The sequence below is a fragment of the Tyto alba genome, unplaced genomic scaffold (assembly GCF_018691265.1).
Source record: "Tyto alba isolate M040663 unplaced genomic scaffold, T.alba_DEE_v4.0 Super-Scaffold_14, whole genome shotgun sequence".
In the NCBI taxonomy this organism is placed as follows: domain Eukaryota; kingdom Metazoa; phylum Chordata; class Aves; order Strigiformes; family Tytonidae; genus Tyto; species Tyto alba.
In genome coordinates, this window is record NW_024881276.1 from 42,980,748 (window position 1) to 43,052,836 (window position 72,089).

Below are 72,089 nucleotides of genomic sequence, written 5' to 3' on the forward strand. Positions count from 1 at the left end.
ACCACACAGCAATTATCCCTTCAAAACTAGATAAACGTTCCTTTAAATGCTACATTTCTTTCTCTTTCCTTGTGAATTTATTTATCTTTTCTCTGTGTCAAGGCAGGTCTTATTCCTGACACTTTCTCAGTAATGTCTCATTCTGAAAGTCTCATTAGCAATTCAGATAATATAGGAGAACATAGCTGCTATACGTCATCATTTTTTAGTTGGTGGTGTTTTCTATGGATCCTGAAGATGCACCTTAAAGTTACAGAATACAAACAAAACTTCCTTAAGATTTGAGAAAAGAGAAAGGTAGAGTTTCCAGAAATTAGTACAGTATACTTTTCACACAATTTAGCTTTTTCATCAATTTCCAAACTCCCTTTTAGCTTGCCACTATTGTATGCATCTCTTAAACTGAGAGGATCACATGAAGAGCCTTTTCTACTTAAATTGTTCAAATTCAGGATTGAATTATAAACCCCTTAAAAAATCAAGAGTTATTTAATATACTAGCAGGAACATTATAGGTTAAATTTATGAATAAGTATCCTTACAATTTGTTTCATTGCACATGTAGGCATGCACAGATTTTAAGTGCTATTATAAGACATGAGGAATTTAAATGAAATATTAATTAGACATCAATTACTAAATTTAGCAGCAGAGAGATCCAGACAACAGTTTGCTTAAGATTTGTTTTTAAGCAGCGAGAGAAAAGGAGACTGATAGTGCCATCTGTTGGTCACTTTAAAATGGACATAATTTAATAGAGGTTTGTGGTCTAAAGCATTATCTGCTATGCTTAATGTAACACCAGCAAGGTTAATCACCTGAATAGTCTTACTAGTGAACCAAGCTGTACTCAGTTCACAGTAGTGTGTGCAGATCACAGTGGGGCCACAACACCCCGACACAGAGCTGGGGAATTGAAGTTCTGCTCAAACATGGGCAGTTGGCCTTAAGAGACTTTTAACAGTGAATTTTTTTTGATTGATACACCATAGTACATACTGGAAGACAGTTCTTCAGACTGGGGTTTTGCTACTGTTTCAGTGCAGAGCAGAAGGGCACTTGAAGCAAATCCTCTGATCTTCCCTCCTAACTACACATAGGTTCAGGTGGTTCAGTGGTGCACAAGAACTAGATTGCTGGTGGTGATGTGCTCCAGGTGCACACATAACACACTCCAGTGCCTAACAAGGCAAAAAAAAGTCTGAACTAATGAGGAGTCCATACAACAGACTGCTCTCAAACTACCAAGAGCTCATATGTCATCCCAAAGTACTTCTTATGCTATGTAAAAAGTCAAATGGCATCTAGGACACTACAGTCAGCCTCTGACAGGCCACTGTAGCACATATGGAAATGTTTGTTTTTGGGCTGTTTGCTTCACACACCATTTTCCTGTCTCTCTTCACCCATCCCATTACCTCCTGTGCCCCATCTCTGTTCATTTCCACACACACATTATGAATCATGTTGGCTCTTGCAGGAAATAAAGTTTTCCTTTGAGCAGTTTTACTGACAAGTTTCTCCCAATCACATTTTTGGCCTTTTCTCCCTGCCAAGCAGGTGTTTTCTTTGTAATTAAGTAGTGGGGATTTTGGGTAATGGAATGGGCTGTAATGAGGCTGGCAGGGCACATTCACCTTCCACATAGTTGTTTTTAATCTTTGCATAGGAGAAAGGTGTGAAGAGCTTGGCCAGTAAAGGAGCATTCACATCCAGCCATCCATACAGGCCGTTGGCAGATTGTCATAGACATCATGTCTCACAGACAGGCAACCACAATCGGATTGCGCTTCAGAATGACAAACAAGAAAGACCATTTAATTTGCCATAAGAGCATAGGTCACTGTCTATGCACAGACTCATAAACCCAGTGGGCCAGGAGGTATGTAGCATCTCTGACAACTCTCCAAGCACCCAAGTGATGCAAGTGACCCTGTCCCTATTTGAAATGAAGATGCAGGAGGCCATTTTCAGTCCTAAAGCACAGCCATTAGGGAATTTTCGCATCTTCCTAAAATACCTATGACCTTGTTTTATTGGTATATCACGGCCTTCAGGACAATCTCACATGGTAGCCCTTGATGCCTACCTCATCACAGGTGCCCTGAGCTAGCCATAAAGCAGAACTGTGAGCAATTTCATAAAATCCTACACAAGTCAGGAAACCATAAGAAGTAAAGCACTTTCCCCCATACACTATCTATACACAGTGGACTTGTGGATGTCTTCAGAGATTTTGATCAGACTTCTCCCACAACACACTTGCCCACCACAAACCGGTTAGCTACTGACCACTGGCAGTGCTGGCTCACAATACTCCATAGGACTAGTCTTTCAAAACCAGAAACAGATTCCTGAAATAGTATCTGATAATGCTCCAGCTCTGGTGCCAGCTCACAGGAGACAGAATAGGCTGTGCCCTTCTGCCTTAAATTTCTGCAAATGCTGCTGTTTTCCCCACATTCCCAGGACTGAATATGTTGTCCCGGCCCACAGCTTCCTGCCAACTGAGGACACAGCAGTCTCTTGACAAGGACTTCCAGACTGTTGAAACAAAAAAGGCCCAAACAATAGGTCTCAAACCAAAGTTGACTTCTGAGTGAATTCCCCGACCAGCAACCAGCATCTTATCAGCAGCATGAAGCAACCAGCATCTTATCAGCGTGAAATGCAACCCTGGGAACAATCCCTGAAAACTATAAGTAAACAACAGGAAGTAACAACAAATCCCAAATGTAAAGAGAACCAGAAACTCCTCAGATGTGCCCAAATCCTGGCCAGATCCGGACACGCCTGAGTGAGGCATGTCAATCTACCAGATATCTCCTGTGCATTTTGTACAGATTTGTTAGTTAAACTGTATAAAGCCGGGCCCTCTCACAGCACAGACGGAGACCTCACCTACGAGCGGACGCCCTGCGTGGGACTTCCCAATTGCCGGGAAAGGCTCTGCGACCCTTCGCTGTGACGGGGCTCCCCAGCTGATGCACGGATCTGGATGACGGTAAAGTATGAGGGCAATTGGTGATGTATCTTTCTTAATCACTATAGCCAGCTTTATGTAGCAATGACTAGGTGCATTACCTTGCTTATTCTTTCTGCTGCTTTAAACTAAAGTAAAATAAGCCTCTTTCTTTAGCTTGGTGTCTGTGTCCTTTGTGTTAACCCCATCAATTGGCAAAACAACTGTCAGTGTCTACTGGACAACAGGGTATCTAGGATGGAGAGAATAATTTCTTGGGGAGGGGGGTCCTTCCCCAAATAGCTGCCAAAGCCTCAGAAGAAAGAAACTTTTCTCCAGACAGCACTTCTGTTCAACCACTGACAAGACTCAGCATCAAAAGGTGGTTGAGTAGTAGGCACCATGGTGCCACTTGTAAAGATGCAGGGATAGAAGTACAGCAAGAACACGAGGAGGAAGAGAAATAAAGCTTGTTTTGCATGGGCATAGAACCCACATGCACATACCTACTTACAGGCAAACATCAATTCTCTATGAATCCTCACATAGGAATTAAAAGATTAAACAGCCAATGAATATGCTGGCAGCAAGTAAAAGCAGTAATAGGCTTAGACAGGATGATGGGCAACAGCATGATATGAAGACAGACTGAGGTTCTTTTAAAGCTTTAACGTCAAGGACAACACTTTTGAAATACATTTACATATTTAGATTTACCTTTGGTCTCTGATCTCTTTTTCGATTCACAGCTGATTTTTGCAGCTAGGCCATTGACTAAGGTGAAAAGGGTAGTAGGGGAATAAAACAGATATTACCAGATTATTAATTTCACGTCCGCTCACAAAAAAAGCATATTTCTGCTTAAGAAAAATAAAGTTTCAGTGACTACTAGGAGGCTTGTCTATATATAATGAAGTCCTTGAAGGGAGAGGGGGAGGAAACAACTCTATAAAACTTTCTCTTCATTGCATATATTTTGAGTTGAGAATTAAAACCACTATCATATCTCAGGATTATTTAGTCCATATATATGTAATTTCTTGCAAATGAAACTGTCAATGTACTCTATTGTGACACAGTATTTATTCCAGACAGTGCAAGAGATTACAGCAGCATGTTATGCTCCATAACAGCTTTTGGTCAGATCATCAAAGGACATAAACACCTGTAAAAATATTTGCATAGTTTCACCAAATTCAGTTTGCTCTCAATAAGAATCTGGCCTTTCACATTTGCCATAGCAAAGACATGCTCTATCACTAAACATTTTTTTCTTTTTTTTTAACTTATTTAAATAAGGAGTAGCATAACTGGGGACAGAGGCGGGGGGGAGGAAGAGCTTTAGGCAATTGACTTTTCCAAAGCATTTGCAGAGATAATTGGAAAATGTATTGAAAATGCTGCCAATCACCTTAATAGATGCAAAAATCTGATATACTTCCAGAGAGCTGGAGATACTCCTGAGGGACACAAGGAGAGAGCTTCATTGTATTTGAGAAGTTTTCATTGGAAAGAAATTTCAGGCTACACCATGATTTCATTAAACTCCATTAGACTCCATGTCTGCTCCCGATCATTCTACTGTATCTGCTAATTATTAAAGAACAAACCTTTTTTCTGCTATTATACAGGAAAACATTAAAACATAAACACAAACCCCGTCTGAATGAAAGCACTTTAATAATTTTGTAGTGTGAAAACTTCCCTGAGGTGGAGACAAATGACCACAGCAGTCAGAAAAATAAGTTGTAAGAGAGATGCCTGTATTATTTCACTATTTCTTACAAGTTTTCTCTCAGATTTAGGGTGTAAGACTGTTTGAAATCTTTGTTCAATGTTCATTTTTCCAGTGTCCACAGGACACTTTGTCACCAACTACAGAAATACTTAATCTTTTCTTGCATCTCTGGATGTACTGAAACCAGAAATACAAGAGTCAAATGATGTTACAGATATTGCAGTATTTTGTATTGACTAAGAATCATAGAAATTGAGGCACCTTTTTTTCTTTTAAATTTCACACATACAAAAAATTCATTGTTTTAAAAAAATGTCTGTTACATAAAATGATGAAGCAATCGATCTTTTACAGATTCACTGCTTTTGCCACAGTTTGCCTTCACTTACCATTTGGAATTCACCAGCTGTTATATTTGGATTAGTCTTCTCTGGCTAAGTACCAAAGAGAAGGAATAAACATGACAAAGAAACAGACTTTCCACCATTACTGGTACGCTTTCCAAACTAAATATTACAGAAAAACAGGGAAGGAAGTGGATAATTTGCTGGTCGCATCCAGCTCAAACAGTAAGAGTTGAATCCATCAAAATGGCAATGCAAAAACTTGCACAGAATAACTGTTAATTTTCCTAAGAGCAAGTGGCTCACTAGGTAAGTAGCACAGTCCCGACTTAAAAGATAGTTTTCTCCAAGCCCTACTGACAGTTAGCCCAAGACACATTCATCAGTAAAAGCAAGCCATGGCACATATTGCTCTTTATTCAGCTTCTGTAATCCTGTCTCAAGCCCTTGGTGCACATCAAGAGGAGGAATGCAGATGCCAAACTGACACGTTGTACAGTAAAACATTGTACTGAGCTGTCATTCTTAATACAAAAAAATGAAACCAAAGATTTACTACTGCCACCCTTAGTGAACTAGAAGAGCAGCCACAACAGTGGGTGGTACACTATTTTGACTTAGCTGTTATCTAATAAACTCACATAAAACCCACTTTGCATATCTAAATCTTCATTAGAATGGCGATGAGTAAAATTGCAGACCAAAAGACCAAAACAGGGCTCCAATGTTTGATAGCTGAAAATGCCTGGCCAGAAAAGTTATCAAGGATCACACAAAACTGTGGCAAATAAATGGCTATGTATTTGCTTTCTGACAACAGCACACTAAACAACTGCAGACTAACACTTTTTTGAGCTGACAGAAGCTGCTTGGCTACAAATGAACAAAATGGCAAATGCACACATACATAAAAAGAGATCCATAGAATGCTATCCTCTCTCTCCAATGGAAGATTGAATATCATCAGCTTAGTTTAAATTTTAATTAGATTTTACTGTAACAAATACCATAGATTGCACTACAGCATACATACATGACTACTGTTGCCAAGACTGCTAATAAAATATTATGTCTCTTCACAATTTAGATAATCACAAATCTGCCCTTTTCTTTCAGCCAAAACCCATTCTTAGTATTCAGAATGATAGATTGGTTTAGGTTGATGAAATAGTCAAGATAATTGCAGAAACAGCTTGTTTATCTCACAGATAAAAAAAAAAAAAAAAAAGATGCAATGACTGTCCCTCAACCACAAAATCCTATTTATTACTTCTTAGGATATTTGCACAAATTCTGGAATGCAGCTTTATGATGCTATTCTTTTGACCATGCCTTTATATCTTCTTTCACACAGTGTTTTGAAACATGCATGTTAAACACTTTTGTGCTCCACATAGAATATTTACAGAATAAATTAACTGCAAGTTATAGATTAATTAATAATGGTAGACTATAACACCAAGAACCCAAAAAACATCCCTCACAAAATACTATCTTTTCAAAGAAGTTAATGACACTCTTTTATACAAGACACCAGCCTATCAGATGATATTTATATCCTGAAAAAGATTGCTTAGAATACCTACTTTTTTTTTTTTTTTTAATACATTCAGCTTCCTCAATGTGACAATACACTCTGTACAGAATTTCTGAATAAAATAATGAATTAATTTGGATGTATTACCCATTCATAAAACTGGACCTCGAACCTTTCTTAATGGCAAGGAGAAACTTTGTTTTAGATTCATGTATCTGCATTGAAATGGTTTTATTTTCAAATTTTCTGAAGTTCTCATTCTTCAAATGCCACACAGATCCTCTATATAAGGGCAATACTTTCCAGATAATATTGGCTACTTCTATGTCTCTACTTCAGAGTACACATTTTTGTTGTTCTAAATGCTCAAATGATACACCCTTCTTTCAGATAACTGTTTAAAGAAAATTACATCAGTTACAAGCCATCATATAACAATTGCTTGATTCATAATATCACCATCAAGGATATTTTTTATGCTAATGAGAAGGGTTTCTTTGGTAATATAATCAGTTGTAAATGGAGGATGACATCACAATACAAAACACTGATTAACTGGTTAAATTTAGAATGATTTAAGTTTAAAAACTAACATTTGTAAAAATATAAAATGTTTCTTTTGTTTTATTGAATTAATATAGCAAAAGAGGAGTTGGCTTTAGGGTTTTTTTTATTCATCATATTCAAACTTCTCTGGACCTGAGTTGTTGCCTTAGGTGAGGTAAAACTCTACTTACTCTTCTTACATCTTCCTGACCAAAAGACAAAAGCAAAGGAACTAGAAAGTTGAAGAGCTGTGACCTTCCAACATTTTCTTGAGCTGCAGCCACCAGTAAAACCATCCTATGACATCTCTGAGCCAAAGAAAAGATGACAGTCATACTTGAACTGAAACAGTATTGAAAGAAATGGTCTTCCACCTCCTAAGGGATCTTGAATCAGAATATACATTCACCTGAACATGTACATTTCTGCAATATGACTAATAATTCATCAACAATCATGAGTTGGGAGTTTCTAAAAATCACAAGACTTTTATCAGTATTTTAAAATTTATTTTAAGAAAATTAAAGTTCTGTTAAAATTTAAAATGTTAGCACATTGTCCTGGCACAGACCAGACTGTTCAGGCTGTGTTTCCTGAGAGAGAGATGTGAATTGACCTTGTTAAAAGGCAAAATTAGTGGAATTTGAATGCAAGCGTGTTCATATTAGCTGGATGGTTGTTTCAGTATGACACACTGACGATCTGATTTTAACCAACAAAGTTTAAATAGTTTTGCTAGGTTTGCAGGCTGTATTTAAGATCACTACCTTTTCTCATTGATGCACTCTATTAATGATACAAGTGGATTCACTAACACTTAAATAGAAATTCCTTTGACAACACATTAGCTGATTTAGTTACCCTCAATATACTCCTACAGAGTAGAGTATAGCTTGGTCTTATTTTGCTTTAGTGAGAGTATTCCTTCAGATATACACTTTTTGCACTGATATGAACAGGAATATTTTAACATTTGCCAGCTATTCTTTGCTTAGATGATTAATAACTTTTATAACACACTTGCAGCTGATAGATGTCTATGCAGATTTGCTTTTCTTTAGTGGGAATGAAAACACTAAGAATTACCCAGTAAAAAGCTTTGAAGCATTGACTGGATAAAAATTGATGGCCGTGAGCAATTAAGAATAAGCAGACAAAAATACAATATGTCATACAAATAGTTTTTGAGACGATACTTAGCAAAAGAGTGCCAAGAATACTCCATTTTCTCCTGCACGAGTTCCCATTATTCCTGTCCCAGTGTTAACACATTTTTAGGGATACTGATAACATTTGTATGAAAACCTAGATCCAAAAAGCCAAGTTAAAAAACTTGTGAGAGTCAATGTTTTTCAATTAGCTGTGGAACTTCAACACAAATTAAAATTAGGATTTTTTTTCATTTACAGAAAATTTTTTAAAAAGAAAGTATTCACAAAACAAACCCTTGCAATTTTCCAGATGTACTCATTTATAAAGGATTCACCAAGTAACCAGAGGACAAGATTCTCTTCCAACTTCCACCAATCTAAATTAGAACAACTGAAATTAAACTGAATGACAGCACTGTAACAATGGCATAAATGACAAAAGGGTGTTAATTTTATTGCCTACAGCTGCCAGAAAACTGTAGCGAATATAAGAAAAACAGAATGTGTGAAAAGCCTTGCATAATACTTCATCTTCCCACCAGCCAAGGGTACAATTTCAGCAGTGCTCTGAGGAGTGAGCTGTGCATCATCTATTACTCCAGTGCTTTAGAAAATCTGTACATCTTGAAACATGCAACATCTCATATGCTAGTGATTAAAACGGGTAACTGTTTTGTCCAGATCTCTGTGGGCATTAAAATGTGCATTTGTCTAGGAAGGCTAACTCCTGGCAAATAACTCTTTCAAGCTGGGTGAAGGTAGCACAAGGGTTAAGAAAAAGTTTAACAGCCATGTTATATTGGAGCAATCATTGCAATGCCAGTGCTCTGGGCAATGACAATCTGTTAGCTCTTTTCTAAACCCAGTACAAGCATTTGTAATGCAAATGTTAGTGCACTGAATATATAGCACTGTTCCTACACCCATTCATACCAGGGAGGGGAAGGATCATGTGGCCCCATCCTCCCTCTGAAGCAGATTGCTCCTTTAGCTCTTGTTTACTTCCCTGTGTTTTCTCTAATCTAGTTTTAAATGTCATTAAGCACAGAGATTGTTGTTCAGGACTAGTTATAGTATTTGTTAGCCTTGTTTCTCCTTCCCAGCATATAGCAGATTGATGAATACTGTGAATAGGCTCTATTCCCTTTTCATGTGATTTTTAACGTGATTTTATTGAGCTGCATCAGTGACACCCTGAGTTTAGTGCTCTACAAACAATATACCTTTTTAGAAAATGGGAATAGGAATAATGGCCAAGTGTTTTGAGAAATTTATGGCTCAATTTCCTTGAAATCTGTACACTTAGTAAAGTACTTAGAAAACTGGGAATCTGAGTCACCAACTGAGAAAGGTTCAAGGTTAAAGGAGAATGGTATGAAGGAACAGGATTCCTGTTTGATGTTGCCAGAAAACATACAGATAAATAATATGCATACAGCCTTTTGTGTGCATCACCAGCCTATAGCACTAGTTTACAACCATTTTTTGTCTGGATGACACCTTAAGATTTTTACCATGGAAATGCTGAATACCTGCAAAATCAATTTAAATTCACTGCAGATCTGACTTTTCGTGGACCTGCTAGAAACAGACTTTACATATGCAGAGGGCTCTGCAGAAGAAATTGGAAACTTACATAAGAATATCTAGGTTTTTTCTGACAAAAATCACTCCAATGACAGCTCACCATGCAAGTGACTGGAAAGATTTTTTTCCAGATCCCCACTGCCCTTGAGTAAAATAAACAAATGTGCCAGGATTAAAAGAAGTGAAGCTGGTTACTTACCTTGAAATTAGCAGACAGAAATATATGACAAACAAAGCATGTTAGCCACATTGAACAGTTTAAGCAAGATCTGATGGCCAAACCCACAAACATAAAATTGGATTTTCAACTTCTTTTTCCTTCCCTTCAAATGCATATGTGAAAACTGGGAACCCACCAAATGTTCAAGGAGACAGACAAGTTCTGCCAAGGTAGACATCTCTGTCAGAGAAGTAGATATGAAATGGAATTTCAGGGGTTTTTGCACAAGTGCTGAGAATACAGTAGAATTCACAGCTCCTCGCCTCTAGATCTACAGAGACAAGGAGATAGTGATAACTGATGTGACTTAAAAATTACATTGGAGCACCTGCCATGACGCGCATGCTAGCTGAATGACACAGCAGAAGATGGTAAACGGTCTGCACAGAGTGAACTATCATATAGTTGTCTACAAAAGAGGTGCAGGAAGGGATAGAGAATACAATATAGGCAAGAAACATGGAGAATTGCTCTTGCCCGATGCCAATGCTCAGTAGCAGAATAAATTCTCATGCCAATTTGTATATTTATTTATAATGCAGTAGGACTTTGCAATCCCATTAGATTCACTGGGCTGAGCACTGCACAAATAAAAAGCGAAACAGCGATGAAAAGTAGAGTTTTACCTGATACACTAATTTAATAAGTTATATTTCTATCCCTATGTATTTACTTATTCAGGAAATCACTGCTCTAAACACAAAGACTGAGAGTATGAAGACATATGAATACATTTTCAACAGGATCTAGCAGCAGAGCTATTAACAAAATCTGAAGTATTTAACAGTGATGGCTCAAGTTAAACTGATATAATGGACATAATTAAAGCAGCAAAACATGCCTTTTTTCTCTTCAGAACAGGTGTCCTGGGTTTGAGGAATAAGGAAATATGTACCATTACACCATAGGACTGAACAGCTATTTGTATTGATACAGTAAACAAACAACTTGAACACAGACAAATTTTGTGTGACTTACCATCACCTGTCCCACCCCATAGGCTCTTGCCCCTAAATGAAGGTGATTATTTTGAAAATCCAACACTTCATGTAAAAGGCTTCAATGATTAAATGAAGCATCATTTCTCAAATTCTCTCATTCACAATCAGTGACCCACAGAAACCTCTTGGGTTTGTTCAAACTAAACACCAAGCATGCAAGTAACTAAGAATCAGTAGCCTTCACCTACCTTGCTATATATCCTGAAAATAAAATGAGAATAGTGAACTGCCATTCTAGAACATGGGTCAGGGCAAGGCATTTAACTTCATACTTTATAGAGTGAAATAGTTGTACTAGTCAAAAACTACTTCAAAGGAAAAGACATTTTAGGATTGATAGCATACAGCAACTTCCCTTATTGTATTCCTAGATGTAAACAATTATAATATATAAACAATTCCATTTTGAATGGAAACAAACAAAATTATTAATACTTAAAAACAACAAGGTTCATATTTCTTCCTCAAAGTAATTATTTAAAGACATTATCATTATTTCTTAGAAAAAAAAAAAAAAAAGATACAATTCTATTTAGCATATCAATGAAATCAGAAGGGAAGTGCTATTGAAGGACTAACTCTCCTTAATGCCCTTATTCTCCCTTCATTATGCCATCGATGTCCCATGACAACAACATTAATTTGACATGGATGAGTTATGACCCACTATTTCTTCTTGCACAACTCTTAAGAAGCCCAAGGCAGAGTTTTCTACTTTGGGTATTGGGCCCAGAAAGACCATGCATAAAACCAGTGCAGTAGAAGGAGCAATTAAGCTACAGGTTGTTTTGCTGTAAGCAGTTAACCAGCTGTGCCTAATAAATTATTTGATTATACAACATCCTATAGTTTTGACATCGATTGTAACCATGCATAAAACTAACATTCAGTGACTTTGTATATTTGCTTGTGTGATTATAACATTAATTCCTCCTGGCACTCATTAGTGCATGGTGGCAATGCAGCACTATTTTTTTTTCCCATACAAGCGATCAACATGCTCACAGCACCTCAGAAACACAAACTAATAAAATACAACAGTCCTGAAAAGGATGTAGGAAATTATTGCTATTTCTATTTGCTGTTGAGAAACAGACCTGTGCAAGGCCACTCACACACAGAGAAGAAATTAAGGGAGTGAAACTGAGGCGTGCATGTGTCGTGTGTGTGTGTATATACATGGACATACAGTCATCTAAGTACACATACATACGCAAAACACAATTCAGTACAGGTATCCAAGAAATTCCTGAACTAGTAACATTATATATATATATATATATACATATATATATTTATAGATGGAATAACATGCTAACGTACACACTCTGTTTCTGGCACTTGTACTACTTTACTCAGCAGCTCTCCAACATCTCTGTATGCATTGCTTCATGCTTGGGAGCTGTAGCTATGGACATGACATTTCTCAGTCCCACACTGACTCTGTACTATGCCTTCTCACAAAAGAAAGGCGAATTTGCTCTGATAAGAGAGCCAGATTATAAGGTCTTGCACAGACTTGAATTAAAAAAAAAAAAAAAAATTACTGTGAAACAGGCTTCACAACTACTACAAATCTGAACAGCTGCCCCCCTTGACCACATCCATTTCCTTAAAAAATGCTGGCACATGAGTCCTCTTCATGGAGGAGAGCCATCTTCTCAAGTGACCAAAGAACCATGGACAGCTGTAAGTGTTCTCTCGCCAGAAGTTTCAGTCCTCCAGTGAGGACCCAGAAACTGTCAAGATGACTCAGAGGACCATCACACATCACATGTAACAAAGCAGTGAATTAAGCATGTCTCAAAAAAAATTCAGACAGCAATTCATAAACTATTAAATGGAAAATTATGAATAACAAATAGATAAATGTAAATGCGGTTCTCCATGGATAATACATGCACAAAAATGCTAATTTTTCAGGCTAAATTATTCACAACGAATGAGTCAATCAACCTTATTCCCTCACAGACCACTATTTCCAGAAGCTATTTATAAGTGAGACAAAATCGGTGTGCTCATATCATCTACTTCTGTACAAGAGGAATGTGCATGATAATCCTCTATTCCCTTTATTAAGGCATTCCGTGAACATGAATGGCAACAGTACACACAAGAACCAGCTGTAATTGATATTGCAGTGAGAGCTAAATTTCACATTGATGGATTTGGCTAACTTTTCAGTAGTTCTGATCAGACAATAACAAAATACTTCATTTATTAAGTGATGTAGTCAGCAGAACTTTGAACAAAAAAAAAAAAAAATTTCAGAATTCTGACACCATCGTGTAAAATAACTGTTGGACAGGGACTATCCCTAAAACCAAAATATCTGTAAATCCCAGGAGCAGTTGCAATTGGAAACCACTATTGCAAAAAAGACACATCACATAGAGCTACTCTTCCCTGACTTCCTAGCCAGCTGTATTTCCCCCAACCACATGATACCCTCCTACTTGGAGGGACTTAGCTCTCCTTGGCAGCAGAGAAAAATGTAATTGAGTATCTTTCCCCCTCTGCTCCACGGAGCAAGATTTCAGCATACTACAGTTTGCTGCACACTATACAAAACAGCAAAACCAGAGGCAGTCACCAAGTCTTCCTCCTTCTCAGCAGAATAGCCATACCTCCGATTCATTTCCAAAATTGGAACAAGTCCTGATAAAAGGACTTTTCTGCTGAAAGAAGGATCAAGCACTTGTATACAGGTTCAGAAGAATTTTGCTGAACTGGGACATCAAAACCACCTGTGGTTCATGCTCTCCCTCTAACATTGGGCCAAGATCCATAATTGCCACATTTTTGGCAACTATAGCCATATCAGAATCAAGGAGTAAGTTAACGTAGTGACACTATTTTACAAGCAAACAGTTGCTACATTAAGTCACTTCAACAACTTTTTTACAAGTCACAAAAAAAAAAAAAAAAAGGAGACACCATAGAGACAATTTTTCTGGATACAATTTAGAGGTTAAGCCAGACAAGTCCCCTGAATATGGATCCAATTAGATCCAAAGGCTCAGCTCAGGAGACCCGATGTTGTGTGAGCAGAGGAGAGGCTGCTCAGCGTCGCTTCCGTCAGAGCCAGCTGCATCTCCCAGAAGGCTACAGACACTTGCATGTGGATCCCGGCTACCTCGTTTACCAATGAAACATCCCAATTAACTTACAAAGGGATTATCCATATGAATTCTCACTGAAAGTAATATGACCAAATGCCTTTCCTGGCTTTGTGGAACTGAATCCTCATTTACATGTGGCTAAGCTATCTCCTCTCCCCGCCCCGCACTCTTCACTGGAAATGGCACATGCTTTACCCTAGCTGTATGAAGTGAGGACGACATTAAAGGGTTAAGAAATAAATTGTTAAGCATCATGTAAAAACAGAGTTTGAATTAATCTAAAATACACAGAACACCTTTTTAAACAGTGAAAACAACGTTGGTCTCATTTTTTCAATATTGATTCACACACAGACAACAAAGAGAACATAGATTCAACTAAAATCCAATGAGATTCAAAATTGCTTCCAGAGTTGGTGCTGAAAACAAAGCATGCACAAGGGTCCACTATGCTGCACGCTTGCAAGGCATAAACAGGGTCTGCAATAAACTGCTTGATGCTGTTTTGATGGTCATAAAGCTATGAAAAAAGGGATATGCCATTTTTTATAACACTTTAGGGTCCAATGCAATATAAAATATACCTGGCTTTCTGACAGTATATGCTTTGGGCGCAGATTTGAGTGACTTTGAGTTTTATATACACTCTTGTGATACAGGAACTAAACATATTTTTTGTTGGATTGGACCATTAGGTAGCTATAGCTATTCTCAAAGGACAGTGTAAGCGACCAGCTTTCTGAACCCCAGTGAAAATATAAATCTTTAACAAAAAGATCAAGATGAGAAATCCTTGATTTGATATTTCCAGTATTAAGAGATATTTTTGTCTTCCTTTTATACTTAAAAGAATTAACTCTTCTAAAGCTGTTAAAATTACTGTCTTCATGTGGATGCAAGAATACCATCACAACTCCAATAAATTAATGTTTGCTTCTTCTCACAGCTATAAGAAGACTCAAATATTTTAAATTATTTCAGAATCATCATAAATAAAAAAAAATTTCTTACAGTCTTAAGGAATGAAGAATATAATGTACTTCATTTAGAATAAAATTAAAATTGAAGTAAGTACTTTGACTTTATTAAACTTAAAAAAAAAAAAAAATCCCCTCCATAAAAATAATTACAAAAATGCTAAAAAAAAAATTTAAAAAAAAATTGCACACATTATGGAAGTACCCTTTCATTTTCATAAGGCCCTGTTCCTTGGTTTCCTTTTTCTCTATTCTGTTTCTAAAGAGTCTCATTCATTAGTACAAAACCTCCACTATTATCTCACGAGAATAACATGAAGCTCTGCTTCTCTCTTCCAGACTTCTTTCTGAAGAACCTGAATTGAAATGCCAGTTTCTTTGTCTACCATTACCTTACAGATATTCAGCTCCACAGGATAGTGATTTCAACCTTCTCCCTTTCCTAATCAATACAATCACCAACCTTCACCTCCATTATTGAGGGTGGTCAGATGAGCACCATCTCCAGATCCACATTTATAGCAGTCATAACCCAAAGCAGTCATGTTCCTAGATCTAGCAACAAATGTAAAATAAATAATGAGCAGTAATAACCGTAAACTGAATTTCCTAGCTTTTTAATTCATTATTTTAGAACAACTACTTGTAGTGTCTTTTACTTGAAAAAAAAATGTACATCTTCTCAAATCTGAACCTATTTAACACAGGTCTTGATGTGTAGTGAATTCCAGTTCAGTTAAATACAACAACTTTACCATTAATGCAGCATTTTGCTTTGGCACCATACACTGAATTTTATCTAAGATACAAATAGGAAGTACAAACAACAACATTACCAAAAAGGTCTTCTCTTTAGGATCAATGGATTTGGGTTCAGGGCAAATTATTTCAAAACAAGTTACTGAGGCAATATTCAATCAAAATGACTACTATCAGCCATAAACATACAGGACCCTCTAACTACCCAAGGTAATAAGTCTTGTATATTATTGCTGGGAATTCCTTCAAAGCCCAAATCATTTTTAGTTTGCAAAGCGCTCTAATTTATTTTCCATGGTTGGGAGGAATCTGCTGCTAAACTAAAAATACAGTTTTATCCCCCATTATCTCTGCACATAAAGAGTCACAGTGCTTCGGGCTAGAATTAACATGAGATAGGCTATAATGACTGTAAGAACATTTAGCAGTCCCTGTTGACTTTGTGGTTTGTAATAATAAATATCCTCCCCATAATCACTCGTTCTTTTTTTTTGAACTTGATGCCTTGAGGAGTTCTTGAAGCTTGTGATAAAATGCTAACAGTATTTACCTATTTTGTTGCCAGCCTGGATTTCCTTATCTCCTTGGGCAAAGTCATTTAAAGATATGATATTTGCAAGCAAATGCTTTTAAAAGTATAACCCTTGATTTCATGAATGCCCTACAGAAATGTGATGTCCCACTGTACTTGATTACCGAAGTAAAACTAAACCTGCTTGTACAAAGTAATGGCACTATTTTAAAATAAAGTGTTTGCTCTTTCACCAAGGAAGAACCTTGCAATCAGATGTGAAGGTTATAAAAGATGTAGTCTGCAACTCAAAAGTATCTTATTATCACCAATCAAGATAATCATTAAAACCAGATTTCCATAAGGAGGGAAATGCTGTTTCCATGCAACAGCAAAAAATTACTTGCCTAGTCTCTTACACATATTAAGCATGGTTGGGTTTTTCTTTTTTTTTGTTTTTCCTTTTTTTTTTTGTTGTTTGTTTTGTTGTTGTTTGTTTGGGGTTTTTTTGTTTGTTTGTTTTTTGTTTGGTTGTTTTTTTTCCTCCAGAATTGTTCATAAGTAAATTCAGGAGTACAAAATTAAGATGAAGACATTCTTTAAACGTTCAGCATTGCTGCTCGATAAAAGCTCTTCAACAAACTCTACAGTAACTTTTCACATTCAAGATACTACAGAATTTCTTTAACTCATTCTTGCCATTTTTTAATTCCTCAGGAGCCTGTCAAGTGAATTCGATGGATTATCAGATAAAACATACATATCACAAAGCCCCTCTCACATAAAAAGACAATTTCAATCTCCATAGATGTCACACAGTCTGGACAAGAACAAATTAAATCAAACCATGCTTCCACACCTAAATGTGTATTTCTCTCTATCCTGTATACCCTGTGTGCTGTAAGGCATAGATGAGTAGCAGTCTAGTGGCAATTGATCCTTTTTAGGCAGAGAAAGAAAGAAATAATTAAGTTAATTGTAAAACCAACAATACACTCTGCTTCACATACACGCACAATTCAACTTAAATTGTGAACAGAGGGGAAGCAAGACATTCAGCTATTTCAGATTCACCTCATTCCTCAGTATTTTAAATATAATGAAAAATATCCTTTTTTGGGAAAATTAAAATGTTTAGAATTATGAAAAATTTCCAAATGGATAATTCACTGATTGTTCTGTAGCTGCCTTGTTTCCCACTGCAACCTCATTTATTTTGGCATTATTCTTACTTGACAGTAATTCACTACTGCTGTTATTTGTAGATGATTACAATTTTTTCCCTTATGAAATCTATCTCATAATTTTAATTTCAGTGTGTCTAAGTGTTATTTCATACCTGTGTATTTGCTAGATGTGAAACCCCCTTTCCTCCTATGAATGAGGTACTTTTAAATTCTTGAGTGTTCCACAAAAGTTGCTGGTAAGTTGTCTATTCTGCAAGGTGAGGGCGAGATGCACTGTATAAACCATTTTTATATTTATATATACTTGTACACATAAATGAGTGATTGAATTGTGAACAGGGCAGAGAAAATGAATTTCAGAACCACAGTACCAGAGGGAACCTCCAACATCTTAGAGCTGCACCATTTCCACTGCCCTTCTCCATCTTTATCCTCTCCTCTAAGGCCTTCTTCACTTATTGTTTCTAACCCCTTATTCTTCTTCAAAAATTTCCACACACACCTTTTGTGACGGCCACCAATCCTCTCCTGCCTGTTTCTGCCTCGCCCTCTTCCCAGCATCTCACATTTTTGCCCAGCAAGTGTGTTGCCATCACCTCCCCACCCTGGAGAGTATACTCCAATTTCCAAGCGCCCTCACTAATGAATGCAATTAGACGTAACATCGTGACACACACGCAGACTTCAGCAGAGCCATACATTTTAACGCTGCCATAACATTCAGCCTATGCCACAGGAGATTCATACTCGGGAAGGAAATTCAAGTGTCGAATTGAACTACAGCCTGACCTTCTCTAGGATCTGCAATTCTCCCCCTGCCTTTTCCTTTCTGTCCTCCTCTTAACTCAGTCTGCCTTCATACAAAAAGGTCGCAGAGCCTTTAGAGCACGATCTCACAAACTCTTACGTGTATAAGTGCCATGTCATCTGATTTCAGTGAAGCTCCTCCAGGATAAAGTAAAGCGTTACTGAGTCCTGTCCTGTTACTGTCCTCAGTTATTTCAGGATTTGGAAGACAGTCAGTTGCTGAGGCCCCAGACACTTCTCCTCATAACCTTATTTTACCCATTAAGTGCTCTGTATTTCGTATAACAATACATTTATACCAGTCTTTGATCATTTATCTCATTCAGGGTCCTGTAATTTTCAATGTACCCACTACATTCTTTACTACACGTGGCCTCATTTAATTTCCTTATACCTGCAGATAAGAAATTAGGCAGGCCCAGAATAGATCAAACAGAGTACTGAATTTGGGTCATAATCCATAAAGCATCCCAAGATGGTGTGCCTTAGCTTGTCAGCGAAAGCTTGCTTGCAATACTTCCCTCACCCTAGAAAGGGAGATATGGAAGACTAATAACTTTAATTAGACCAGCTGATATAGCTAGAAAGCTTGAAAAGATTTAAAGCATAACCTTGAGAGGTTCTTCAAGACTCATATGCCTGAAAGCTCATCTATCCTTTTTCTCCTGAGAGTATACCAGAAAAGTATTTTTCCAAATCAGCCTCTTTATCTACAATTCTAAAGAACAGTACCCAAAAGCTCTGATTTGTAAGGCTCTCCTCATAGCAGTCATTTCATCTGAGTACCTGAACATGACTGAACCTAGTCACCTGGTTTAAATTCACAATCTACTTAAATACTCCAATGGACCAATGTTAGAGTAGCTTATATGTATGTATAAAAACAAACACACATACCACCTTTTTCTAAGTATAACTGTGGAACAGATACCAGCTACTGCCATTAATCTGCTTTTATTCTCCAAATCCATTTTTCATACCTTTATTTGAAGGTGCTCAATTTCCAATTAATGCAGGGTATTGTAACATCCTTCTGAGCCAGTTCTTGTGTCTAACTCTACTCAGTATCTCACAACCAGAAAATACACAGTCCCTGCTTTTGTTTGCTACTGATATTTGCATACAGTCACTAAGGAAAGGTTATTTATGCCATCTGGTTGATTTTTAAAGTTTGTCTATAGCATAAAGGACTAAGATATCCTTTTTATATTTTGATTTGCAAATAGATCCTGAAACAGAACATTGATAATTTAAATGAAATACTAAAGTTTAAGCATTATTCTTTTAGAGGATAAATTCAAGGCCTTCTCTTATTCTATCACTACTACCAAAAAAATTCAAATCAAGCATTCCAGCATTCAGGTTTATAGCACAAAAAAAGTAATTCTTGGCAAGCAATAGCTCAGACATACTTTATTTATTGCAATCATAAAGCCTATTATGGACATCTTTGTTTACCTCATCACAAGTAAACATTCATGAAGAAATGTTGTGGAAAAATGCTTTTCTGGTCTCACAGCTAATTAGCACAATTTAAGAGTACCCCATAGTTTAAGAGTCCCACCTCTCTCCCAAGGAAAGTGGGGAACTGAAACTAAATTACAAGCGCTCTCCTCCCCTTCATCTGTGCGCTTTCAAAGCCAGGATTTCAGTTTTGCTTACTAACTCTTCTCTGGCTGATCTGACCTAACAGACAGTACAGATATACAGAAATAAACTTGTAAAGGATATTTTACTTATCTCATAGTGAATTGCTAAACCTCCATAGTAGCTATGTCATCACACATGATCTGGATTTCAGTCTAGCACAATCAGTGAAAAACAATGAAAACTTGATATTTGTAGTAAAATTAGTGTTTACAGAAAATCAAGAAATACTGACACCAAATACATAGTTTGTACCTTCCTACATCCACATACATCTTTACGCTGCTATTATAATATTCTAATAGACTGGTTTTCCATGCAAGGCTATAAAAGTGTAGTTTATTAGGGTACTGCCACTATAAACTTACAATTCTTCCTCAGGTTAAATTTATACCTAGCTATCAAAATGCACTACTACATCCCAATCACTTATTTTTCCTTGTAAATTAATGTAAACCCCCCAACACTTTGAAGTAAGTGAAGGTATATCAAGCTAGTATTCAAACCAATGTCTCTGTATTTTTTACTCTATCTCCTTTTTTATTTGCTAAGGTCACGATGTGTATGTAGGTAATTACCAATTACAAAACCACAGCTACATTATAAACTATCTTATTAAAAATTAAGGATTGTAATTAGACAATGAAACACAAGAAAATTATGATTCCTTTCTTCCATAGTCTTACATCTTGCACACCACAGTAGCTATAATCGTCAGGAAAAGGCTTATCGTAAAAAAATTAACATATTATCAGCTCCCTAGGCATGGAAATGTCTCAGGATGCTGGCCCAAAGCTGGCATGTTCCTTAACAAAACAATCAAACCAAACAACAAACAAAACCCAAACCCCACGGTGTATTTGCAAGGGCTGCTGGAGCTCTGTGCTCAGCGTACAACTCAGCACCAACACGCGTGTGCTGTGGCCCAGCGCTCCACGCGTCACGGGCAGAAACTAACCCCACGCGAAAGGCTTAAACTGCAATCCGAGCCCAAATCCCTCCAGCTGCCCACGCGGGTGGTCGCACGGGGAGAGGCGGCGAACCCGAAGAGCGCTTCGCTGCTGCAGTTAATTAATTTTTAGTAATTAAATATACGCGAAGAAAACCTAAACCACGCACGGAGCGGGACGCCGCGGCGGCCCGCCCCTCCGGGGGCGCTTCCCCACGCCGGGTCCCAGCCCCGTCCCCCCGGCGCCCGGGGGGGTCCCGCAGCGCCCCTCTCCCACGGCTCGTGGTGACCAAGCCCACGCGCGGAGAGAAACCCGGGCGGCGAGGGGGCAGAAGCGACCCCTCGCCCCCCCCCGTGCTGCGGCAGCCCCGGCAGGGACCCCGTGCCCAGCCGCCGCCGGGGAGGCGGCCCCGCCCCGCCCCGCCCCGCCCCGCCCCTCGCCGGCGGGGAGGCGGAGCCGGGCGGGTCTGCGCGGCCCGGCCGCTTCCTGGTCACCGGAGGAGGAGGCGGGAGCCGGGCGAGGTGGCGGCGGGGGGTCCGGCGGTAGCGGGTCTGGCGTCCACTATGGCCTCGCTCTTTAAGAAGAAGACTGTGGACGGTGAGCGGGGCGGGCGGCGCTCGGGAGAGGGCCCCGCCGCCCCTCTCGCAGCCCGGGGGCGGCTGCCCCCCCCCCCCCCCCCCCCCCCCCCCGCCTTCGCGCGGTCCCGGGCGCGGGGCTGGCCCCGGCCCGGGGCTCGGGGTGGGGGAGCGGGAGCCCCGGGGGTGGTGGCGGTGCCTGCGGGGCGGCCTCGGGCCCTGTGTCCCGGCGGAGCGGGAGCTCCCAGGGAGAAGAGAGGCCACGGCCCGGCCGGGGTGACTCACGGGCGGCGCTCGGGCCGGGCGGGGCGGCGGGGAGAGTCCCCGGGCCGGGCCGGCCCCCCGGGACAGCGAGGCGGGGGGTTCCGGGGCATCGGGCCTTGTGGGGCGGCCGAGCCGGGGCGAGGTGGGGGGAGCCGGGCCCTGGTGATCCTGCCTGTGGGTGGAGGAGGAGGAATGTCTGTCGCTGGCGGCGAGGGAACAAAACAGGCCCCGCGGAGAGTTGCTGGAGCCGAGAGCGCGGGGGGAGGCGAGCGGTGCCGGGCGGCGGGAGCGGGTTTGGGCGGCGGGGAGAAGGCGGCGGCTCCCGCGCCGCCACCGCTCGCTCCCTCGGCTTTGTGCGCCGGCCCTAAAACAAGTTGGATCTTGACGTTTTTGTAGCCGGCCCGTCAACAAAACGCTTAAACTTACGTGGAAATAACGATCTCCAAAGTAAAGCCAAAAAAAAAAAAAAAAAAAAGAGATCTCTTGCCTCAGCTCTCCAAAGCCGTGCGCCCCGCGCGTGGCTGTGGGGCAGAGGCTGGCCGGGGGGTTGGCACGTTGGGTGCCCTGTGCCAAATCAGGTGGGTCCTCTTTTGAAAACGGCTCGCCAGAAATGACGCGGTGCATCCACCAATTGTGTGTCACCGTGGGAGAATACGTGTCTTTCGTTTGGCTCTTCCCAGTTTTGGTGCAACACCTGAGAAGGGGGGAAGGCCCAGAGGTTTGGGCACGGAGGGCTTGAAGTCTGACTATAATTGGGAATATGCGCTCTCCAGAAGCTCCACAGCGCCTAACAAAGCTTCCGTGACCAAGGCGGGTTGCAGGGGCCAGGTCAGGCCCTGCTGTGGATGTCTCTTGTCCAACCTGTTTCAAGGAATGGAGGTGCTGCCTCCTCACCTGGGTGTGCGAGGCGAGGCGGTGGCGTGGCACACGGCAGCGGCCACCGGCAAAAGGCTGTATCGGGAATGCCCTGTCGTCTTCTGCCTGCTGGAGTAAAGCTAGAAATTTGTGTCGGTTATCACAGAGAAACAAGAACCAAGTTCTCACCTCGGCCTTCACTTGCAAAAACAAATGAAAGGGCCTGTAAACTGCAGATAGCTGTTGGTTTTGGTTTATTGCTATCCTTAGCTTGAGCCGCTGTGTGAGATCAGAAACAACAGAAATAAGCATTGTGCTCGCCCTTATTGTCACCTGACTTAAGTACAGTTCTTGTTCCTTATCGTCTTGAAGCTCTTACTTCTCCAGCTTTCTATGCTAAAGGATTTATTTTTTTAATAGTTATTGTAGTTAGAAGAGACAAGTCTTGTACGCAGCTATTAAGCTTTTTCTTTCATTTACGCAAGTGCAGATGCGCAAGTAATATAAGATTGTCTGCTTTCAAAATGACTTGCCTGTAGCACTGTTTTCAGAACAGTTTTCACGGCTGCGTTGCTGTTGTGAAGAACTCAGTGTTGTATTCCATGTAATTTTTCAGCTTTTCGTTATTGTCCATTGAAAAGTCTGCATCTCCTGAAGATGCTTTATGTGTAGTTCTTGGAGCAGTAGTAGCACAATAAAAACAGGTCTCTCTTCACAGAGTCTGTTTGGAGTATTTGGCCAAAAACAACTGGTAGGAGGGGGTAGCATATATGCCCTCTTTAAAATGCCACTGACAGTTTGGGGGTTTTCTGATTCAAACCTATTAATGTTGAAATAATTTCAGCAATGGATGTTTTACAGCATTTCTGATTGTGGGAATGAAGAACATAGATGCTTCTTTCTGTTTGCAGAAAAATTGTTGCAAGCCTTACAAAATGAAAAGGTTGGCTGCAGTTCCTAGAATTTATCCCTCGTGCCTTTATTTCTGTTAGTAACTGTCTGTTTGTGTTGATTTTCATGTGCTTCGAACTTTGTAAGTACAACGGCAGTGCCCCGCAATGATGTTACGTCTGTGGATTGGACCAAATTGCCCTAAACAAATGTGACAGTCTGCTTCTTTTAAACTCCCACCCAAAGTTTATCTAATGCCATGTAGACATGTACATGAGGAGTAGATTAATGTTTTCCTAAAAGTACTGGCTTCTTTCCTCTATAAAGGTCAGAGGATGCAGAGCTCTCTACCTTTGCCCAGGTGAATCACACCTAAGCACATGCTGTAAATTCTAACAAAAGTTAATTGCAACTAGCATGATTGATGCCTATATTGTGAATAATACTTGCTTTAATAATTGGATGTTACCAGTAAATAATTTTAAAACAGTACTGTGGACAAAACTCCTATGAAGGATGGTATGTTTCACCTGACAGACAGTGTTCAAGCTTCTACTGGCTACGTCAGTTGTCAGAAAACTTCATTTCCTATAAAGGCCTCCAATTCTATATCTTAATATTCTTAAGCAACTCCTAATTGAAAAAGTTCAAACACTGTTGCTTTATAGTCTGACTTGAAGCTGGGCTGCACAGGTGTGGTGCATTTGTGGAGCAGGGTAACCTCCATCGAACCAGAAAAGGACAGAGAAGAGTAGGATCCAGGGCTTGCATCTAGGAGTATCGCCATTGTTTTAATGGACTTGAGAACTCCTTAACTGCTCTGAGGTCTCATAAATAAGATTTCTTCAGCTGATCTACCAATTGTGGTTAAGCCTGACTTGTTGAAAAGCAGTGGAATTACAGCAAATATGTTATTGCTGAGTTAGGGCTGAACTTGCAGAAAAGTGTGTGTACCTACGTCTTCCTGTGTGGTTAAGGCTCTTGCTATAGCTATAGTGCAAAGAAACATCCTAGGTAAAATAGCCTTTTTGTTATGGGATATGGCCTATGCTGCTGAAACATAATAATTTTGTATATGTAGAACTTTATTTTGCTAATATTTCATATATTTGAAATGCTGACGATTCTCTGATAGCTGGCAGCTCATTCCGAACGAAGGAAGGCTGTCAAACATATACTGCATGTCTGCAGAGTGCTTAGCAGATGTTTATGTAGTATTGGAAACTTTTCTCAGCTATAAATATTTTCTTTCCAGATATAATAAAGGAGCAAAATCGAGAGTTAAGAGGTACACAGAGGGCTATAACCAGAGATAGAGCAGCACTTGAAAAACAGGAAAAACAGCTGGTAAGTAGAGCAGGGAACTTTATTTTACTCTTTAAAAAAACCCCACACCCCCCCAATATAACCAAAAACATGCAGGTGCTAAAGATACAACTCAACATATAATATTTGAACACTAAAACAGTTGTCTTCCCCTTTTTGACTTCAGTTATTAAAACTGTGTTGGAAAAAAATTACTAATCTAAAAGTGATTCTCAGACTTTAATATAGGAAAAGCCTGAAACAAGGTGTTCAGATTAAATAACCACATCTATTTTTCCTTTCCATTCTTAGCATTCTCTATCCTTCAGAAGTTTGGGGTTTTTTGGGGTTTTTTTTGTTTTTTTAACAGGCTTGTAAATCAGTGGTCTTGTGGTGGAAAAACTGAAAGAATTGTCAGTGCTATCATATGTTACCATGACTTTCCAGCGGGAGAGAGTACTTGAGAAACCATAGAGTATCATGAATACCCTACAGGGTTGTTATTTTCATTCATATAGAACTTCCCTAAAACTAGTAAAACTACCTGCCTAAATTAAGATCTATTTAAAACTTTGTGTGTGTGAGCTATCAAATATTCAGTGAATGGATGCTGCACCTGTGTGGCAGTATAATTGGATAAATGGATGTGACAGATGGTGGGGTTTGATGCATGAAGACATGCACAGACTGTGGGAAAAGCTATGCAAATCCAGCCAGTGTTTCAGTAGCTATTGAGGTGTTATTTCATGGCAGCAGGTTGCATGAATACCAAGAGCTGGGAATAATAAACTAAAAAAGGTCAGAGAAATTGTTTCAGGAAGCTTGGAACATGTAGGATATAATAGATTACTCACAGATAAGGCATTTTTCAGTATGAAATATTTTGACTCTGGAAATAACCTTAATTTTCATGAATATTCATGCTGAAGTTTTGATTACTAAAGTAAATTGTTTTGGAAGTGTTGGGTTTCTGATGAGAAAAAGAAAGAAGAAGTGAAATAGGTCTTTGAAAAAGTTAAAATTTGCTGTTAGGAGAGGAGAATCAATGGACAATAAATATTAATTTTCAGAGTCAGGTCAGGTAAAAAAGAACCAGGGCCTGCCAGTCAATCTCAGAAGATTGTTACGTACTTTCTTCAGAGACTTTTTTTTCCCTTAATTGTGAGGTACTGCTCTGAGAAAACCCAGTTATAGTAATCTCATGTATAAAAATACCTTAAAGTATTCAGACATTTCTGTTTCAGTTCAGTAACCTCATATGACTATGTGAATTTTATTCTTCTTCCAGAAGAACATGACTGACTTCAATAAGCTTGCCCCAAACTTCTCAAAAGCAAATAATGTATTACAGGTCTTTACCCCAATTCTTCTCAATTAAGAATAAAATCATCTATATCTAGGGTTTAATTTCTGCAGCTGGATTATCTGTGGTGATTTACCAAATAGTTGGTGTAGGTTTGTATTTTGCTTTGAAAATAAGGTTATAAATGCTACATAGGTGTTTCAGTGAGAAAAATCCCTATTTTGAAATGTTTGCTCATAAAACTAGGGTGCAAACTAGTGTTTGCTAGTATGCAAACTAATCCCTCCTGTCCTTCACAATACTTGATGTATGAAACAAGGAGATAATGTTCTGGGCATGCTATAGGAATTTGGTTTTGTGGTCTCTGTGAGTTACTTAAAAAGAGGACAGCTTTACTTATATTTCAGGCCACTAATGTTTAAACAGTCTTATGCTCCTTATTTGCTGATATGTACCTTCTTGGATTAAAGATAGTATGTACGACACAGCCTTTCAGAAAGTATGGTTTTACAGAGCAGATCTCGAGCCAGTGCCATCTCTATAGTAAACTTAACCATGATCTTTCCTACTACTAAAGCTAATGCAGTGAGCCAGTTTGTGCTTGCCTTTAAACATGATTGTTTTGCATATCCTGGTGACCAGCATTTACCTTTTCAGAGCAACATACCTTCTTATAAAAGCAGTTTCCTGGACCATCAGTGCGCATAAAGCAAAGCAGCTGTATTCCTGTAGCAGGTATATTCTCTTGAAGAATCACAGTTGAATGCTGGTCTTCAAAGGCTACTTTTACTTAATGGTAAAAAATCAAATTGTACAACTGGGCATATACAAAGAAGTGAGGTACTGTGGCAAGCCCTCCCTGAAAAGGCTGAAGAGGAAAAATTAGTTGAAAAGTTTACATTACCAAGTCACAAATCAGAAGGCATACTTTGAAAAATTCCACTTGACAGGATTATTTGTACCAAACTTTTTCCTGATACCTCTGGGCTAGTTACCTTGCTGTTTTTTCCTTAAATTGATAGATTGGAGTTTGGGTTTTTTCTTGTAAGCCGAAAGCACCTGTCTTAAGGTTTAAGCACATGTTATTGTAGATAAATTATATCGCTTTTACTATGTGCTAAGTTAAGTCCAGCTAAGTTATGTGGGCAAACACTCTATAATTATTGGTCATCTAACTTGATATACTTCTTTCCCCCAAAGTTTATGAGATTCTCTCAAGGCTGAAAAAGTGTTAAAAAGAACCTATGAACTCCCCATTTCTTCCATGGGTTATGTGGCTTGATTGCCCATGAATACAAGAAATCGGGGAGTCATGGCACTAATAATTGGCTGGACATAATAATTTCATGTTACTCCCTAGCTAGATACGGAATTGAACGTGCACATGTAAGTGAATGTGACATTAGGCAGAAGTTTAAGTCTTTTGGGGAATTGTGTGTTACCATACTATAATTCAGTTTTGCTCTGTTCTTTTCTGGTCAAATCATAACAGCATTGCATTTCTTCTACTAAATAGCCTTGGTAGAAAAGCAAGGAAGACTATTTATATAACTTTAAGTGTCTTACAAAAAAGTAATCAAGAGGATAGTTAACTTTTGTAATTTAATTGTTAGTGCAGAATGAAAATTCTGTAGAATTAATCTTACGCCTTTTTTAACAGGAACTAGAAATAAAGAAAATGGCTAAGACTGGTAACAAAGAAGCCTGTAAAGTGCTAGCAAAACAGCTTGTACAACTGCGGAAGCAGAAAAATCGAACATATGCTGTTAGCTCTAAAGTTACTTCTATGTCGACTCAAACAAAGGTCATGAACTCTCAGATGAAGATGGCAGGAGCTATGTCAACTACAGCAAAAGTAAGGCATTACAGGACATTCTCTTACATTAAAATGCAGCATATGGTTGCAAAAGTTAAACTGTGTTATTTTGTATAAGATAATTGAAGGGATAAAACTTACTGCTTAATATCTCAAATGGTGTTGAGGATATGGTAGGGAAATGTAATTTGATTCATATTATGAAATTTTTGTCTAGTCAATCCTGCCAGTTAGCACCTAACTAAGCATATTTTCTTGGGCTAAACATCTGTCAAATATTTGCACGATAAAAATAAACTCTAGTGCCAGTGGAAGAACTCTTTCAGTACATCAGAAAACCCCAAACCATGCTGCTACAGTGTCTTGCCTGTATATCTCATCACAAGCTATTTTTATTGGGGAAAAGTAGGGCATGCATCATCTAGAAATCAAAGCAGTGTGTCACAGTAGCTTTATGGCTTGTGCTAAAAGTAGGTTATTGCTTCAGATCTTAAGTTCCTAAGGAAATCTAATCTGGGGCTCCCTGTCATTCTCACTCTCCATGATCTAAGGAAACAGTATTACATTAAGTTTTCTCACAAATCTCATCTCATAAAAGTGTCTGAAAGATCTCAGTTATCCAAGTTAGTTGTGAACTTCCACTATTTCCCTGAATTGATAAATAGGGAGTTTGCTTTTGGCGAGGAGGATTGTTCACCTTGAGATGTAGGAAACAGAATTAGCACGCACCATCGTAGACAAGGTGTGCTTTTATCCCAGTCCAAGTTAAATCCAGTCACGTGCCAGTTAAACACAGAAATGCAATGCAACTCAGTGCAAAAAGTAGTTACTGCTAAGGCTTTTCTGTGGGATGGCTTTTAGAAACAGCATGTTGACAGATACCAGCCATTCAGTGATACAGAGTTGTGGCTCTGTAGCAAACTTTCCATCCTCTGTGACTAACCAGCAAAGCAGAGGCTGGTCTGACTGTACAACCAGACAAGTTAAACAGCTTAATTGGTATTCTTACAACAGTGTTCCATGTGAACAAGTTGGTCCTGCTTTTTAATTATTACATGGTTGACTTGTTTTTATCTATGAGATGCCTTGGATTAAATTTCTCAAAACCAAAGTGTCATTAGCCTAATTATGGAGGTTAAGTCGGTCGAAAAAACCCCCCAAAAATAAAAAATAAATTAACCATCATCCAGGAAAGTGATGGTTTTTGAAACACAGCAGGTACTTCTATGGACTAGTTTGTGCAACACTATTGGAGGAAGGTGTTAAATTCTTTTGATCACTTTTAAAGTGATTATGCTGCCTTATCAACATGGGAAGCTTTAAAAAAAAAAGTACTGTAATTCATTTTGAAGCTTAAACTATTATTAATCTCATCCAATCATCAGTGAAAACTATATGGCATCAGTTGCATCATATGAATGCGAAGCTTTCGGTCTTTTCTATGTACTTTTCAGCATGTATGGTACTAATTTTGGACATAGTAAAGTCAAATTAATATTTACTTGTTTCTTTTAGTCATGCATCTGATCCTTATTGTTTGAAGATATATAAACTCTGTATCAGTTTAGTGTAAATATTCTTGAAGTCTGCCTGTAACTTTTGTAAAAGAATTCTAAAGAACCAACACCCTCTAAGTTCAGAACAACTTTTTAACTTCAAATAATGTGACTATGAGGTAACATTAGAAGCATAATACATTGTCACTTTAAACTCAGACATGAAGGCAGAAAAGCTTTTAGGAAGCCAGTAGTAGCTGCAGTAGCTTGATAGCATCCCTTTCAATTAACAAATACTTTTACCATCTCAAAGACGGTTAGACTTTGTTTGAATTGCTCATGTTTGTATTTAAGTTTTGACATCCCATGAGAGATGCAATAGCTTGCTGCTTAGGAAAGAAGAAAGTATTAAATACCAATACCTGAAAAGGCAGTGCTGCATACTTGTAGTAAAACAGGTGAAGTTTATTACACTGTCACAAAAAGTTCTCTACCCATTACAAAGGATCAGCCTAAGCTAATATGTACTCCTGAACACTTCAATATTTGCCTTTCAGAGAAAAGTAGTTTTTCCATTAAGTTATAACATAGAGAAACAATTGCAATTTAATGGCTGTCCTCTAGTGGTGGTTCAAATACATGTTCCTTACTGAATAAAAAACCTGCAGCCACTTACCTCTTTAAAGTGTATAGCCTATAAGTTAGGAAATGTTATCCAATTCTTCTAATTTAGATCAGGCAGATTTTTCCTAATATAAGGCCAGAAGAAGGGTCATGGTGCAAGAAAGGCGCATACATTTAAAAGCATATCTATTAGGGTAGTAGATAGCAATATTTCTTACTAGGTGCAGACTGTATTATTGATCTGTTGTATATCTACAGTTCCCATAGAATACAAAGAGTCAAAGTGAAATTTGGACTGAAAGTTTTTTAATTAGAAAAGTCTTATTCCTTCTTAATGTTTATATTGGTATTTACTAATGTCTCATTGTATGATGAAGGGTTTTTTCAATATTAATAGACAATGCAAGCAGTTAATAAGAAAATGGATCCACAAAAGACACTACAAACTATGCAGAATTTCCAGAAGGAAAACATGAAGATGGAAATGACTGAAGAAATGAGTAAGTTCTGCACTGCAGGGAACAGCTGTTTGCAGCCCACAGTGCTCTTGGAAGGGTAGAACTAGTCTAGAAATACCAATGCTTGAAGTTTTATTTCTGCAATTAATGAGATAGACAGCAAAAATGAAGACCAAACAAAATAATGCATGTCTGAGCAGGGAGGCTGAGTCTTAGGCTTTTTAGTAGCTCTAGATACTAAATCTAGAATTCTCATCTTCATGCAAAACGCCCGTCATACTTCTAGAAAGAACATATTGAGAGGGAAGGGCGTTTGAGACCAGTTCAAAACCTTGCTGACGTAACTGGTAGAGGGACTTGAAAAATTGCCCTTTCTGTAGCTTATAGGCTTTTTCATCTGGGAATTTAGATACTGTTGATAATCACAGCTTTATGTACGTGGTGGTATGGGATGGTTTTGTCTCCTTTTTTATTTCAAGCCACAGAATTCTTGGGGGGGTGGCAAGTTTCTTGTTCCCAATTGCATCTGTTCACTGTCAGCTAAATAATACCAAACTTCCTGGAGTCGCTCACACAGTCTCCTTCCTATCCCAGTCCCTTCCCACTGTGTTGGCCATAGTAAGTAGCACAGACTCCAAACAATATTATTGAGCAAGATATGAACACCTTAACTGTACAAAACTGTATTGCTGCGTAGTTAACAATTTCAAAACTTACTTGGAGGAGGAAGAGGATTGGAATCTTTAAGGAACTGTAGAAGGTGTTTTTAAGAAATGTTAAAATCTAGTAGGGGGGAGATGGAGCAACTGAGTTATTTTGGTGAAACTAAACATTGTTATAAAAGCAGTCATGCCTGGTGTTGCTCTAGCTGTGCTCACAGGCTTTGCAAGGCAGAGGTAAGAAAGCCTTTCCAATATATAGGTGTATAGGTGCTTTCTGTTGGTAGCTTATACAGTGGTATTACTACTACATTCTGAGAGGGTAGAAAGACGGTACTAGATTATTTTAGTAACCTTTTTGCTTAATGCATTGTGGATTTTTTTTTTTTCTTTATTCTAAGTTAATGATACTCTGGATGATATTTTTGATGCTTCTGATGAAGAGGAAGAAAGCCAAGATATTGTTAACCAAGTGCTTGATGAGATAGGAATTGAAATCTCTGGAAAGGTATGGCTAGTTTTACTCAGTTTATGTGCTTCTTCACCTTCATTCCCTTTTTAAAAATCGTTTATTTTAGCAGCCTTTATTTTACAGTCTTATTCTAGAAGTCAGCTTGTCATAATGTGCATTATTTTGACTGAAGAAAACTTGTCCTCTTCTAGATGGCCAAAGCTCCATCAGCTGCCAGAGGCTTACCATCTGCATCAACATCAAAATCTGCTACTATATCAGATGAAGAGATTGAACGACAGCTCAAAGCTTTGGGAGTTGATTAACTTGATGGCAATAAACAGTCTGCCTTCTAATTATTCAGCTGCAGACAGATGTAAAAAGTGCAAATACTCTTTCGATGCAACTGATGTCTAGGAAAATTCTGAAGCTTCGGAAATTACGACCTGAAGTTGGTACTGGGGGAAGAAGGGGAGAAGATTTTGAGTCAATTACAGGGAGAAGTACACTTGGTGTGTCCATTGCATGGAGTCTTTTTGAGCGCTGGACCAACCAGGGATGTAGTTCTAATGATAAATTCATTTATACCTGATGTGAATTTGTCCTCTGAATTCAAAGTTTTCTTCTATCTCCATTCCTAATCTATCTTTAGAATTGGCTATTCTGTAGCTGGTGGTGATGCCCTCTAGGACAGCACCTATATAATATATATAATTTTTATAAAACTATTGCTATAGAAACATTCTTAGTCTGTTATATTACCACAAATGAAACTTCACTTTTGCTCTTAGTTGGAAACTATTTTCTTTTGATGAGAAATAGCCTTGAAAGTTGAGCTAATTTAGACAAAGAAGAAACATTTTATTTATTTCTTTCAGGTTCCTGTAGTAACTTTGAGTTGATTAAACAATAGCTGGTTATTCTTTTTACCAAAAGAGGATACAGTCCTTTTGCAGTTAATTTTACTTGGAAGAGGATTTAAATTTGTTAGTGAACTTTGTTGCATGAAAGGCACTGATTGAACTCTGTACTGTAACATAGCTGGTTTCAACAGAATTGCTGTGCCTTTATGTATATAAATCTTGTACCTTTGTGATTTTTTTCAGAATGAGTCTTTGAAAGGTAATTAAGATGGTTTCACAAAACACTATGGTGAGACCTCTGTGTACACTTGATGGGACTCAGTGCTGAAGCTCAGAAATGCACTTGTTCAGAAATGTAGCTTGCGCACTTACAAAAAGGACACTTGCCTGAAACAATGTTTGTATATATTTTACAGTATTTCTTAATGAAAGATAACTGTGCATCATGGTATTGTTTACTAAGATGCAACTGATCACATTGATAATTTAAATCTAAATTCTAGTTTTGAGAACAGTTTTGGATGATACCTGATAACTACTTGTCTAAACACTATAATAAAAGTGTTCTGGTTCTGTGAAGGTTTTTCTATGGTCTCTGAACTGGATCAGCATGAGTCTAGCTTTAAGTGGAATGCATTGGGCTGATGAAATAATAACTGTTGATATTTTAAATAAATGACAAAGTGTGAGAATGCAGTTCGCAGTTACAACTTCCCAGATTGTGTGAGGGTCCTCAGCCCTTACTCTGCTGGAGATTGTTTGCCTGTCAGTTGTGCTGATTTAGTGGGGCTGTTCAATGAACAGAAACAACAAAATCATCTTGGCTTTAAAAAGAGAAAAGCAAAATATCTCCCAAGAGTGAAACCAGGATAACTGTGAGGGAACAAACTTCATAAAGAGACCTTGCTGCTAGAGAACGTGTAGCAGGAAACCATAACCCCTATGAATCTACTGTTGTCACACCATCTGCTTTTTAGGATTGAAGTCAGCAGAGGAGGAAGAAACATAGGTGAGCCTTCATCTGTTTTTTGGGGTTTTTTTTTACATAAAAATGCAGGTGTTCTTTCTCTTTGAAGGAAGTAATAGACAAACTATGAATCTATGAGCCAGTGAGTAGGAATGTGTAAGTTTATATATTGCATATATCCGATACAAGGTGAAATTTTTTTTTACAAGTTATTTTGTAAAAATCTAATAAAAAAGCTTTTTATTCCACAATGACTTTGTCCTCTGTAGGGTTAGTCTTACACTTCTGTCTCCTAGTGAGCTTTCTTTGGAATCCTGTTAGCTCTGAAAAATTTTCCTTTGACCTAAGGTATAAAACAGTATCATATTTTGTTGTAGTTGCTTGTGGGCTTTTGACATAAACTCAACATTCAGTAAACAAGTTTGCGTTCCCATCTGCCTGTAACTGGGTGCCAAAGTACTGCTCTTAAGCATTGAAGGAGAAATCATAATGTGAAATTGGTTAGGTATAAAATGTTACTGATTGATTGTATTTTGATTGAACACCAAGGCTTATGTCCTTTCTGAATTAAGTGTGCACTTCGTCCTTTTAATGACTATCAAAATTGGGCATAATTCTATTATGAGTTCTTTTCTCTATCTGGGGGTCTTTGATGAAGAGGAATAAAAGCATTGCTTTTTGGTATCAGTAAAACTGCTGAACTAGGGCTACTGGCACTATCTAGCTGGCGTTTCTGTTAACAGTTACTTTTTAAGTCCTGCAGCTCTAATCTGTATGAAAATCTTTCAGTAGCATAGTGAGAAGTATTGTAGGTTTGCAGACTTGCTTATATTTATTTCAATTATAGTAATTATGTTGTAGCTGTCAATAACAAAATTTCATCCCCCTGCTTAGAAATTAATTCCTTTTAAATCACTTAGTAGACTTAAAAAAAAACAAAACAAAACATTCAAGCCTTAAACTCCTTTATCCTTGCTGACACCTTAATAGCTACTGAATCTGAAAGTCCTGCATCCAAGAACAATGCAATTTTCCACTCACCTAAGAATGGCTCTACTGGGGCAAACCAAGGTTCATCTCACCCAGAATCCTACTCCACAAAGGCCCATAAGAAATGCCCAAGAAAATATGAAAACAAGATAAAAATAGATGATGCTTCCCCCCCAAATACTCTTCCAACACCTTAACTATTTTCAATTTAGAGCACTTCTAGAGCCTTATCTAAGTTCTTCTATATACTACAGCTTTGAGTAGCTTTCTCATCTGTGAACTTGTCCATATAAACAAACTTCTGGCACTCACATTTTTTAGTAGGGGAGTTCCACAGTTTTTTTTCCTCCATCACATTAAGAACCACCACTGCTGTTTTTTCTTAAGCTTCTTTCCAGCTTCATAATTACACCTAGTTCCTACATTGGGCAAGACGGTGAGCAGCCTGCCTCCATCCAGCCTTTCAGTACAGCTCATACTTCAGTAATCCCTGTAGCATTCAATGCACACATTTAATATAGAAGAGAGACAGTAGTTTAGTTTGAAGTTATTCATCTTACCTTTGATCATCATCCTTGCCTCTATAAGGGCCTTTTCTAGCTCTGTTGTATCCTTCAGATGAGTGGGACAGAATGCTACACAGTACTTTGGAGACAGGTGAGCCAGATTTATACGCTGTCATAATGTCTTGTCCTCAATTCTAGTTTTAACACCCTGCCAAAAGTTACTGGGAAAAGTAAGAGTGGGAAAAACTCCACAAACATCTCAAAGAAACATTGCGCAAGCCATGTTAGTCAAATGGTGAGCTGAACTCTTGCAGGTCCATAAAGCTACTGAGAAGTCTTACCTAGGGCTTTTTCCCCAATCAAGTGTGATTGATGGCCGTTACCCAGTAAGTTGTTCCTACAGAAAAAAAAAGAATTGCCACGTCCTCTAGGCCTAAAGGCTGCAGCTGCAGCACATTAAAACTGATTTCATCCAGCTTTTTTTTCTTTAAACAATTCTGCTCTAATGTGTTTGTATTTCTGTGGCAACAGCTAGATGTGTTTAAAAGGTGGCTGCTTCTTCCACTTAGCCTTTTATCATTCTTTTGCAAGAAAATGGCATCATGTGTCACCTTTCATTTTATTTTGCTATGCTTCTGCAATTAGCCTTCACTTGTAAGACTGGAAGTCACAATGTTACGGTAAGTCTGATACTGAATTAACTATTACAGCATGCTAAATTGAATATGTATATCAGCATGATACACAACTAAAAAAAAGTGTTACCAAAACAGAACTACAGACCATTACCTGGAATACCAAATGTATAATAACACTTTATTGGATGGGGGGTTTGTGAAGTACAGGCTTATAGCATTTCTAGGAAGCCTCTTATAATTAAGAAAATAATTTAGAATATAAATAACATGTAGATATATCAGATAGTAGTTTCAATACACATAACATTAGATCGCCTAACGTGAAAGGTACACAAATGCATACCACCACCTTCACTGAGTGCTAATCTTCTCAACTGTATTTATCTTTCATCCTTTTGGGAAGTTTATGATCTGTCAATACACGAGGTGGATAAAGGCTACAGCTTGTGATGAGAACAGCCTGAAGAGAGTACATAGCGCAATTTCTCCCCTTTAAGTTATTAAACTGAAGTGTTCTTCTAAATTAAGGGCTAAATTATAGCAATGCATTCATCCATAAAAATACACTTTTTAAAATCTAGGAGCCTGATTTCCATAGCTGGATATGCCTATGGTCACTGTAATATGTTTCAGAGATAATTTAATGTACAGTAGGGAGGGAGCACTTGTACACACTGCTTCTAAGTGGTCTTGAACATTAAACTCCTTTTGCCTTCTGTGGGCCTATTAGCTAGACATTTTCTAAATCATCAGGTCTGCTTTATGGAAAAAATAAAATATCTGGCTATTACTACTTGCGTGTACTCAATTTCAGTGCTTGGAAAACAGTCAGAAATACATATATGGTAATGGGCTGCTCTAATAACAATGAGCAAGGCTGATGAGATGGCTAGATAATCTATCCCTGGTGAGTACTAGAGTCATTAAATTCAGTTTCTCAGTGCCTGCCTTTCTGATAGGTGGAGCTCTGGCACTGTTTTGTTTTGGTTTGGTTTTCCCCAATTACTTTTTAGGCTAGAGGATGACAAACAAGGGATTATTTTCAATTAGTGGGGTGTAAGAAAGTGTGAATGTGTAGTGCACTAAATGCTTTGTGTGGATACTTATTTCAGAGCACCAGGGCCACCTTTTTTTAGCCTAACACACTATCTCTGGTGTAAATATGTAAACACATGGATTTAATCAGAAAAAAATACAATGCAGAGAAAGCTCAAAGTAATAAAACTGATAATTTTCTAGGTTTTTCCCTCTCAAGTCACAAAGTCTTAAGGTAAAGCGTATCCCAATTTTTATAGCTAAGCCTATCCAAATAAAACTTTAAAGCATATAATAAAATTAACAAGAATTACTTTTGATAACAAGCACAAAAACCAGTCACTTCGACTTGGCACCCGTTTAAAGCAGTCAAGTGGTACACGGAGATAGGAGCACGCAGTAGGAACGGTGTTGACACCTCTTACTGTACCATAAATAACGACAGCAATTATGGCGCATTTCTCGTGGCATTTACCTGAAAGGATTCACTCGGAGGTGTACAGCTGTTGTGATCAGGTGTCCTGGGGAAAGGCAGTTCTTCAGCTAGCGTTTTGCTACCTGGCTCTCAGACCTAGTGGTTGTCCCACCAGATGTGACGGGTATGTCCCATCCTTGGCCCTAACCAGATACTCGGCTTGTTTAAGGTCACTTATTCACACTCTTCTTTGAAGGTCTAATTTCTCACCGGTGCTGTTTGGTGAGCTCAGTGTTCACTGCTGGAGATGGCATGCGATGTGCCTCATGGCTTCCAATCTCATAAAGGTTAGTTAGCACAGGTAGCTAGTTAGCGTGGGGTGGGGGGTTAACACGTGCAGGGACATGCAGAGGCACAGTTCTTTCAAAACTGTAGCTGCTGATACCAAGCTTCATAACTTTCTTCACAAAGGCTTTGTTTCCTGGTGCCTAGGGTACCTATACACGGGGTTCTCCATTAATCATTAAATGTACTGCAGAGGCAAGAAAGGCACAGCACAGGGAAACTGCAAGTACTTGGGCAACTTGGAAAGCATTTCTAGTCGAAAAATGCATAATAGGTTGCTTGCAGTTAAGCAGAGACCTCCAACTCTTTAAATATATGGAGTAGCATTTAATTTGTTTCCAAACTCTTACAATAAAATCAGGTCTTCCAGAACACACTACCTCTGAAGCTGGCTAGCTTGTAAGAGAAACAAGTGGTTTACTGATTTTTTTTTAACAACATAGTATTTACAATATTTACAAAAAGCAAAACAGAAATCCAGATCTATGCATGGAAAAGCTTTACCGGCATTCGTGATGCTCCTTGATAATAGAATTAAAGGTGTTCTGATGTAAACTTGTCTTCACTCTTTTTTCCCTTTGTCTTCTGTTGCAAAACCAAACTCTCACAACTTCTTTCTCAAGATTGAGCCCCTCAGCCATCCTCATAATTTCCTGAGAAGAAGGTTTACTTTGTTCTCCGAAGTGTCTCTCTAGGGCTTCTTTGGCAGCAATACTGGATAAAAGAATAAAATGTCACCTTTAATAACTTCTCTGACACATTCAGGTTTTCACCACTAGTTCAAGAGAAGGGTCATGCAAGAGCACAGAAGATAGTGGCTTCGTTTGGCTCCTCTCTTTCTATGTAAAGGAAACCCATAGAGCTTCCTGTAGACTGTTTCTTTGCAGACAAGAACTGCATGACATCATGCAGAATTTCAGCACAGTTTAAAGGCAAAACAAGCATCAAGTTCACTGCGATTTCAGTGGTAATCATGAAATGTTTGTGCTTCTTGATGTTCTCAAGGTGATAGAACTACTGGCTAGATACAAATGAGTTTACAGGAATTGGAACAAGCCTGACCACCCAGTCAAAGTTGAGTGGTTCGATAAACAAAGTAAGTTGAGACTCCTATCTTTTCTTATTGTCAAAGAGTATTTGCTTCACGTTTGTGTTACATATTATCAGAAAACAGAGTATTTGCAGCATGCCTGTGTGCCAACAGGACGCATGCAAAACTGGCTTCAGCAGTAGCTGTAATTTCTTTGGACACAAGAGGGCACTTCGTACATTATTCTGGAAACGAGTTTCAGGTATTTGTTGCAGAAATACACAAAGTATCTGCCAGAGTTCTAGTTATTTCATTAATTCATCTGTAATATGGTTGTTGGTCTTTCATTTATAGGTCTATTTTGCAGTATTTAGTAATGTTACTAAAACTCCTTAATTAATATCACGATGTTCTCCGCATGGAGAAGTATAGAAATATTATTAGTTTTGACTAACAGTTTCTTAGGCTTTCTAATCAAAGTAGAAAATAAAACAGCTTCCACAAATTCAAATTAAGTAGTTTTTGTTCAGGGTATGACTAACCTAATTTGGTTAGTGGGACTTCTGTTTTACCTCTAGTTTGCCTTCAAACATTCCCTAAGAATTGCTAAGAATAAGGCTGCAGTTCAGATAATGTCCTGATGAGTTTGAGGTCCTCAAGCTGAGGTCCTATATGCCTTCAAAGGAACAATTAATGTTGTCTTACTATAGGGGATTTGGTCCTGAATTTCACCTCAATTGTTTGTGCCCTTGACAACCTGTCGTATTTGATACTCCCAGTGCAGTGGGGTTAGATGTAAAAGCAGGAATAATTTAAAAATGCTTATTATGAGGACTGATTTCCTCAACAGCTGTTGAAAAACACCAAAACCCACAATGGTAGACGAGCAGTCTTCAGTGGGCTCCTCTAGCCAGGAGAAAATGCTTAGGACAGAGATGCTCTCACTCACAGCTCTCACACAGGCTTTACTACATAAACTGGGCAAGATCTTGGCACTGCTGCTCAAGTCCTTACTGGCTTGTAGAGAAGATGAGAGGAGAAACTGGCCTCCCAAGGAAAAAGATTCATCCTTTGTGAGGTGCTGTGATGAGCAAATGAGCCATGAAGCATCTCCCATCCCCAGTTCACTCCTAATTGAGAAGCATCCCCTCAGAGTCATACTTAATTCAACAGTCAGAAATAACATCTTCATTTTATTCCTTATATCAAAAGCGATATGACTCAAAAAACAAGTCTCAAGTTGACTGTGAGAGGAGAAGGTACATGTTGTGGCTGTGGGACTATAGAGCAGCCTACATCTCTGGGAGATGGCACTGCACATTGGGAAGGATCCGTGTTCAAGGAACAGGCAATCCACCGTAACAGGTAGGGCCTGACAGCACCATGGTTGTGCCAAGAGGCAGCCAAATTCCCTCCCAATGGAAGAATACTACAACTCCTTGGAGGCCTCCTGAGTGGCTTCTTTTTTACCAAAGGTTAGGAGAGTCTGAGATATCTAAAGGAGAAGGAAATATCCCATGTTCTCATTTTGTCTGTTTGGTGTTTGTTGTTGTAATATGATTTACCAGCCTACTTGATTTCCACATGGAGTTGAGGCTAGTTAGATGGTAAATGTTGGCCACCAGAGGTATGAGAAACAAGAGAAGGAGGTTCCCAGAACAACGGCCTATTTCTTCCCTTTAGGTCATTGAAGTGTTTATTTGGAAACTCCAAAGAATCCAGTGACAGAGGATAGGAATAGGGATGCAATATAATGTGTAAAAGCTGCCCCCAAGCTTCCCAGACCTCAATTTCATGACAAAATAATGCAATTTATTTTAGTATAAAGTAGAACATCCCAAAAGGAGAACAGGGGTACTCTGATACCTTATTCACCATATAGATACCATAAAATTTGGGCAGAGTTGGAATAAAATATTTGTTTGTGTTATACTGTGTTGTCGTATGTTGAAAAAAAGCCCTTAATTGGGAAAAGTATTCTATTTGGAGCAAATTTGGGTTTTGGAGGGTTACGCTGTTATTTTTCACTAGAATGTTTCAAAATAGTGAAACATTTTGAAACAGCAGCTATAGAGTTTCATTACCAGAAAGTAACTTTGGTTTTGAACCCAAGAAAAAGAAGCATCTTAGCCAAAGCGGTTTCTAACATGTAACATCCTAAATATATATTACCTTATGGTGGTTCTGCGCTTCCTCTTCCGCTCATTTACTCCAACTTTTTCATTGTATAAAGCTGTATTAAAAACAAAACCCAGCAGTTACCTTCCCCAAGGAATGGAAAACAAGCACAATAATCTCCAGAAAGTAAGTCCCTTATGGGACTCCCTTAAGGGAAATGGAGTCCATTTCCATACCTCCTGGCTACCTCACCCTCTTTCTGCAGAAATACAGCCTTGGCCTGCAGCCCCATTTATTCATTTGCCTCTTCCACCCCACTTTCTGATAGATAAGTGCCCCCTCACCCCTCAGAGGCCCCTGCCTGCACACATGATCTTACCCTGCAGCTCAAGCCTGTAACACTGCTCAGGCGGGCAGCAGCTGCTACCCACCACAACCCTCCTCACAAGTGATTCTTGCCATGTGCCAGCCACATTAGGAAAGCCTCTGGTTTCTAGTGCAGTTGCAGTGGAAGGAAGCTTTCTACATTTGGTTCAAAGGAAACTGAAATGTGAGGCAGAAGTAGCTGTTTAACAAGGTTTCCTACTGTTGAATACAATGGCAAATCCAAAAACTAACATTAAGATCATCTTCTCTTTCTTCCCATGTGAGGTGAGTGCTGCACAGTGGTCGCCGTCACCTCCAGGAGTACTCCTTCTCAGCATCACAATTCATCCAGCTGAAAAGGCTGTTTTTAAGGCAACCCATTTCTTTTAAACCAACCAACTTGTTCTAAAGTACACTTTGCCCAGTGAACCTCATGACTCTTCCTGCAACTAGAAAGTAACTGGGGAAAAAGGAAGTGAATCCTCTAGCATCAAAAAGGTTGCATCAAAAACCTCTATGGCATGCTATTCTTCTTCAGGGTTTAAAGACTACTGCCTCAGCTGAACTCGAATCCTTTTCCCCACGGCCATATCTCATATGCCAGAGGTTGGAAGGAAGAGTCCTTTGCTAGTAAAGAATTCCCGTATGCTGATAGATTGGCTGTCCTGCAGATCCTAGTAACAATTCTGACCCGTTCTCCACATAGCAGTGGAGCTAGTTTGCTAGGATGGGACTGCAAGAAATCACATCCTGTAGGCCAAGTGACGCTTCTATTCTGTATCCTCTGTGTATTTGAGCTTGCCCTTCCTTGCTCATCCAAAAAAGATAACCAAAACTTAATTTAAGCACACCTTAGTATTTAAAGCTGGTAAAACAAAAACTTTAGTCTATGAAAGACATGTACTGGTCCTTCAAAATATATGTAGGATTCTGATTTAAATGCAAATCAATATCCAGAGGATTTCAGTTCTCTACCTCCCACTTGTTCTGCTTCCTCCAGCCACTTGGACAGTATCGATTTCAGTTTGCATGCATTCTTGAAACTCAGCTGCAAATTTTCAAACCGGCAAATAGTGGTTTGGCTGAATTCAGAGCCATGCACGGCAGCCAGTGCTTCTCCAACGTTGGTTTGTGTATAACCTGTCAAAAACAAAGAGAAATAAGTCACTTTGGATCTTTCTAGAAACGGTTACTTCCCTTGAGGTGCTTAGCCCTTCACTGCTGACTTATGAACAGTGTGCGCCTGCAGTGTTCTGCAGGATGGGCTTTCTGCAGAGGTCTCTGTGTCTGACTGACGTCTTCAGCCTCCTGTTGGTTTCAGTCAAGTTTTACATTCTGAGTCTAGGTATTTGAGAAGGATCCAGACACCACATACCTTGCTTTCTATAGATGGTGTAATGGCAACAAACTAATCCCTGGTGGCACCGCTGGTTTCCTGTTGTTTGTTGCGACAACTAAGTTGAAACGATCAAAGAAATGATGCAGTTTCCATGCAGGCGCTGGCTTTGTAACAGCAGCTTCCCATTCAGTGCTCTGACTGTCTATCTGCCATGTTCAGGGGTCTGGCTGATCGTCCTCCCTTTCTGCCTTTGTGCCAGAACCAGCAGGATTTCTTCACATGCTGAATGTCTCACTAGGCAGCATTTTATCTCCATTTTGACTGCACTAACTCTGTACCTCTCAATCTCAGACCCACAGCCCATTTCAACTATGTCTTCCCTTGAAAAGCCGAACTTCAGATTAGTTTTGCTGTGCAAATTGCATTTTTCCCATCAGAACATTAAGCCCAGACTTACAGGCTCTGTGCCATTTATTTGCATCAGAGGAAGTTTCTCTCAAAAATTCAGGATGAAGGTGGAGTAATAATTACAGTGATTAACAGCACGGGGCCTAGCAAACCTTTCCACTGCTGTGGCTGACATTAAATACATAGTATACAGCAAAACTGACCGACTTGCAAATACTATTTTAAAGCCTAAATTTTTGTTTCAGCCCTTATTTTTACACTGCAAACGGAACACCTTCTAGCTGTTGAGATAACGCATAGATACCTGTAATAACCTTATAATGTTTTTACATTTATCAAGCTAGAAGAATGCCCTGTTTTGTTATGATCCAGTGTAATGTATAGGTTGTCAAAATTGAAACTCTTCATTTGGAATACCAAATATTTGTAAGTGGGCCAAATCTGCAGCACTGGGTGTTATTTTTTTTCAGTACAGTTCAAACAAGTGTGAGACAGGATTTTGCTTTGCAATGTAGCTCTGTACACTACAGGTGAGAAAGACAGGGCTTGGTGCACCTCTGTCCTCAACTAAGATCGTCCTGTGAAAGACAAGCACCTCACCAAATACCCTCTAATGCAATCCCTCTCTCATCAGCCCCAGCAGTTACCAGACAGCAACAAAGATATCTGTCGCTGCTGTACCTGTGTCTTGGCACAAGAAAATAAACCAGGAAAAGAAGCTCCCTACTGATATTAAATATTTGCTGTGGATGTCACCCATCATGTATACTGAAATGACATTGCACCATCAGATGAAACACTTCAAGGGGAAGAGGATGGGTATGATAAGTTAGAGCATGGGCTGCCCTAAACTGCAGAAAATTCAGGTCTCTACAAAATAATACAGCTGCTACTGAACCTAATTTAATGAACAGCAATAATTTTCTTTGCACTTAAGACAAGTAATTTAAGGGCAGGAACATTTAAAGTAATTTTCTGCGTACTAAGTTGAAAAAAGCTGAATTTCATTAATTCCGTGCAAGTCTTCTAGGAATGGGGAAAGTTTGGCAGTGCAAGGCAGGATTAGAATTATGATTAGACAACTGAAGAGGCTAGACCGTAAAACATTCAGAAATAATTGGGCTTTCACTGGAATTTTTCAGCTTTTTGTTTGTGGATATAAAGCACATACCCAGCTTAATTCTCCGCAGCTTAAATTCGTTAGCAAATTTCTCCAGTTCCCTGATTTCAGGGGAGTCCATGTCAACAGGCTCTTCAACAGACTTGCTTTTTCTGCGGAACTCCTGCTTGAAGTCTGCAGCGGCAGGATCATCTGTGAGGAGGGACTGGTGCATGGGCGTGAAGCCGTGGCCCAGCGCACAGGAGCTGGCGCTCAGGGCGTGCTCCGGGAATTTATAAAGACAAGGAGTCAGGCTACCTGAGCAATACCAGAAAGAAAACTCAAAACATGTCTTCATCATCTCATAATCCATGTCTGCAATATGTGAAAGGATCCACAAGTGAGGATCTCCTAGGAGATACAGTCTCTCTTTTGTTCCAATATATTAAAAATGACCAATAGCCACTTTCACAAGCCACAACCATCCCATTTCTTAGAAAGTTGTGATGCACTTAAATAAGATGGTAAATGGTCCAAACTTAAACAAATAATGAACCAAGGTATCAGCTGGAAATAAGTGACACAGCAAGATTGATGCATCTGTGTCATTTTGAGCTACTTAAAATGTGCCAGTCTCTACTTCCTGGTACAGAGAACATTTCCATGTAAATACCGTTTAATGCTCAGACAAGATACTATCTTAGTTTAGCTTCAGCACAAAGTTTGTTTGAGGGAAGTACATAGGTAAGAGCTCAAATAATAATAAAAAAAGAATGCCAGAACACATTCAGAATGATTGTTCAGGCTTAAAAAGAAATTGCCCAAGGACAAACCAAAACTAACTCATGGTACCTTTTGTTCACAAATGTCAGACTTAACAAGGAGATTTGTTTAAGAGTGAAGGCTTTTTTTTTTTTTTTTTTTTTTTCTCTAGATATTGTACATAGAGATAATGAGTCTCTGATCTAAAGGGGGAAAAAAAAAATCATTGCAGAAATATTAACACTCTTCAGTGTATTGGAGAAACTAGTAAATTTCAGGTTCTCAGGACATCTTTCCCAATTTTCTAAATTACACTGAACTTTGTAGCAGAATTCAGAACTTCAAAAACCTCCCACCCCTTCCTCCATCTGTTTCTTGTCTTCAGTGGCCTGACTGCTCTAACCAGTGTTGGTGTTTCTAACCCCACAGGAATATTTTATACATTTCACACAGGATAACTGCAAAAAAACCCACACAAATTTCTCAAAGAATAAAGGAAAAGGCAAAAAATGAGAAGGACTTGCTTTGCAAGGTGCTGACACCGTTTACCACATTGGGATGCGGCATGCTACATGTCTGTAAAATGCGACTCTGGGAGAGACTTGCTGATAGCATCTCTGGAGTTGCAGGCTTGATGCCTAAAAAAAAAAATAAGGGTAAAAAAAGAAAGGAGAAAAATGAAAATGTATTTATTTTGGAATGAAACAAAATTAACTTCTGAGAAATACTTTTTGTTTAAACCTATTAACTTTTCTTGGGAATCTGAACAATGCCAGGAATGTCTGCAACAGACACACAGATGCAGAATGAAATAGGAGCATTTGGACATTCATACACCATGAAGGAAGTCTACAGTCTCTCCCTAAAGAGTCCTGATACAGATATATTTATCTATGTTGACTTACTCCAATATTTCTTTCATTCTTGAGTGAAATAAAATGCTGAGTTTGATTTTGGGTTATCTCTGAGTCACGATTATTTTGTGGGATTTGTGTTAATTTGGTACATGGGATCACCTCGTTGACTGCTACCTGAACTTGCATAGAATAACTGTTCCTCTTTCTTACTCAGCCTGGGACATGGAAAAAAATGAAGCAGGATGCTAGCACACATTCATGAGTGTAAAAATCCATGATCATATGCCTGCTGAATTCAGCTATCCTTTCATTATGCCAACATTTTATTTTATAACTCCAGCCAGGGCTCTGTCACCTGAGGTACTGGTAATAGACAGGTATATCAGGTACGTCACTCCTGGTCCCTCAAAAAGTGATGACCATCAGGGGAAGTGGACATAGGTGAGCAAAAAGAGCAGCACTGTCCAGGTCTTGTAGAGAGAAGTAAGATACAGTGTTTTCCTAAGAGATGCAGGAATTTGGAGAAACAGTGGGCAGTGACCCCTAACTTCCTAACCTCTTTTCTAGTGCCTTAACCTCAGTCCTGTCGTCTTTAAGCAACCATCTTGAATTGGTCTCGCTAAAGAAAAACTGACCAAAATCAACATGCTAATAGATCACCCAATAGAGGGTATGTCTCTTACCTGCCATCACCCCGTAGGTAGACGGTTGATTTCCATAGTGACAAGAAGGCACAGAGTAATGAAGGCCTGTCAAAGCGTTTCCCAAAGACGTCATGGCAAAGCGGACATGGGACCATATAGGAGTTTAGATCAAAGACAAAACAGACCGGACTGGTAAGAAAATGTGTGATGACTCAAGACACAGCCTTTTTGTTTAGAGGCAGACAGTATCCTTGTATGTAGTTTTTGTGTGCATTCAGTAAGCATTTAACTCTGGGCCATAACCATCAGGTTAACACTGATGGAGGTCCAGACACTTGGCCAGGTCGCACCAGACAAGGCTGCCAGTATAAATAGTGAGATACTCTCTGAGCCAAGACCAGGAGTTGTCATGCTGTGGTTTCGAGGCATTATTTTTAGTATAACCTAAGGGCATAACCCAGTTTATATATACTGCTGAGCAAGGGAAGCATTGAACTCTCCAGGAGGAGACCGATTTCTTCTCCCCACGCAACTTCCACACACCATTTCATTTAATCTTACATAAAAATTTGCTCTGTGTTCCCAGAAATTTGATTGGCTTCACTGCCGTGCAAACCCCATAGTGAACACAGGCATCAAGGAAGGCAATATTTTATGTATACCTAAGACCTAAGTTTCCAAAAGCAGCAGTTTGGGACATTTGCTTTGAGGCATCCAGAAATTACATTTTCTTAAGTGCCAAAGCCACCAAAACCATTTCAGATTGCCTTGTCAGAGAGGTAGGGAAACAGAATGATAGACTCTGGGCTCTTCTAAAAAGTTAGGCCTAGATCAACATTTCCCATCATCAGGACCAACATACACACAATTAATTTATCTCTAGTGTTTCCACGGGGGTGTTTCAGATCTGTGCTCAGTAATCGCCAGTGACTGAAGAATCAGAGAAATTTTTACTGAATGCCAAATGAGAGATGTGTCTGTTTCTCACACATAAGTAGGCACAGAAGTACATATATACTGTCCCCTCTAACAACTGCTATAAAGTACAATATTAAAAATTAATGTCTGTGAGCATTCAGATACATGAAACTGCACTTTAGAAGACACATTCCAGTTGTTCAAAACACTATAATTAATTAGGGATTAGAATCTCTGTTTTTTACGACTGTAATCATAACAGTAAAATGTCCTGTTTAGATACACTTATACATATATAAAATCTACTAAAACAGGCATGCTTATACTAGTATAAATGCACCCAAAATAAAGAACACATTAATAATACTAATGCATTTAGAGCAATCCAACTTTTCTGTGGAGGTAAGATCTAAGTGTTTACTGGTGGGGTTTTTTCTATTACGTCATAATCCATAGACTACAATTTTTATGGATAAAAATAGCATTTTTAACATGCTAATAAGGATTTAAAATTAAAAAGTGAAGATGAAAATGCTATTTAAATTACATAGTAGCTGTTAAAGTGTTGAGGATACTGCAGAACATCAGCTGTATGACATGATACAGTATTTGAACAGAAGTATATTCACCTTTATTTTGTGAGGCAAAATTATTACATGCATTTTAAAAAATGGTGACATTTAACATGGATTGTTCTTAAAAATTCTTTCATGTCTACTTTGTGCACAAATTCTCCTTAGATGCTTTCACCAGAATGGCACTGTTTATTACAATTTCTGAATCTAGATATGAAATTTGTAAACCCTTACTCATTATAGTTAGTACCCTCTGTCACTACTTCCATTCTCACAGTGTAACCTGCTAGATGTGATCCTGCAAACAAAATTTGCACTGACAACAGTGGTATTTGTCCTTGCTTGGGTGGTAACCACAAAATATCATACCCCAAATCTGAAGCACATGAGCAAATGCTTTTGACTGGCTGTTGCATATACTTTTTATTATGAATCAGATGAATCTAGAAAATACTACGATAGAGATACATAAATTTGGCCTCATACAAAATTTAAATTCTCCTATTCCCTACTACCACTGCTAACCAGCAGCCATATGAGGATATTTTGAGCCTCCTACTTAATGTATAAGATCCTGTTATCTATCACCAATGCTGTTTTCATTACTTACCTACTTTTTCTTCTTATTAAAATGTTTTATTGCCAAACTATTTCAGAAGTCTAGTTTCTTGTTAAGATTCCAGATAAAATTTTTTCTCTTAATGTAATTTCAAATAAATCAAAACTATTTCTTTTTCTGTTCCTGAAAGCTTTTCATCAAAAATTCCAGTATTCCAGAATCACATTTCTGCATGTTTAAGACTGCAAGAAAACTCTCTTTCTGCCTCTCTCTCAGATAGTTCAATGATTACACAGTCTTAATATTTAAATGCAATTAATTGTACTACATATACAAAACACACAAAATTCAAAAATATTGATGAGACTTCTGCCTCCAATTTTGAACATCCCACTTAAGTCTTAGTCCTGACTCAGTACACAATATGCTTTGTAAAGCAATGTTTTTCCTTCTTGAAAGTTTCCCCAAATTATATTTAGAATTGGTCTCTTTTAAATATATTTCTTATTTAAAGTATTTTATATTATTTTAAATGGTGGTTACATAAAAAATAAACTTTAAATTAATTTACATGATACTTATCATTGAAGACTATATAGTCATAATAGCAGCGACAGTGTTTGAGCCTGTTCTTAATTAATGCATTAGTAGCATAATTGAGGCTTAATCTTGTAAAAAACTTAGAGAAAGCTACAAATTTAGCTAAAGCACAAAGATTTGGGGTTTCCTGATTTACTCATCATGCAGAGTTTTGTGAAAATGCTTCTACTTTAATGTAGTCCCAATCACACATAATATTGATACCAAACACTTTAAATATTCCAGAACTCGATGAAAACGTATTGTCCAAAAGCATTACAAATGAGTTACTGAGAGCAAGATTATTTTTAAAAAGTACCTGTAGACACAACATTGGTGGCATGGTTAGAAACCGGCAGGCACTCTGCAGCGCTGTGATGCATTATCAGAGGCAGAGAGGGAGAAGAGTCAGAATTCAAGGGTACAAAGGTGTCAGATGAAGCAAATGCTTGGCAAGTCATACCCTCCGGCAGGCAAAAGAGACACTTGCCCCTGTTTTCTAACAGAACAGATCCTGTGCGATTAATGGCCGTTCAAACTCTATTCCAGGTTTTTTACCTGCATATACATATACAGGAGGGCTCCAGAGCACAGGGAGGTCGTGTGCAGGTATTTATACCACTAGGAAATCCCTTTATCCATTTTAATGTTCTTTTCCCAGCAATATTGCTATACTGCTATAGAGCCTCCTTCCTTCCCACACAAACACAATACATGTCCAATTAATGGGGGGAGGGGGAAAGAAGAGGGAAACCAGAGACATGATTTGACAGATATTTTCAATTAGGTCTTTTGTGAAGAACAATGACCAGGGGAAAAAAAAAAAAAAAAAAAAGGTATTGCCTCCAAAGTCAGTAGCAATGAGACAGATACGTTTAATACTAAGTAGGTTTCCACAGTTAACACCTGCCCCCAAAAGCTCATCTGGGCAATTGTCTGGAAGGCAACCCAGCTGAGAGCTCAACCAAAACTCTGCAAAGTCAAGAACCTATAGCAAAATCATCTAAATTAACCTAATTCCCAGCAGTTGCACAGGGATCATTTGTCTTAACATATACTACTATAAATCAGAGAAGTCTAATATAAACCAGCTGTATCCAGGAGGAAGTTTCTGAACAGACAGCTTTACACAGGCATGATGTACTAAATGTTTATCTAAGATAAACTCTTGAAAGAGCTCATAGCATCACATAAAACTCATTCAGACTTCCTATTATTAATTTATACTACCGCAGCATCTATGTTTTCATCCAGAAGGTCCTGGACTTCATTGTGCTACATACTAAGTAAAAGAAGGATCTTTTCTCAAAGAATTTACTAAGTGATTTGTTGGCATGCAATTGGTGTTACTTTGGAGCAGTAAAGAACATACAGGTTACCTTAAAAATTATGAAAATTACTTCAGTACACAACAGTCACATATTCTAGGTATATGCCATGAATTTTAAAGGCAAAAAATGACACAGAGGGTCTATTTAATTTATTTTTACTTTATAGGAGGTAAAATGTACTGATGTGGAGGGGCTTTTTTTGTGGTCTGTGTTTAGCAGGTTCTTGGGGTGGTGTTTCTTTGGTGTTTTGTGACCAAAGATGGTTGGGTCAGACCTTTTATTTATTTTATGCAAAGATAGTAATACTCTCTGTATGTTTGGTATTCCAAACAGGTTCTAATGTCTGAATTTGGATTTTGATGGCATAGACTTTGGATATGTGATATGGGAGCAATTGTACATGTTACCCTGTCATTTTTAATGGATTACTGCAGAAAAGTGGTATTGCATGCAGCCATTCTGTAAAATTCTTGATATTATGTTTATATTTTTGAGGATGGCTACATCTGCAGCTGTTGAGAAATTTCAGAAGCACTGCATATGGCAAATTGCACATGTACTTTAACAGTGGTAAGGTTCTATGCTCATGACTACTATCTGTATATGCACTTCCATATTGCAAAATATACAAAAACTTTTAAATAATCCTTGCAATATTATAGACGATTCTGTCATCAAATGACCTGCCACCTATATTCCTTTGGGCTTGGGCTGATATGTATTAAAGTCTGGAGATTCATAAGTAAACTGACTAATGAACGAGAACTGAGTCTTAAACTCTAGTATATCATTCATCTGAGGGTATACTTGGAAACCATAAAATTTTCAGATCAGAGCATAGCACTGAAGGAAACTAGGTGTCGTGGTTTAGGCCTGGTTGGCAGCCAACCACAATGCAGCAGCTCTCTCTCCCTTCCCCTCCGGCAATAAGAAGGGACAGAGAGCCAGGCTTGGGGTTCAAGATAAGCCTGGGATGGGGAAAAAATCCCCCTTTTATGATCATGAGCAAAAGGCAGACTCATTAGGGGAAGAAAAAAAGAACATACATTTATTACCGACACTAACAACACCTAACAGAGTAGGACAGTGAGAAGCATTGCCACATCTTGAGACCACCTTCCCCCCACCCCTCCCTTCTTCCCGGGCTCAGCTCTGCTCCCGATATCTCTACCTCCTCCCCCCAGCAACTCAGGGGCAGGGAGTGGGGGTGCAGTCAGTGCTGCCACTTCCCTTATCTTCGGTGAGGGGAGTGTCCGAAACTTATTACTCCTGCTCCATCGTGGTCCCCCTCTCACAGGAGACAGTCCTCCACAAACTTTCTCCGACATGAATTCCTCCCATGGGCCGCAGCGTTCCCCACACTGCTCCGTCATGGGTCACTAACTTCCTCCGACTGGATTCCCTCCCACGGCTGCAGCCCTTCCCGAGCTGCTCCAGCGTGGGACTCCCCCGCATGCTGCAATCCTCCCAGCACTGAATTACAGCAGCGGGGCTACCTTTTCCCATGAGGCCCCTGCCTTCTTCGGGCACAGAACCTTGATCATCCGATCAGGAGCAACAGGCCATAAATCAATGTCTGCTCCACCGTAGATCTTCATGGGTGGCAGGGGGGGGCCGCCCTGCCGTCTCACCACAGGATACAGGGGGGTCTCTGCTCCGGCACACCTCCCCCCTCCTTTCTTCCTCTGTTCCTGCACTGACCTTGGTGTTCACGCAGCTGCAGCAACTCCTCCTCACAAGTCCGACTGCCCGTCACCACGTCCCTTCTTAAATACGTTATCGCAGAGGCGCAGCCGATTGGCTCAATTTCCCAAACAGAAGTGGAGCTGACGTGGAGCTGGGGGAGCTTCGAGAAGCTTCTCACAGGGGGCCGCCCCGATAGCCCCCTCCCCTGCCACCAAAAAACTCCACCACTCACTCAACCCAGGACACTAGGACAGAAGTCAACAATGATGACGGTGCCTTGTAACACCTTACAGACTTTAAACTGTTCTCAAGTGGTATGTCCTTCTTACAACACAAAAAATTTTGTTAGCTCCAACGGCAGATGTGTAGCACACTTGGCCAGTGTTATACCTAATAGAAAGTGCATAAACTGATACTTGATTGAGTAAAAAATCAACAATTATTTTAAATATTTTCACTTCTAGTGATCTTTTCTCCCTCAGCAATAAGCATGATATAACCATGAAGGGCTTCAGTCCACCTACCTACTGGGGCCTTGAAGCCATGGGAGGAAAAAAACCACTAAGAATAAATTTCAAAGGCCTGTCCTTAACAATTCTTTTTTCTCACATCCCAACAGGTAATATTTCTACTGCAAACTCCTAACTAGATGCAAAGAGGCTGTAGCCCGTTCACAAGTGCAAGATGAAGCTCACTTCCAGATTTCCATTCTTTCTTGAGGTCAGAAGACTTACTTACCTAACTTTTTCCAGGTGCTCAGGCTTTCCAGACCTATACAGTTCATTAGAGGAGATTGTAGTAGGTTCATGAAGGGTGGTCACCTGCAGAAGCTGGGACCAAGAGAGAGATTGGGAAAGTACATGCAGCCGGCAGTCATGAGGCATTGAACTTTTCCCCATAGCACAGTAAAAAGTTGTTCTGTGACAACATCCCAGACACTATCTCAAATGACTTTTTCATGCCACTGTTATTTAGCGTTGTGTTTCATACTGCTGAATGACTTGGATTTCTATTTTTATGTGTTTGTGCCATGTTGGCTACTTCTCACTACAGGTAACCACTATTTTTTTTTTTTTTGCTTTGATTATGACTGAGTTTTTAGTTGAATTCTATTTAAAATAGTTATTTGGCTGCATTTTTGAGGATCCTGAATACCTAGACTCTGTTACCAATACTAGGTATTTGACAAATTTCATGTTTATCAGATAGAATAATGGAGCTGGTTTCTAAAGAGAACAGCACCTCTCCTAAAGCTTTGTTACAACTCTCTGTGGATACTGTGCTAATCTGTTACTACTTCTGTTCTGCCAAGAATCTCCTGGTGGTGAAGCCCTAGCACACTATCCACACTTGGCTATTTGGCTGGGCTTCAGACTGTGTCTTACCCAAAGTTGCCCTATGAGTCTGTAGATAACGTCATGATCAATTTTAAACTCTGTCTCACAAGGACTTTGATATTGGCTTTTCTTATCCCAGATCCTATCTAGATCTGCAGTAATAGATACTCTTCTGCTTGCTTAGGGAGGTCCTGGGGCCACATGGACATGAGAAGTACCTCCTTATTGCCATGCTGACATCTTGGGAACCTGTGCCAGGTCTTTGTCCCAGGACACTCCATTTTGGCCATAAGAACATGCTAATCATAAGCAAAAATTATGGCAGTGCTCATCTCCTGTGTCAAGAATCAATCAGACTTTGGGACTAGAGAAGTCAGGTTGAACTATCAGCAGTTTCTCTCTTCTGACTATACTAACAGAAGACCCAAGTTGTTCCAGGATGACAGACAGACCACAAATGAGACACTTGGAGTGACGGGGAATTTTTCAATTGGTTTGTTGTTTGGGTTTGTTTTGTTTTGTTTTGAATCTTAATCTTACAGGACTGAAAAGGCTACAGAAGGTCCTTTTTTCCTTCTCAGAAATTAACAGGATGTACCAGTTTATCTACAGCTTTAGAGCAGAAATAATACCCCTTACTTTGTTTTATGACATATATCTGTTCTCCCTCCAAACTGTAGTCCTTGGCCAGATCTTAAAATGAAAGGCAGGACTGTATCAATTAGGTACTCATAAATCCAAATCACCATCTGAATTGCAACACTCAGAATCCCAAGTTTGGACAGTTTATGGACACCAAATGTATACGTCCTTTTCTGGTGACAGAGTCCCTTGTAAATGAGAAAGGCTTCACTGGACATATTCAAGTGGGTCAAAAAATACACATGGAAGTTATTATCATCCAGACAGACCTCTCTTCCTGTATTTCTGAATCGCCTTCTAATAGTTAAAAACAAAAGAGTAACAGTTCAGCTGAGGGTTTACTGCCAGCAATTTCAGATCTGCTGTCACTGACCATCTCTATACTGTCCTGATCTGGGCTGGAATAGAGTTAATATTTCTGTTTGGTAACTAGATGAGTGCTGTGTTTTGGATTGAGCATTGGGTTTGGTATGAGAAGAATGCTGATAGCACACTGATGTTTTCGGCTGCTGCTGAGATTTCAAGGACTCACTTATACCCATGTCCTGCCCGTGCACAAGTGCACAAGAAGCAGGGAGGGAGCACGGACAGAGCACCAGACCCAAACTAGCCAATGAAATATTCCATATCATGGAACATCATGCTCAGTATATAGGGGAGGGGTAGTGGGGAAGGGGATCTCTCTCGCTCGCTTCTGGGATTACGATTGTGGGATCTTGGTATTTCGGGATTGCTAGCTGGGAACGGGCTGGGTATTGGTCAGTGGGTGGTGAGCAATTGCCTTGTGGATTGCCTGTTTATATTTTCTATTACTGTCATTGTTTTAATTTTATTACCATTATTAAACTGTTTCTATCTCAACCTGCAAGTATCCCTTTACCCCTCCAATTCCCTCCCCCATTCCCAGGTGGGGGTGGAGGGTAGGTGAGCAGCTGCGTGGTGTTTGGCTGCTGACCAGGCTCAAACCACAACATAGGCTTACAAGTGCTCTCAAAAATTCAGTGAGGGTTTTCTGCCTTGAGACACAGACTCCATTCTCCACTTGGATGGTGAGGTGATGTTGGTACATGTCACAGTAAAGCCTATCTGCCCCCTCCTGAATCCACAGTTGAAACTGACCTTTCAAGTCACTATTACTTCTTATAAGGAGGGAAAATGAAAGATTTTTAATGACTGAACCCCTTTTTACACTGTTCCTTATGGGATAATGATGAGCTCACTTCAATTTCTTCCCATATCTCCAATTTTTACTTTATGTCAGAAGACTAATTCTTTTCCCCCTAAAACTGTTCTGTTTGAATCAGAAATACTGAAGAGAGCCTTCAAAAAACTGAGGTTTTTTTAGACAAAACTAAGCTATTTGCTTTCATGGCAGAAAGATCCCTTTCACATGGTTTTCTCAGCTCAGAGATAGCCTCTCCTTATAGGCTCCTGGGACTGGCTGTGAGACAGCCAAGGAAAGCACTATCATTTTTCTCACAGGAGCCCAGCATCTCTGTTCGCAAAAGATGATCCCATGCTAATTGACAACATAGGTTTTCATCTTCACCTTTGCCCAGCACTACATAATTGCAAAGGAAACCAGGCATAATGCAGGTCTTGGCAGCATCATTCATTCGTTTCTTTTCCTGGGTCTCCATGGTCATCTTCTAGACACATTGCAAATACAAGGCTTGTACAAATAAAGCGCTTTTAGAGATTGAAGTCTCTACAAACATAATTACTACGAAACACCTAAGGCTGAAACATATCCCACTCAATTGCCCACATGTACATTTGCACTCTGGAGAGGTGGGGGGTGTGTGTGTGTATATATATGTATACATGGGTTATATACACACACATACCCACATATCCCTCTCTCCCAGTAATGCATCTCAGAGAACTTCTAGTTCCTTGGGGAGTAAGCTTCACTTTTTCTTTTACTGTACATGGGGTGGAGTATCTTTACATCTTTCTATTTCTGATACTACTGCAATTTGTATCCTGTCACCCCTGTATATTTTTCCACAATGTACTTGTGTGTAAAAATTCCTCTCACCTTTAATTTTTACACAGAATACCTAACTTCCCAAGTTTTAATTCCATAATTTCATGGTAAGGCTTTACAGAGATGGATAAAAACTGTAAAATAAATAAAAAGGAAACAGAAAACTATCTTCTGAATTGTTTCTATTTTGCTAGTAATAGCTTTTTGCAGATACATGATAAAACAACAGGTTAAGCATACTCCAACTGCATTCCAGATTTCCAGAGTCCCAGCTCTACTGGAGCTTTCAGTTGTATCATTCCTCTGTGTAGGATATTTTCTTAATTCATTGTATTCCTGGTACACTCTGCACTGCTCAGCAGTCATGCAAAGCTGAGGAGTCTGTTGTAACTGTTCTGTATGAGGCATCCAAGTTCTGCCTGCTCAGTGCTCTGTAACAAGAGCATATGCAAAACAAAGTGGAGGCCATTTCACGTCCACACAGACCCTGAAAGATCCTTAGTGGAACAGCAAGTGCACAGATCCTCCTCTCCCTATATCGATGCAGTAGCACACTTGGGTCTCAGCTTGCAGGCAGAAATACCCTATTGTTGCTGCCTGTTGGAAAGCTGGTCTGTGAAGCCCACAGTAATGGCAAGGGTAGCCCCTTAAATACAGATGCTTCGACTGCTCCTCAGTATCATAAGTGCACTTTATTTTTCAAGGACTTGTCTTCAGAGTTAGTGGTCCCAATGGTAGGTAGTATTAGTAGGAGCTGGAAGTACTGAGCATCATAAAAGGGCAAGGCTGAGAGAGATTTCAGCACATCTCAGAACCTAAGCATTAAATATGCCAGTATTATGACACAAAACCAGTGACCTGGATGGCGATAAGCACTAGTGATATAATTGCAGATGCTGTGTCGTTTTTGCAACATTTTTATTTTTTTAGTAGTTCAAAATTGCTTTAAAGATGTGTATATTTACACAGTTCTTCCCCTTGTTTTTACTATCCAGAAAGATCTTTAACTGAAATCCCTATGCTCATGTTATTGAAATACTAAAAAGTAAGAGGGCTGGATAGTTTCATCCACGAATGATGGGGAGGGAGGGTGGATTAAACATTTTCAAGGAAGACAATTTCCCAGGAACCAGCACAATGCAATTCACTTTTAAAAACCTATAGAAGGCTTATCCGGTCTTGCTGCCAAAGTCTGGTTTGCTGGAGTCTGAGTAAAAAACATGTGTAATTGCATTAGAGCAAACAATAGCCTTAAAGCCTGATTTAGACCAAGTGGGACTACTTGATAAAGACCAAAAAGAATGTAAGATTATTCATTTCTCCAAACCACCTGTCCTTAACATTAGATCATCTCTGTAGAAAAGAGCCCCTGAACGTACAGCACAGACATGATCTGTTATCTGCAGGGAAAGGTGTTGTTCCCACGGCTCTCAGAGAACAACCTGAGTCTTGTCAGCAGCTCCACATACAGGTAGCATCATAAAATATGTTTAAACTTAAGAGATAAGATCTAGAAACTTAAATAACACAGGTATACAAGTTCCACGGGTTTGCTTCACGCTCCCAGTCAGACTAGTGCTTCTCAACACGTTACACATGGCACATACACTGCTAGAGAGAGACCCTGACAGATCATGGCTGTGTTTCAAGCTCGTTCCAGGGTAACTCCAGTGAATATCAGTGCTGGATCAGGCTGCAAACAGTTACGACTGGGCCCAGCCAGTGGACCTATACCAGGCATGAATTTAGCCAAGTATGAGGAAAAAAAAGTTACAGTTAACATCTTTAAAACATTTACGAAATACTACTAATAATAACAATTCCACAGTTGCCAAAGGCCAGGCTTAAAACTCAAGATGTGCTATGACTGACTCGTTTTCAGTTAATTCAGGATGACATAACATCCTTTTCAGTGGCAAAAGTCTATTTTTTTCCATGTAATTTTTCATTTGGAAAATTGGAACTTGGAACTTCTCCACACAGAAAAATATTTTCATATACCTGGTTATGAATTTAAATCCACACAGTGCTATTTCTAACAACCTAACTTTTCAGTGAGCACTCTTATTCCTGTCCAAGTGACTTTCAATTTTTCTTACATCATTTCAGAAGGGGTGTCTGTAACACCAGGAAGCTTTTATCATGCAAATATGGGCTTTTACTACAGTAGCCAGACCATTAATTCTTTCCTAGTTTCCCTTTCATATTACAAGGCAAACATCGCTTTCACAAAGCTTTTGCAAATATTCACTGTATTCAGTGTAAATGGCACTGTGAATCTTGCAAATTCAACACTGCCTCACACCTTCAAAGTACTTGACTGCATTATCTAGCTGCATCTGAGTTGTCAATTATGAATCAAGCCTCTGCAGTCAGAAGTCATATTTCTGGATATTTTCAGAATCAAAAGTCTGTCCAACTACAAAAAACTACCTTCAAAAGGTCAGATCATTCATCGATACCGTATGTTTACTAAAAGTTAGTTAAAACAACAAGAAAATCAGAGTAGTTTTGTAAAGGCCAAACATTGTAAAATCACCTGCTAAGACTTCGATTTCATAGTACTTTCTTAAAAAAGAGAAAAGTTCTCAACACGGTACCCATGCAAACAACTAATGGTTAGATGGGGGGGGGGTTTGCCTGCTGGATAGTAACATGAAATATTTGGAAAACTCTAACATCTAAAAGTCACTACAGCATAGAAATGAGTTACATTTGCTTGTACTTTAAAGATCCCTTCACATTCCCGAAAATGGTGCAACCATATACATCTCCTGCTTCTCAGTTTATACTTTCATTAGCAAAACAGTTTCTCCCCAAGTACAGTTAATTAAAAAGTCATGTTTACTTTAAAAAACGTTAAAAAAAATATAAAAAGACAAGCAGGGGAATTGACCAGCTCCGGGTCTGAAATGTTACAGAAATGTCCCTTTATACCCCGAAGAAACACAAAGATGGAAGGAAATAAATTGTAAAGGAATGAGTGTAAGCACACCAGAGCAAAGTACAGCAGATGAATCAGACCTGAGAGAGACAGCTTGCCAGAGAAAAGCTACTAACCCAGATCCCTGAGATCAGGAAGCTCTCCCCAGAAAATAACTTGGGTACCTACTGACCCAATACTGAAGTTCATCAACATTACATATAGCCTAAAACCACAGCATCTAATCTCTGCAGCTTTGCTGTGAATTAGCCCATTTACTATTAAAGATGACAACATCTGTCAGAAAAGCCAGAATCTAACTAGCAATACAAGCTTTCCGCTATCCAAAGCGCAAAAATCTACCAAACATATGTTTTTCTCAGAAACTGGACTTATACAATTAAGAGAAGAACAACAGTGATCAAACCCCTGAATATTTTTCTTAAAAGTATCTTTCACTTCACATATCTCCAAAAGCAAAATTTCTTTTTAATTCCCAGAGAGGGCACTGAATATTTGTCTATCTTTTGAAAGGATTTCAGAAATTTCCTTATAGAGGTCAAAAATCCTGAAAGGATCAGAGTACATTTAATGCTCAAAATGTTCTTCCATGGCCATTTTTCACCTCAAGATATCTTCAGCTTTACAGCTTGAGCCTTCTTTGAACAACACGCACCTCCTGTATTCTTCTGGGAAGATGAATTTCATGATTTGGGTTTAGGCCCATTTCCAGCTCTTGGTGTATCACAGCAAAGTTTCTGCTACAGCAAGACAATCCTCATGAGCATCTTCACCCCCTTCATGCCACATAGTGAAAGAATCGGCTTTGCCATATATTCTTTATGTGACCTCATCCCTGCCTCTTTACAATTAACTTTGGCACAAGAAACTGTGGTAGTCTAGACACTTACTATAAGCTACCAGCAATTTCACACGATTCACAGCCAGAGGCAAATGCGTGCCTCATATGCCCAAGCCTCTCTAGGGATGTGTGAGAGGCATGTTAAGAGGTAATGACTAAAATCACATTCTGGGAGACAGATTAATACTTCTGCCCACTGCTCAATTTTATTGGAAACCTGGGACAAGGATAAGGTAAAACTCATGGGAATTGTACTGAATAATGAGGATTTTGTTGTTTTGTGGCTTTTTTTTTTTTTTTCCTTACTCTCCTTCTGGCATAACAATCACCCTCTGATGTGCTCATCTGCTTCCCTCCTCTGCTCTGTGCCTCCTGTCCTGACTCCTCACTCCTCCTTTATTATGTGTCACAGGGAAGAGGAACAGATTGATACTTCCCAATTGTATCTGGGTATCTGACCAACAGAACTGATGAATACTTTTCAGCTATAAAATTGTTCCAAAACTAAAACCAAAATCCTCAGTTTCAACAATTTTGGCATAAAATAAATAAAATCAACATATTTAAATGGAAAATTTCAGCTTTAATGAAAAGTCATTTAGAATTTCAGAAAATATATCAAAGGCCTCACCTAAAGCTCTGGGCATGTTTGATGAGATTTCATAAATTAAGTCAAATACCTTTTTTTTTTTTTTTTAATTACCTGAGGTTGTTTTAAGATAAAATATTCAAAGATTTTTGTTCCACAGTATTACCAGTGCTGTTTAATGCAGATAGTACAGATATCTTATATAGAATAAATTGTGGGAAGAAAGCTTTCCAGACAAACTGCAACTTTAGACATCCACTCTTTTGGGATTAATCCAAATTTGTGATAATTTATAGGATTAGAATGTTATCTTAATAAAATTTACAGTAGTAAAGGCACAAGATAAAATAGAAATCTCTGAATTTTTCTAAATTTAATTTGAATCTTCTGAGGTTATTCCCTTTAATTTTTAAGCACCTCGAATACTTCAGATCATGGCTTATACAGATATATTTTGCTCTTTCTTACCAAGATAACTGTAATGTTCATACTTCATCCTGAAAAATTACCTATATTCATCTAGGTTCAGTCTAATTAAAATGACAGCAGCAATCAAGTAAAAAAAAAAAAAAAAAACAAAAACAAAACACCAACCCCTAAACCTGACGCTGAAATACATTCAAAATATTAGGGTCTGACTTTGATATCCACACTGAGCAGTGCGTTAAGCAGTAAACAGTCTCAAAATACTTCAAACCCACTACTCAGTACAAGTACAGCTGGCAAGATGTGGGCTAAATGGGACTTTCTAATTTGCTGAAATGATTAGTGATGAGAATTCAATATTTTCTGTATTCATGGAGCTAAGTGATAAAATAATGCTGCTTTCTTTCATTATCAGTGTAAAATAAAGGTCATCAGCTGCCTACAAAGATCAAGACCTAAAAGAGACTATTAGATGAGCTCCCGGAAAATCCTAGTCATCTATATTCATACCTGAACTTTGCCTGCACACACTGCATTGATGAATATTAGTGTATTAGACAGACAAACATCATCAGCTCAACACGGTCAGTAGTTTTGAGTTTCATTACCAAACAAAACATCTTGCGAGCAAAGTGATTTCATTAGCATATTCAAACCACTGACTGGCTCAGTCTGAAGGTCATTTAAAATTCTTTGAAATACGAGACAAAAATTTTAATTCTTAAACCTCACATAACATTTAAAATGCATTATTCTTTAGGAAACTATTTCATAAATCTCACAAAAAACTTAATCCACACAACCTAATTAATCATTACCAAGCAGTGTTAAACCTGAAAAGTGCACCTTCTCAGTAAAAGAATAATCATCATGGTATAGCACCACTTTGCCCTTCCATATCTCCTTTCATCTACAGACCTTGTCGTTGTCCCCAAAGGTATTGCTTCCATTTTATGGGTGAGGAAACCGATGTGTTAAGTAGCTCACCCAAGGGAACACAAAATCAGTAGCCAACCTAGGGATAGCAGCTAGATCTATCAACAACATTTTGATCAATGCTTCACACATAAAACCATATAGCTTTTGAATGTATTCTTGTGTCATGGGGGGAAAGCTTGAAATTTCTCAGTAGGTGGACATAAGGACTCAGAAATTACACTTTCACTTTCTGGGGGTGCATCCAAAGGCAAAGGACCATACTTGTCCAGTCTCCAAACTCAGAAGCCACTGTCCAAGGTCTGAGTTGACTTAGCCTCAATACAAGTTGACAGCTGAGAGATCATCGTTTCATTTCAAATGTAAGTGAGAACAAGGGTTAGAGAGAGGAGGCTTTCTGACTTTTTTAAAGGTGAGAAGTAAAACGATCCTGTTCATATACACACCTCTCTTAAAATATTGCTCAGGTAAAAGTCAGAAAGTGGGAACTTTCCCAAAGCAAAACAAGTAAACTTAATAACAATGGAGCAATTGTCATAAACAATTTGCAAGGGACTGTAAGAATTACTTATTGTTTGAAAGCATTCAGATGTGTTCCTTTCTCCTCAAGGCAAGTATTTTAATGCTCCTCATTGGAACTGTATCTACAGCCCTTTCACATCACTGCTCTGCTAACTAGGGCCCCGCTCTACTTTTAAAGTGCCCTTACCACACAGGTATCGTGCTTACAGAAACCAAGCTGGGAGGCAGACACAACAGGGCTTTGAAATTTCCTTTTAAATCACACCACTGCATTTTAATCTGATAGCATACACATGTAACACATGGTGAGAAGCTTCCCACCGTACCAGCAGGTGTGCTGGCCTAAAGGAGCAGATATTTAAATAAAATATCATTCCATTTTCCAGGTGTTAAAACAAACAAGCGCAACTCAAATGTGTATGTGAGAGGAGGGAAGCAGAAAGAGAATCACCCCAGGCAAATAGAATCCTAGGTTTAGCTTAACAGCATTTAGAAGTTTGAAATCCCCTTTTTCTTCCCATGAGAGGAAGCTCTATCTGGAGAGAAGCAGTAGGCTGTGGGTAGGGACCGTGATTCTCAGCATGGATCAATTATGTGTGACCTCTGATTTGTACCATACCTGAAGCTCTCATGCAATGTGGTAGCCTTCCTCCTGCTCCACCACCAACAGGAAGAGGCAGCTGGCCAGTCTCCAACTCCTCGTGGGGCTGTCAGCCAGCCTGTGGGGCCAGTAGGCAGATGGGGAGCATCAGCATGAGACACGGCCACCCAGGAGCTCTTACATGTCATGTGCAAGGTGCAACGGTCAGATAACTTTGTAGGAATTCCATTTTGGAGGGGGATTTCTTCTGCTCCAGAGCAGTCAAACACTCTCCAATTTGTTATTCCTCAGTGACTGCAAAAGCCCTGCAAGGAACCCAAAAGGTCCTCCCAGGCAATGCCCTTTTCCTTCACCTGCCAGTCCATGCCCAACTTGGGACTCCAGAGCATCTCAGGAGCTGAGCTTTTGCAGATGTCTCCAGTAGGATATTCATGCAAAAGATTCATTAACTCAGGGGACCCCCATAGTACAGAGCACAATACACACAATCTAGGGACTTTAAACATGATTTTAATCCGTGCACATCTTGCTATGAGGGGAAGGAGTTCACCACAGCAAAGTTCCACCATCCACCATTGCAAGGATGTGGTAGGGAAGGAACAGGGTACACAAGCTGACCACCACTCCCTACACCTTTTACCATGATACTGCAATGGATGAGGGGAAATAATGAAGTTACTGCAAGGAAGAATAAGCCAACCCTTGCAGCAACTCAACACTGAGAAACATGAATAGCATTCTCCATAAGTCACTGTCAAACTGCCCAATTTCCTTTACAGGAATAACAATTACTAAAGTGTAATGCTGAATAACAAGTCAGTAATACAGAGGATTCTGTGCTGACTACATATTCCAAAACAACTATACACAAGGAAATAATAACCTTTCCTACATGCGCTACCTGGACAAAGGGTAAGAATATACAGAAATGAAAGCAATTCCTTATGGACATAGCACAGCCTAGGAAGAGCACTAAGAGAATTGCCCTCCCTGATCCTCCTCTCTGGTTCAGATCAGTACAAATGAGTATTTTCAGAAGCAAAGGGGAAGCAAGCACAAGGAGATGGTTTGCAAACAGCGTCTTTGAGTTCTACATGGTCTCAAGGTCTATGCTGATAATAGTGTCATAGCCCCACCGCTGCACTATGAAATGTATTTACAGCTGTGAACTTCAACAGTTCAAGTAAAGAATAAAGAAAAAAAAAAGAAAAGGAAAAGGCCACTTTTACTAACCTTTCCATAAAACAATCCATTATAAACCACAAGAAAAGCCTCAAGCCAAACATCTATGTAAAATATACTAGCCTGCAAAATGTTATTTAGTTGAGTGCATCTTCCCAACACCCTTTGGTCGACCAAACAGATAAGGAAATTTTTCGCTTTTCTGTCACCTTGTTACTTTTTGATATTTCCTCCTCTTTTCAGACCCTGCTTCCCGCCTTGACTTGGAACTGGCTACAATAACTTTTTCTAAGCTCCCTTTAACTTCTCAGTTGACTCAACCACATTGTGCAAAATCACTTGCATTAGAGGATGTTACCTTTTTCTTCTTATCCAGTAAAACTTAAAACTGCAACTTGAACAAACATATACGGTATATTAAAAAAAAAGATCTGGCATATCTGAAAGAAAGCCAGTTTTAATATAATTGTTCAGAGATTAGGTATAGTCTAACCTTTTTATATTTAACTGGAAGATAATTTGGAAGGTATATTACTGCTTCCTCAATGAAAATAAGAAAGTCACAAAAAACGCAACATGTCCCCATGGCAAAACTATAGTAAAGGTGAAAACCACCAGCATTTTATCTGCCAGTTGGCAGTGACTAGGCGTAGATCATAGTAATAACACTGTATTCTGATTACTTTTATTCAATACTGTTTTTTTAAACAACACATTGATTTCTTCCAGAACTTCCCTTTGGATTGTTTCAGACTGACTAAAGAGCTACCTTCCCCACAGGACAAAGGCTTCATTAGATCTGAATAAACACCAGCTTTTGATTTTCAGTCTTGTTGGAGCTGTTTAAAAAAAACTGGCAAACTACCTGTCTGCTCCTTGACAGAGAGCACACAGGCATCTGCCCGTTTACACCATGCACCCCAACACAGAGCAAAATCAGATCACTTGTGTCTATTCCATGCACTGAGAGCATGATAACTTTTTCAAATGCCTCAGAAAAAACACATTTTTTTAAACATCCTCATGCTGATGTGATTTACAGCTATTGTTATTTATTCCGTGATACGGCTTTCACACAGATCATCAGCCAAGCAATCTGAATGATGAATTAAGTCCTTATGATGAAACTCTACCACTCTCAGTGACTGTTTTATACTAGCCTGAAACAAATTACCTTTGAATTCACAAAAGCTTGAACAGAGAAAGCTAACTAAGAAATATGGCATTATAGAAAAAACATATGTTGCTAGTAATGCCTGTGATAACCTATCGTCTCCACATAGCAAACGCAGTACCTGAGCAGAAGATTTCCACAAAGCCATCTCTTAATCTTTTTCTTAATCCAACACTCAGACTCATCTTCATGTTTGTAAAACATAATCGCTTGTTCTTTTTTCCCCAAACTGTTGAAAGCACGTCCATGTCATCTACAGAATATTCTTCTAAATGAATAGCATGATGTATTCCCAATAGCAAGCCATTTTTCAAGAGGCAACAAACTTTATATAGAGAATAAATAAATTTATAAAATGAATACTTCATATCTAAAGAGAGAACTAATTGATATTACTAAGTGCCTCCACCTGTCAGAGGATTTTATTAATAGCTTAGCTTTAAATAATCATTCTTAGGTAAAGATCGCTTATTTAATTTTCACTATTTGCTCAATACTTAAGAATTATATAAACCAATAAAATATCACATTGGGTAATCTGTTTCAAAAGTATCACCTTTGTAGTGAAAGATACTGGAACTATATTAGAAAAGAAGTATATGCCGACATGAAACTATTTGCCATAAGAGAGGCAGGCAAGACATCATTTTAGTGTGAGTTTGGATTTAAACACACAAATAAACCAGTAAGATTTTCCATGTTCTTGTATTAAACTACATGTTAAAAATAAGTCTACTATTCTAATAGTATCTTGGGCAACATGATTGGCTCTCACTGCAGGCCTGTCAACTCTCAGAATGTAACTTCTGCAGGATCAGAATTCTTCCGTGATCAAGAATCATCTCATCAACATAACAAATCCATGGATAAAAACGGTAAAAGTTTACAGCATACATTTGTTTATAAACAAATGCATGCATATACTTCACAGCTTTGCTAGGGACAGAGAGATGGAGCTGATTATGTGCTTGTATCACAAATACAGCTGAAATAAGCTGTTTAATATCCATACAGCCTCTTTTAATATTAAGATACTTGTTAATTCCATGAAAGGACACTTGAACTAATAATTGCATAGTTTTGATTAATATTAACCATTTTGATAAAAGCTGAAGAAACCAAAATATTAGCAAAAATAGCAGAGTAGGAATAATAAAATAAAACGCTCTGACACATTTTAGCTGTATTATTAAGCACAGGACATAAAAGTATTGAGAACACTGAGATACCAGGGCACGTGAGGGCAGCACAATACAGAATATAAATATTGATTTATACTTAACTGTCATAGAAGCTGTTTTTACTCTTCTTAGACAGATGCAAATTAAATCTGGAATACTATTAGAAATAAGGATTTTCACTACTGTTTTCAGACAAAATACTGTTAAAAACTTCCATTTTGGAAGTTTGCCACCCTTTAGCAAGTTGGTTTAGGGATTGCATAATTTAAATACAATAACTCAAAAAATACTTTTAAAAAATCCCTGAGAGTTGAGGTTCAGTGTGACCTCTAAATATAATCACTGAATTAGACTTGCTGAGGATTAAAGGCTATTCCCCCAGCTGGCCAGTCAGAGCCTACACCACTTCCCCAGACAGCCAACCAGATCCCAACACCGCTTACCCTGGCCAGACAGAACTGTACAAAGCTTGTCCTGGCCAGCACGCGAGAGCCCTACGCCACTTGACCCAGCCGGCCAGCCAGAGCCCTACACCACTTGCCCCACGTGGCCTGCCGGACACCTACACTGCTTGCCCTGGCCAGTCAGCCAGCGGCATCTTTTGCCAGGATGGCCACCCAGAGCCCTACAACAGTTGATGTGGCTATTCAGCAAAAGCCCTACAGCGCTTGCCCTGTCTGGCCCCTAGACTATTTATCTCAGCCGGCAAGCCTGGGCTGTATTTCCCCCTGCAGGCCAGCAATAGCCCAACACCCCTTGTCCTGGTCGGCCAGCCAGAGCACGATGCTGCTTGCCCCAGAGCAATGCTGCTTGCTCCAGCTGGCCAGCTGGACCTGACACCACTAGCCCCAGACAGAGCTTACACTATAGACTGGAAGGTAAACCTGAATTTTGCCTTCAGACAGAATATTTTCTGTGGTAAGCCTTAATATGAGATAGCAGGTGATAACCTTCAAATTCCTTTCTGAACACAGGAGGAGGAGCAAGAGCTATGAAGACAGGGAGTTATTACCCTGATTACTTTAAAATTCAACAAGAATATTGTGGTCAGTTTTGAGAAGCATAAGTTAAGAAGGATGTGGACAGATTGTAGACTCTACAGCAGAGCAAGAATGATCTTGTGAGAACAAGATGAGAAAGAGTTTGGGTTAGGGACCTTTCCCCCATGAAGAAGGGCAGTCAGGAAGTGGGACTGTAATCACAATCACCTCTTTGCTCTAGAGAGACACCCCAACAATGTGTCTTTGCCTACAGCAGGGTTAGAATTCAAAGCCATAACTCTTTCCTACAGAAAGAACTTGTACTAAGATACACTTAAACAACAAAACAGATTATATAAACAATCCCAGTTCATAATAACATTCAGAAACACCTTTTTAGTGATAACAAAAAAACCTTTTATTCAACATTCTGTAAGAAAAGATGCTTCATGAAGCATACAAACAGCACCTTATAACTAAGATAAAGCCATCTTAAAATTACTACACACCATTTAATATAAAATTTAACACAGGCGTTGCAGAAAATACAACACCTAATTACCAAGGCCATTCATTAATGGCAATCATATATATATGGCTCTACCCATTTGCTAGCAATGTTCTGTTTTCTTTCCTTCTAAATCAACACTACCTAAATAAAAGCTGCTGCATGTTCTTCAGTGCAGTTCCCATCTCCCACTATAGTTTGAACTGACTTCGACCTAAGCAGCACATTCCTCTAAGCAAACAGAAGTAAAAAAGTTAAACTGTGGTTTTATCAACACTGTATGTGTTAGACGAAGGGTTAAGCAAACCACCTGGGTCCAACTGAGCTGTTAAGGTGTCAGCCCTGTTCCCTCGTCCACTCAGTCAGGTGCATGGACCACCCAGGAGGAGATGGGGACTGAGGTCAGATCCCTGATCTGGCCTCCAGAAATCTCAGAGGTCCTTCTCCTTTCACAGTGACTCTTCTTAGTGGAAGCAAAGAGAAGCAGGGGCTGACCTCAGGGTTATTTACCATGTTTGCTTTCAACGGGGTTCCTCATGGGTTCTCCTGGAAGACCTTCAGCAGAGGGAAGAAAAGGGCATCAGCTCTGGAAAACAAACTGATCCACAGAGAGATTTCTCTCAGGCTTCCAGACAATTCTTCAAAGCAAACAAAGAATCGGATTTACAGGAGGGACAGCAGAATTGCAAGGTTAGCTCAACACCAGCTGAGAGAGAAGGGAAGAGTCCAAACCTCAAATTCAATACTGTGGTCATCTCCTGGCAAATCTAATGGGAAGAACTGCATACTGAATCTCCAGACTTGTCGTCCGGGATTCCCTTTGTGCTCTTCTTGATCAAAGCATACGGAGAGGACACAGCTCCTTCGCTGCATTTCCAATACGCTCTGGATCCTGAAGGTACACAGTCTGAATTACACAAAAAAAGTATAGTAATCTTTCAAGTCCTCAAATCCTGGAGGACTGCAGTACTTGAATTCTGCAGGAGCACAGCCATCAAACACTGGGGGAATGGAGTGATCAAAACCTGGTGGAAGACTGTCCTCAAAACCTGGAGAACTGCAGCGCTCAAATGATGAATGGGTGGTATTCTCAATGTTTGGGGCAACACACATTTCATTATCTGAAGCAGGAGGCTTTACAGCTTTTATACCTTTGAGCCCTGAAAGCCTGGGTCTTTCTCCATCTGGAAGGAAAAGAGTCAGTTAAGTAGAAATCTCCTTAATGCCGCTGACTAGACAAGATTATGATACACAGGAAAAACACACAGCCAGAAGTTGGCAAAGGCCAACCAAAGAACGCGTGCAAAGCAGTCAAAGAACACGTGCAAAAGGACCCCTTCTGCTCGCCATCCTCCGGGAGGGAGGAAAGCATGGAAGGAGAGAGGCCAGGTCAGCCCCTCACCAAAGATGCCCGTGAGCTGGAGGCCGCCGGCAGCTGCTCGCAGGCCCTGGGGCAGCCCGCGCCGCACCTCGCGGCGCACGCTCCCTCACTGCTCGCGCGCCGGGCTGGCTGACCCGCAGCCAGGCCTTCAACGGGTCTGTGGAAACGGGGGACATGACCGACCCCCCGGGCCAGCGCTCGCCGGCAGAACGGCGGCGATGGGCGCGAGCGCTCGCCGCAGCCCGCGGTTCGTACCGGCCGCTCCCGCCCGCCCCGCGCTCGCACAAGGCGGGAGCAGGCGCCTGCGGTTGCAGCCGGGCTCAGGCGCAGCACGTGGGGCCCGGGGCTCCCCACAGACCCGCGCCACCGCCCCGGCTCCCCCCACAGCCCCCGGGGGAGGGCGTGGGTCTGAGCGCGGAGGGCACGGCAGCACCCACGAGCACAGCCGGAGCGGCCCCTCGCAGGAAGGGGCACAACAGGGACCCTCCTGCCCGGACAGCCAAGCGCTCCGGGGCACCAGGGCCTCACGGCCCACACTCTCCTCCGTGCTCGGATGGCGGGAGCAGGGCTTCAGGCCAACAGCTCGCCCCTGCCTGCACTGGCACCTGCCAGCAGTGCTGGGCAAAGCCACCCCAGCGTTTTGGATAGGGCTGGCTGCAGCTCTGCATGCCAAGAGGTAGAAAAGGGCCGGGGCTTTGGCTGCGCTGGCAGTGTGGTCCCTGGCCACTGCGCGGGGGAGCACAGGCCAGGCGCTGAGCACAGCGGCACTGCCCCTGCCCCAGCCTGAACATCGCTTCAGTCTACTGCACAATTCAATGGCAAGTTCTGTTCAAGCTCTTTGCTCCTGTTTGGCATTTTACTCCAGTTCAGTTTTTGCTTTGTTTACTTGCTTTTGCTTCTGATTATCTTGAAATGTGGAGACAGAAGAACGTGTCACCTTGTCAGCTGCTGCTGGGTTAGCCTCTTTGTAGCTTCTCAGCAAATCTTTACTCCTTTGCTCAGTGGAGTCTGCACCATCTAGTCCCTGCACACTAGAATTTTCATCATTTCCTGAAAGGAGAAAAAAATAACATTTAATTGAAAACAAACTCAGTGTGGACAACAACAGAGAGGGAGTTCAGATGTCAGTTCCCGGGCTGACTCCTGCCTGCCTTCCTTTAGACATTCTTCTCCAGCTACTTCTGAGACAGGAATGGAGGTTTTCATAGTATAAAAAAGAAAAAAAAAACTACCTCAGGGTTCAGAGTCCAGACAGGCAAAATGACTTTGGCAAACATGCCAGCACAGACAGTTTGTGACCAGTGCTTACAGTTACAGCACTTTCACCTGAACATCATTACAACTCCCTCTGCAAATTGTTCCCATAATAGTTCAACATGTTCTTCCTCAGGCACTGGCTGATGAATCCAGTGCTTGCAGGACCAGTCTGGGCACTCACACGAGGGTAGGGACTAGCTACAGGATGCTCCATAAGTAATTATGGGGATCTGTGCTGAATAACATCCTCCATGAGGAAATAACTTGTTTAAAGCAGAAAGCAAACAGAAACGCCTATGTTTCACAGTTGAAGCCTAGTTTCTAAAATTATCAGATTTGTGTATTTACTGAAAACTCAGAAAAATTGTAAATGGAAACCTAAGTCTCCTCTGCCATGCCTCTGAAGTAGAACATCTGAGTTTCACTTCACTCTGCCTGCTATCTCCATCACTTCCTATAACTACAAAGCACAGCAGGAAAGAAGCCCAAGAAGATTCATCTATTCCCTGAGCCCAGTTCACACGTGATGCCACTAGTGTTGCTGTGCTCAGCACTCAAACGCAGGAATCGCGTCTGTCCCCAAGAGAAGCCACCGGACTCCTCACGCCCCCACCTTCAGGGTGACGGCAGGGTCTGCTCCCTTTGCTCCCTGCGGATCACATCTTGGTGTCGAGGGGACAGGGGCTCCAGGCTGACAAGCTACTTGTGCCAAACACTGCAACAGCCTGACTCTGAGCTAGAGTGGAAACTGGCAAAGGGGAGGAACTGTGCAAGGATCACAAAGCGGAAGAGGGAAGAGAGCATGGAGGAGGACAGACAGATGGAAGGAAGGATCGATGCAGTTAATACAGGAGAGGTACTGTCTGCCCTGCACAGGCTGAACCACCCCCTCTGCCCAAAAAGTGTGATGCCTGACAAACGTGCAGGGCAACTGGAAGAAGAAGGGAAAGCACCAGCCAGCGAGTAGCTAACAGGAACCATAAGTCTCTGCACACAGCTGAGGAGGATGCAGCCCACTAGGCTGGGAAGGACCTGAGACTGCAGAAGGCTCATTGGCTGGACAGTCCCAGTCCAGTGCGTGTGTGATTACCCTGGGATTAGTGCTGTCAGCAGCTCCGAGTACTTCGAGTAATGGATTTTTGAAATTTCAGGTATTTGTTTGCTAAAAAATTATCCCCTTGATTACAATAATCAGTTTAAATAAGATAATCAGGCCTTAGTAAACCACACTCAGACGAATGACACTCTTGGCTCCCTCTCTGTGACCAATAGGGAGCCACATAGTGATGGATACTCACGAAAACAAGGGCTGTTTTCATCCCTTTCTTCATGTTCCTCAGGTTTGTCCCTCTCATCTGTAAGGATCAAACTTGCATGTTGAATGCTTGGTACTGTGATCCAAACTTAAGCCAAGTCAAGTAAAAAGCAGACAAACACACTTGAAACATTTGCAGGAAGAGGTGGAAGAATTCATACCCAGCATGTTGCCCAATTCCCTATAGCTCACCCTTTACTAAAGAAAAGTAAGGCTCAGGAGCACATGACTAAAGATAATGGCTTTGACTTAAGCGTGTATCACCACTCTGAACCGTGGAGGATATTCTACGCGCTGATGATCTTGTATTTTTCAGTCTCTTCATGCACACAAAACCCCCCAAGAATGCACCATCCTCCCAATTCTCTTTTCTCTCTGACCTTTCTTCTCCTCAGTTTAGCTTAAAGCCTTCCAAATCACAACCCACTCCTTCCTACCATATGGGACAAACTACATTTTGTCTCCATTAGCTATCTGCTGGCCCAACTTTGCATTTGAACTGCAAAGTGC

The 72,089-nt window shown here is 39.8% G+C and overlaps 2 protein-coding genes across 3 annotated transcripts; one reads left to right on the forward strand and one right to left on the reverse strand.

Annotated features, from left to right (window-relative positions):
* The first annotated feature begins 21,490 nt into the window (after positions 1-21,490).
* CHMP2B (charged multivesicular body protein 2B) lies at positions 21,491-33,185 on the forward strand. The gene is made up of 6 exons (XM_032988238.2): positions 21,491-21,643; positions 24,887-24,978; positions 27,900-28,094; positions 30,573-30,675; positions 31,694-31,800; positions 31,956-33,185. Exons 1-6 carry the CDS (start codon positions 21,610-21,612, stop codon positions 32,067-32,069), a joined length of 645 nt encoding a protein of 214 aa, XP_032844129.2. The 5' UTR covers positions 21,491-21,609; the 3' UTR covers positions 32,070-33,185.
* Positions 33,186-38,002: 4,817 nt separating this feature from the next.
* POU1F1 (POU class 1 homeobox 1) lies at positions 38,003-49,217 on the reverse strand. Of its 2 annotated transcripts, XM_009966520.2 has the most exons (7): positions 49,076-49,217; positions 46,165-46,230; positions 45,149-45,262; positions 43,935-44,180; positions 41,992-42,156; positions 40,705-40,765; positions 38,003-38,216 (listed from the first exon to the last, which is right to left on the reverse strand). In XM_009966520.2, exons 1-7 carry the CDS (start codon positions 49,215-49,217, stop codon positions 38,003-38,005), a joined length of 1,008 nt encoding a protein of 335 aa, XP_009964822.1. The 2 variants fall into 2 exon arrangements, with proteins under 2 accessions (XP_009964822.1, XP_042644717.1); XM_042788783.1 differs by lacking the exon at positions 45,149-45,262.
* Between the last annotated feature and the right edge of the window lie 22,872 nt (positions 49,218-72,089).

Bases quoted from the DNA above. Each gene is read 5' to 3' on its own strand.
- POU1F1 (XM_009966520.2), bottom strand. From the start codon at position 49,217: ATGACTTGCCAAGCATTTGCTTCATCTGACACCTTTGTACCCTTGAAT. The intron at 46,231-49,075 runs GTACTTTTTAAA...ACGCTTTGACAG, and splicing joins CACCAATGTTGTGTCTACAG to GCCTTCATTACTCTGTGCCT. The intron at 40,766-41,991 runs GTAGAGAACTGA...TTTTTAATACAG, and splicing joins GGAAGCAGAACAAGTGGGAG to CTTTATACAATGAAAAAGTT.
- CHMP2B (XM_032988238.2), top strand. From the start codon at position 21,610: ATGGCCTCGCTCTTTAAGAAGAAGACTGTGGACG. The intron at 21,644-24,886 runs GTGAGCGGGGCG...TTTTCTTTCCAG, and splicing joins TAAGAAGAAGACTGTGGACG to ATATAATAAAGGAGCAAAAT. The intron at 31,801-31,955 runs GTATGGCTAGTT...GTCCTCTTCTAG, and splicing joins GAATTGAAATCTCTGGAAAG to ATGGCCAAAGCTCCATCAGC.